General features: G+C 37.1%; 1 protein-coding gene, 1 long non-coding RNA gene and 2 pseudogenes across 2 annotated transcripts; all 4 read right to left on the bottom strand.

Annotated features, from left to right (window-relative positions):
• Positions 1-10,230: 10,230 nt before the first annotated feature.
• On the bottom strand, positions 10,231-11,581 carry LOC116114654. The gene is made up of 2 exons (XR_004125586.1): positions 11,412-11,581; positions 10,231-10,625 (listed from the first exon to the last, which is right to left on the bottom strand). It is a non-coding gene; the product is annotated as an uncharacterized LOC116114654 (long non-coding RNA).
• A 1,168-nt stretch (positions 11,582-12,749) lies between these two features.
• LOC116114667 (UDP-glycosyltransferase 73D1-like) lies at positions 12,750-14,427 on the bottom strand. Its single transcript, XM_031400807.1, has one exon. It carries the CDS (start codon positions 14,368-14,370, stop codon positions 12,901-12,903), a length of 1,470 nt encoding a protein of 489 aa, XP_031256667.1. The 5' UTR covers positions 14,371-14,427; the 3' UTR covers positions 12,750-12,900.
• Positions 14,428-29,270: 14,843 nt separating this feature from the next.
• On the bottom strand, positions 29,271-42,096 carry LOC116114659 (annotated as a pseudogene).
• Positions 42,097-54,921: 12,825 nt separating this feature from the next.
• LOC116114658 lies at positions 54,922-58,768 on the bottom strand (annotated as a pseudogene).
• Positions 58,769-72,089: the final 13,321 nt, after the last annotated feature.

Genomic DNA, 72,089 nt, shown 5'->3' with positions numbered 1-72,089 from the left:
CCACTGGGCCACATAAAGTAACAAACACAACATGGTGCATCTACAAGTAAAGAAACAATGAACAACTCACTCATCCATGAAGAAAGCATCAAAAGTTAGAACAACTGAGTATAATACATACAGCCTCAAACGGATCAGTTCATAATACAAAAACGGCACACACGCCAAGAACAAGGGCATCGCAGGCCCCAAAATACATAAAGGAAAAAATAAGCTAAGTATCCTCAGTACAACTCGCCTCCTCCATCTCCGACTCGGTCATCATGTCCGCATCGCCAGCACCTGTCCTAGCAGCCCAGTTGCTCGCATCCCCAGCACCCGACGACCTTGACTGACTAGCAAGGTCAGGCATCTGCTCCTCGTCCTACCCCCTCAGATGACCATCTCCCTCTTCCAGCAACTCCCGCATGAGCTGGATGTCTTCGTCCAGATCCCAGTGAGAGGTCTTTCCTTCCTTGAACTCAAGCATGAGTTCACCCCCGGCCTTGATGATAGCGTCATCAACGATGGAAATAAACTGCTTTCTAAGAGACTCGATCTCTGCGGTCTTCTCGGCCAACTCACGCCTCAACCTCTCCAACTCACGCTCGTTATCCCTCAAACGCTGTTGACCCTCTTACCCGGCCTTCCAGGCTGCTGCCTCTTTCTGGCGCAAGCTAGTTTTTGCCTTGGACACATCTTGTATCCTCTTCTCCTACACCACCATAGACTTCCTTAGGTGAAGACTGCTTGTGAGTGCCTGCATAACAAGGTATTCTCATCAGTACGAAAGTAAGGAGCTAAATAAAATAAAACTCCGGCCAAACTTGTAAAGCACGAGATACTCCCTAGTCAGCAGCAGCAGCAACTACGCCCATCTGGTTCAGATGCACCTCGTCCACTGGAAACAAGAACGAGTTGGCCAGCTTGCTCATGGAAGTTGCGTCAGAGTAGGTCGACGCGGTAGCCGGAATCTTGAATGTAATCGTCTCGGCCTCCTTATCCATGACCGCGGTCTGGGATGACCCATCTCCAACAGTAGGCTGCTGACTCGACGGTGTCGCCAACACGTCTTCCACTCTCTTATCTTCCCTAGCTGAGGATTCCCTCCTCTTTTTCTCCCGAAGCCGGGCAATGGACTCGCTCGCGTTGGGCACGGTCAACTTCTTCATTAGAGTCTCTACAAGCGTAAACTCTCCAACTGTTAGTGGGTTCAGCCTTGACTCACCAAAAATGATATGATTGCAATACCGAGCCAGAAGCACATCCCTGTTTTGCTTCAACGAAGGAAAGGGAATACCTCGTTGAATTGCCTCTACTCCGGCCCAAAGATGGCTGGTCCTGAGGTTAGACTTTGCTAACACTACTTGCCAATCCCTCTGCTCCTTCAAAATAGCTAGAACCCTCTAGGTTGCCACGTCCAAGTTGTCTCTGCTCTACCCGGCCTGATTGTACTCAAGCTCTGCAAGCAAAAAACACAATCAAGATTTAGTAATCAAAGTACAAAGAAAGCAACAAAGTTCTCACCAGTAGCTCGCCAGCTGCTCGGGATGTCGCTCTGTCCTCTCTCTCCGAAGACAGCCTGACCCCTCACAAAAAAGTATCGGTCCTTCTAGTTCTTGTCGCTGGACCGCAGGTCGGTCACCAGGTGAGACCGATCATGCCTCAAGTTAATCAGATACCGACCCTTCTCTTTATCATTCTCCTTCAGAAAATACGAGAACAATAACTCATGCAGCCTGAACATCACCTGGTTCCAGATACAGAGATCCTCAAGAGCCATAAGTAACCTCTAACCGTTCGGCATGAGCTGAGACAGAGCAATCATGAAGTGGTTCAACACCACCCAGACAAGGCAAGGAATAGGCAACCTCAACCCATCGCGAAACCACTTCTCATAAACACTAACCCAACCTAGTGCCTCCTAGTCAACTCGCTCGTATGACCGTGGCACCCGAATATCAATCAAACTCAGAATATGGTAAAAAGCTCGGATGCGCCACACATCGCTTTCCTTAAGCACGGGTGGATAATCCCTGATCAAGATCCCGTTGCCCTGTTGACTCGGCTCTTCCTCAAAGCTACTATTGGATGAAGACGGACTACCAGCTCCTTCAGAGTCTTCCCCACTTCTCCCATGCCTGCTCGAACCACTCGGGCAGGGAGTGATCATCCTTGGGGCAGCTACACTAACTCCAGTCGGTACCCCAATCAGAACGCCCCCTTCGGGCATCATCACTATGGTAGGGGCATGTTCATACTCATCACCAGCATCCGCCACAACTCCACTCGAACTAGCTGACTCAGAGTCGGACATGATATCTTGATTGCCCAACCTGACGGACCGACTCGACTCAGACTTCCAAAATCCCAGAATCCAAGTGTTAAATAACCACTTGCCCTACCTAACCGACCGAATAAAGATGCTACACCTAGCTGTCGCTCGCCCTTTAGCACCGGTCAACCTACCAGCCAACAACTACTCAAGGCCTAAGCCCTAGTCGACCCTCGCTACCGACTTGGCCCCAGATTCACCAAAGACCTTCTTCGCTCGCCCCAAACGACCGACCTATCTTTAAGCTCGACCTTACGAGACTACTCGCCCTTGGCCATCGACTCACCAACTCCAAACACCGGCACAGCCGCACCACTCGTTCAGTCTGGGTGATCGATCACCTTTTCAGTTTAGCACACTCCCTTACAACTCGGCTGGGTGGACCAGACGACCTACCCGTCCTACTAAATCCTTAGGTTATCTCTCTCTTCAGTCAGTCAGACCGACCAAGCCCCTGATCGACTGAACCAATCTTACGATATCTTTCCCACTCCATCGTAGGGGATGGACGACCAACCAAGGCCACTTAGATCACAACCGTCAGCCTATCGCTCGATTCGGTCAGGTAGACCGACCGAGCCAAAATGTTATATAACCCGACATCCCCATTGTGCCGTCCAAAAAACCAAAAAATACCAAAACTGTTGGATTCTCATCGGAAACCCATCGGAAAATCCAAATCTATGCCTATTATAAGAATCCTAATTCCAAAACACTTTGAAATCCAGTCAAAACCCACTCAAAAAATTCAAAAAACTTCACCCTAATTTCCAAAAACCCAGCAAGCAATGAAAACAAACCAAAATCAGTCCAAAGAAAAAGGTATTCACCGTAAAAGGACAGATTGCAGAGAGAAAGCCGCCGCTGCTCAAAGTAACCAAAACGAAAAGAAGAAAGGAAGAAGAGAAAATTTTCAAAATGCAGATAAAGGGAAAATGAAAAAATGGAAGACGAAGAGTTTGCAATCTTGTTTTTATAAGGGAAATCTGACACAGGCCGACACGTGGCAGCCCACGAATGGCCAAGGATCAAAACGACTCCTCGTTTTCCCGCCTCCAGAACGAAGATTGATCAACACCGTACGCGTGACAAGGATCCAAGCAACCTAGGAAACTGTAGTGTTGTATGGAAGCCACGTTCCATCGCCCTACCTTCCCGACCGAGCTAGCACTCGACTACCAGATTGGACCCAACACGCCTCCATGATTCACAAGCCCAAGAGATCCTCCCGACTGGTCGATCAACCTGGAATGGCTAGGCCCGAACTCTCCAGATAACAAGGTAGGAGGCCTCGCCCATTCATCCTTCCATAGCGGACGAATGGGCAACCAGTGGCTAAAATTGTGGATATTTCTTCCACTCAATCGCCCGTACACCCCGACCAAGCGAACATTTAGTTTAATGAACTCCCTAACTCAGTCGACTCGGCATGCCGAGCGGACACCCCTTCTATAGCATTGCAGCTCACCTCTCTAGTCGGTCGGACGTACCAAACGAGCACATGAGCCCTCGAAGCCTGTTTGTCTCTTTCCCTTCGTCCCCTCACACCAATCAGGCACACCACTTTGCAATGATGGCATACTCCGGATCAGTAATGGATACCGAACGTCACCCGACCAAGAGTCACCTGCAACAATCGGATCATCCACATCGATAATTGGTCGTCTGCGAAGGGAGACCGACCATGCCTCAATCGCGTCCTACTTCTGACTTAAGAAAATCTTAACTCAGAGAGTGGGGGACAAACTGTTAGGGCCAAAAATCGTCATGGGCCCAAATAGAGAAACAGGACCGGTAGTGAGGAAGAAAGCAGGCCCAATCCTAGAGAGGCCCAAGTCAGATTAGTCCCATTTGATACGAGATGCAGCCTGCCCAAACCATCTGGGCACGGGCTTCCTAGTTCCGGCTCACTGTCTAGGCTTATAGGCTAGTTCAAGGCCCACGGCCCCCATTGATCACTTTCCTGTTCCTGATCAATCTCCTACTCGAAGTCATTTTCCTGTTCAGATCACCTTCCTATTCGGACGCTAGTCAGACAACTCACCGCCGCCCTAACTCTTCTAGGGTTTGTATCAGAGTCACACTAGGACTCCTACTCCCACCAGGATTGGGAGACCAGACAGTTACTATATAAACAGAGGTCAGCCCTCTCACAAGGGACATTACATTACACCTTCACACCCGAAGCTCCTACTTGAGAGCTTCACATCACCGTCATAGTCACAATGCCCTACTAGACTTCCGGTAACCTCTCTACTCCTTAGCCCTCACTATACTAGCCTATTTCAGCCTTGCTGACTTGAGTGTCGGAGTGCCTATGGCAACCACCACCCCGGTGTTTTCCGTTCGCTTCATGCGTCTGTTTCTCTACGTGTGTAGGTGCAACGGATCGCTAGTAGCCTCAACCTCACGGGATCAGACCCCCCTTTCATACAGGTAGATTTTTACATCTACATAGATTACTAAATTGCCCTCATTTTTAAATATTAATATAACAGTATTTTTTATTATTATTTTTTGAATAATTCTTTTAACCCCCTAATTTTCAGATTTAGCAAAAACACCCATACCGACCCCAACCCACTGTTGGCAGCCAGCCACCCACCACCGCTGGCAGTGCCATAGATCTGGCCGTGATGCCAGCAGTGCCACAGATTTGGTCGTTTGACCACCAAATCTATGGCTGTGAAACAACCAAAGATGTGGCTGTGAAATGGCCACGCCTTTGGCCATGAAACGCTGGCCGTTTCACGACTACATCTTTGGCTGTGAAATGACCATAGATCTGGCCATGAAATAACCAGATTTGGCCATTTCTGACCATGAATCTATGATCCATGATCGGAAAAAGCCTCACCGACGCACGACCGATCATACGCATTATGGAAACTTTTGGCAGCCTTCGGTGGCGGTCGATGATGGTTGGCAGTGGTGGCTAGTTTTGAGTATAATGACATTTCTATAAATAATGATAATAACAAGGGCAATGTTGTCCGAAAAATTTAAAAAGCGAGGACAAAAACGTCTGTATAAGTGAATTGAGTGTTTTGTAAATGTTAACAAATATAAAGTTAATTTGGACCAAATGCTCAACTGTTTAGGGGCAACATGGGAAACAAAATTGTATTACCAAGGGTATGTTTTAATAACAGCAAACCACACAACACCCCAACAAACACGCGCCACCCCCCCACAACACACACACACACACACACAAAGTTGTTAAGATTCCCAGCAATTTACCCCCTAAATGCTACTGTTTGTCATAAAATATTATGGGAATAATTTTTTACAAACCAATCAAACATCGTCATTTAATTAATTTAAAAAAATATTACCCCAATTATCTAATATTAACCCCATCCAAATGGCCCCTAAATTTTTTTATTTTTTTAATAGAAGTAAATATTCACTCTATTTTATACATAAATCATCTTAGTAAAGAAATATATTTGAACTATCGATAATCTTAAAGAAAATAAGAATTTATAAGGTGTTTACTTCCTTGATTGAATAGAATTGGGAAAGTAATGTGAATGTATGAAAGAACTGACTGAGATTACATTGTTTACTTATAATAAAGAATTTTGATGAATGGAATGAAATTTGTGAGTTTTTAGGCGAAAATGCCCACTAGCTTCAATGACTATATATGTGTATTTTGTCACACAAATTGAAATCATTAAAATTAATTTGGCAAAAATCACCTTATAACTTGAAATATTTCATAAAATATTTCAGTTAATTAATATTTGGTAGTTTAAGATATACTTTTAGCAACTAATTCCACTTCAATAGTAATTGATTTGTAGACATAACAAGGTTGTATGACCATAAACCCAAGGGAGGGGGTCAAGAGTGGTCACTTGACTCTCCTTGAGTTAGAAAATTATCATATATATATATGAAATTAACTTTTAAATTTTTAAATTTCACATAAACATTCTTCAAATATATCAAATTTAAACTCTTAAGGGTAGCCACTGGAACTCTTACCCGACCGGTAGTTTCAGGATCCCAAAAGATTAGTTGAGGTGCATGTAAATTGGTCTAGACACCCTCGATCATAAAAAAAAAAAAAAAAAAAAAAAATTCTTAATTTTTAGAAAATACCTCACAAACACATTTAATAAATTATATAATGAATTTTATATCTATTATTTAATTACACAAAGAACAAAAGGAATTAAGTTTGTATACCATTTCATATACTTTATAAAATAAAGATCATTTCCAAAATTTGTTTGTCATGTTAAAAGGCTTTTTATTGTAAACCCATGTGTGATTGATTTTTTTTGTAGTGAGCACCTGTTGGTTTTGAAAATGTGACCCTAAGCCCTATGTGTTTGGCCTTTTTTGTAGTGAGCACCCACTGATTTTGGAATTGTCATCAATTCAATCTTTAAATTTATCAACAATTTCATCAATTTAACCTCCAAAAAATGTATTCATTGTTGATAGAATTTTGATATTAGATTGATTGAATTTGGGTGAATAGTTAAAACATTATTTCCTTACAAAAAAAAAAAAAGCCCTAACGGTACATAAAAAATGGAGGTAAGGGTCGGATTTTCAAAACTAGCGAGGTGCTAACTACAAAAAAAGGCTAAACACACGAGGGTTTTACTATAAAAAAAAAAACCGTAATATTGAACCATGTCAATTGTTTTTTGTCTTAATACTTTCTTACTTAAAAAAAAATGATATCAAAATGTTGAAGTTACAAAGAAAGATAAATATCAAGGTCATCATAAATATCTTAAATAATTAGCAATTCAAAAATATGTATTTTGATGCGTTATTTAAGGGATCAAAATATAAAAGAGAGATTAAAACATAATTGATGATGTTTTACTATGAAAGCTAGATAATAATTAAATGTATGCCTTATTATATATTACAAGCTATAGAATTGTGCTAGAAGTTCTTGAGAATATTTTGTATTGGCCAAAAATTTAGTTAAGAATGTTATAAAGAAATTAGAACTTAGCCAAAGTATATATGTTGTGCCATATGTTAGATTATATTTACAATGATTAATATGACAATATAGATTAATGTATAGAATGTAATCATTGTAAATACAATCTAACATACGATACAACATATATACTTTGGCTAAATTCTAATTTCTTTCTAACATTCTTAACTAAACTTTTGGCCAATACAAAATATTCTCAAGATCTTCTAACACAATTCTATAGCTTGTAATATATAATAAGGTATGAAAACTATACTCATACCAATCAATTTCTAAAATGGTCATGTATTTAATACATAAACCAAATTTCTATTTCTTTGATGTTTCTTTTGATATCTATAATTGGGAAAGCTTTTCTATTCTTTATACAATAAAATCACTTATTATATATTGTTTGTAACTAATCTCAAAACAAGAAACAACAATATACTCATTTGGCCAAGCCATTATTTGGATGATCTTTCTAATTTTAAGCATACAAGCTTGAAAACTTATTGTGGCGTATTGTAATATTATAATATAATCACCCATCTTTTACTATCATCAATACTACACTATTGCAACAATTTAATATGCAATTCTTGCCATTGTTTTTCTAAATTCATAGGTTTCAAAACTCATAATTCAATGTCTACATACAATATGCCATTCAAACTAATGCTAAAAGTTCAAGCAACTTGAATCATGCACTAAAGGCCATTCATTTCATTAAACTAACATAACCAAGTGTTATTCTAAATTTTGGCATAACAAAATGCACTCTTAAACACTTAAACTTATACTTGGTCAAGTCTAATACAACCGTTTATCATCAATTCTTTCCTTTCTTAAACAATATCTTCAACGATATTCAACAAATTTATGCATGCATTTCTTTTTGAATTTTCATCAAACAATTTACATGCACATACAAGTACTTGGTTGGCCACACTTCCACATCTCTCCAAATATCTCAAAATTGAAACAAAACTCACCAAAAACTCAACTCCTAATCTAGCCGAAATCATCATTCCAACATTCCATCAATACTTCTTCCATATTTCATCTATAATTCGCCAAATCATCACATACAAATGAACTACTCTTCATGGTTGAACTTTTACACATCATTCAAGCATTTAAATGGCCAACAATTCTCACCGTACATCATATACAACCATAAAATAATCAACAATTACGATTATGGCTCAAAAGAAGGCTTAAGTTTGATTCACTTACCTTTTTCTTGCAAGAATCCTTTTCTTTGCTTCCTTTGCTCACTTACTCCATTGATTCATGCTAAAATACATAAATTCATGAGAACTCATACTTATAAAACACAAATCACAAACTTTTGCTAAAATTCTTGCCTTAGAAAGCCATAAAATGAACATATATTCGCTTAGGCATGAATTCTCATTTAATTCTTTTGGAAGACTTTGAAGAAATTGAGGATAAATGGAAAGAGAAGGTGGCTGGTGTTTTTGGTGTGCAAATGGTTAGGGTTTTGTCAATTGAAGTCTTATAATTAAATAAATAAATATATTTCCATTTTGCCCTTGCACTTTTACGATAATTTTTTATCTTAGAAAGAATTTCAGAATACGCTTACACGGGCAGGGATCCAAATTTATGCCTCAGCCTAATCTGATTGGCAAACCAGAACATAATACAGAAAGAGAAAAAGAAAGAAAAATATAAAACAGAAAGAATTAGAAAAGAATTTCCAGAAAGAATACAAACATGATCATTTGCATATGCATCAAACATTTTATGCGCATTGCATTTTATGCATTTATGCATAGGTTAAAGAGTTTATTTTATCATTGTGTGTCTTATTAGTCAAGAAAAGAAAATAGAAGCCCATGAGAATGGAGAAGAAAAGAAAGTAAAAGCCTACGAGAATAGAAAAAGAAATTAGAAATATACGAGAAAAGAACAGAAATTAGATACATGCTAGCAAAGAATAGAAATTAGAAACATGACAAATAAAAAGGAAACTTAGCAATTCGTTGAGTAGAGAAGGAAATAGAAAGATGTAATCTAGTAGAGAAGAGAAATAAAATGATAAAGAATAGCACAACACTGGAAAGATTTAAAAAGATTTGAGAAAGAATAGAAGACTGCTAAGTAGTACGCCTAAGAATAAAGGGAGAAAGCAAGCAGAAATTTAGAAGCAGTATAGCGAAAATGGGGATAGCGAAGTAAGAGCATAGTTAGATTTGATTTACTTACTAAACATTTATAACTCACCCCGTTGCTTTATTTATTTTTGCAGGTATTAGATTGTAGCGGTCGGGAGACGTCAACCTGGCGTACAATAATTCCCCTACCATTAGTTAGTCATTAGTAGACCTGGCAAAACGGGTGGGTGGGCCGGGTATGGGCCGAGTCAAACAGGTATGGGTCAAACGGGTACGGGCCTTTATACGGGTCGATATATATGGGTCCATGGGTGGACCCGCGGGTGGACCCGTTTTTTCTCTCTCCAGATTTTAGTTTTTTCGTTTCACCCCTAATAGTTTTCAATTATGATAATTACACCCCCAAAATTCTTGCAGTTTTAATTTTTTACATTTACACCCCTAAATCAACTACTCTAAATTCAATTCAATTAAGAATATAAACAAATAGGAACCAAAGTAAACAAATAACACATAAACAAACAATAACACCTTCCCATTGCATTGTGCGGATAAACCATTTATGTTAATGCCACCAAGAAATATTCTTGTAAGGCTCCAATATTCCCATCTCTGGCTTGGTAGCAAAGTGATTACTCACAGGTGCATTGATTTGATTACATGCGAATTCGCCATTAATTAACACCTATTGAGCTGAGAGCGAGCAGCAGCATCTATCTCAAACCAGCAAGTCAGCGTATAAACATCCGCTCTTAAAGTCTGAAAGAAAGAATGCAAACCATGTACAGGATTTTGTTCATGTGCAAGAAAGATTATTTGAACAAATTATGATCACAAATGGTATCAGTAAACGGAGAACCACAAAAAGAAAAGTTAAGGTCTAATAGTTGTTTTTGCTTTAAAGCAATGTGAAAGGCAAAAGTGACTTTTATTTTCCAATGGATGCATTCCATCCTATGAAAAGGCAGAGCATGATCAAACAGAATCAAACAAGCATATAAATACTTGTTTTTCTTGTTGGAGCATCCCAAATTATGTAGAAGTAACTTGAAAATCTAGGGCTTGGGTGACTGGCGCTTTAGATGATGCCAAAGTTAGCAGGTTCACGCAAGAACCTCTCCATTTGTCGTGCCCTAGTCTTAATGGACATGTCAAACACCTTTTGCCCAAACTTTACCACGAGTCCACCAAGAATGCTTGGATCAATCTGGCATATATAAGAGAAATTTAAATACATTCCCCTGTTAACTGAATTCTGAAATGAAATACAAGCAACAATGTTAATCTCACAAACAAAAATTAAAATACAAAATGCAGTAACCTACCTTAACCATTCAAACAAAAAAGAAACACAAAAAGATCAATATTCATTCCTTCTTTTGACAACCAATGAGCTACAAACACCAAGCTTCCTTTAAACCCTTTTCATTTTACAATAAGCTAAAGAATCTCTGCTTTGAAAATTTGCAACTTCTTCGCACCATTACCAGCAGCAAACTTATCATAAAGTCTCTGAACCTTAAAATCTGTGACAACTTTTTCTTTCTAAAAATCACTTGAATCTTCTTCCAACTCTTCCTTTTCCACATATTAAACCACCAATAACTATACGGTTCTGCTTTGATGTTCAACTATAATTAACAAAGCCAAAGGGCACAATAAATTGACCAAAGTTAAATCATTTTCTAATCCAAACTAACCGCACTTCCCACCAAAATTAATATTAAGAACAAGAAGAAGAAGCTTCATCAATCAAACAACAACTAAGAAAATGCCGTGTTATGTAAAGATTTTCTGATTAATAAAATAAATAATAATTTATTTCAACTTTACTGATATCTGAATCTGATATGTTAGCAGTGGTTTTACTGTCTGGAATTGAGAAATTTTAGTGTTAAAAAGATTCGAATCTAAAAGCCAGCAAACAAACAAGTAAATATAAAAAGATTCAAATCTAAAAGCCAGCAAACAAACAAGTAAATATAATACCAACCGACGAGGATGAGTGACGGCGACCGACGACTGTGGTATTGGGAATGGGAATGACGGATTGGATATGTGACGAGTGACGAACTAACGATTAATCAAAGAGGGAGACAACGACAGGGAGTTGAACTTGAGGTACGAAGAATATGACAAAGATGATGACTGATGAGAGATTGAGAGGCTGAGAGATTGAGACGAGAGGCGTGATAAAATTAGGGGTTTTGCATTTTGGCGATTCATTTCAGTTTTCAGATTTCCAAATACGGGTGCCCGCGGGTGTACCCATCTAACCCGTGAGTTATTGGACCGGGTACAGGTCTCAAAAAAATAGGTTAGATATATTAGACCCGTACCCTATATTTTTTATCTGGGTAAGGGCCGACCCGCGGGTCTGAACCCGTTTTGCTAGGTCTGGTCATTAGTATACTGTTAGAATTTATAATATGATGGATTTACAATATGTTGGATTAATAAATATTTACATAACTACCCCTCTACTATTTATTTTAACACCAAAAAGTTAATGATAGAGAAATTTCTTTTATTTCTATAACCATAGGGGAATTTTAATAATTAAAAAAAAAAAAAGAAGAAAAATTTAATAAACCAAATAAAAAAAAAAAATTTAATATAAATTAAATTAGAAAAAAAAATTAATAAAAATAAATAAAAAATTAATAAATAAAAAATTTTTTTTGGTTTTGTTTCATATTTGTATTGTCAAACATAATTATAAATGTCGTAATTATAAATAAATATTCACATTTTAGTATATATTATACCCAATATACTCTTTATTATAAATTAATTTACAATTGAATTGATAAATTATTTAAGTCTTGACACCAGGGATGAGTTTTTGGCTACGTCTTTGTGTTTGACAGTTGTTACGTATCTCAGTATGAAATCGGTTTCAAATCATGTTAGGAGTCCTAGGAGATCATATGACAAAATTCTTTATATGTTGCCTTTTAAAGGTTTAGTGAAGAAGCATTGTCTTTTATTACGAGGGTCGCCTGAGTACAAGTTTGAATCAAATTCTGTATAGGATAGGCTTATATATATTAGATCTGTCAACATATTTTACCTTTTGTCTTTGAGACTCTTTGAATAAGTATCAAGGTATAAAGACACATTTATTGGATCTTCCAACATATTGGGATCAATGCTCCAAAAAATTTCTTAAACATAAGTCTTAAGATTCAATTTGTATTGCCTAGGGCACTTAGATCCAAATATATTTTATAACTTTAAAGAAGTTCTTTTTACTGATAAACAAGTACATCTAAATCAGCCTTTAGATTATACCTAATTAATTAAAAAGACAAACAAGAAATTACTTCTTTCAAATAAATATGACAAACTTATTACCCTAAACCCCTAAAGTATAATTTCTAATTAAAATAGGAAACAATTAAGACTAAATTTTCTCAAACTTGTTCTAATCACTAACACAGTACATATGAACACCACTTTCAGCTTCTTTTTCTAACTCTTTAACTCAGGCATGGTGTGAATTGCTCCATAATATCTTGAATTAGAAGTGACAAGTTTAAATATGAAGATCCACCCTTTTCCATCGCTCTTTTCGCCATCACTTGAAGTTCTTTTGATCTCTCTCTTCTCTTTTCCCCTTCTTCTCCTCCATCCATCACCATATTTAAAGCTTTCTCGACTTCATCTTTCTTCACCAATACTCCAACTTTCTCTTCCTCCCCCCATCTCACAGTAATTTCAACACCTACTCTAACTCCAATCTCTAACACCTCCACTATCAACTTTTCATTAAAGAACTGCTCAGCGAACAAAGGCCAAGTTATCAACGGCACTCCACAGCAAATCCCTTCTATTGTTGAGTTCCAACCACAATGGGTTAAAAATCCTCCAATTGCTGGATGAGATAATATAAACACTTGAGGCGCCCAACCCTTTATCAGAAGTCCACTTCCTTTTATCCTTTCCTCAAATCCTTCTTCCGAAAACCATTTCTCTAGCTCAGCTCCTGTTTTAACAACCCAAATAAAGGGTTTTCCTGATGCTTCTAATCCCAGCCCCAGTTCAATCAGTTGTGATGGAACTAAGCGGCATAGGCTCCCAAGGCAAGCGTATATAACCGACCTTTCCTTCATTGAGTTGAGCCATTCCAGGCATTGTTTCTCATCAACTGAAGCTTTGTTTCCTCTCTCAAACTTGTCTAGATTCTCCTTATTACATAACGAAACTGGACCAATGCTCCAAACTTTTTTCCCAATCGCCTTCTCGTACTCCTCGACGCAACCATGCTCCAATTCGCTGAAACTATTTACCACAACGCCGTAAGCGGATGATTCTGCCTCTCTCATCTTATTGCGAACACCATCCAAATAGGGTATACTCACAAACGCCCCTGGAAGCTGGGCCTTTGTTACCTCAATCCTTTTTGTCATCCCTGGAACCACAAAAGGTTCGGTATCCGAAGACACGGAACGGTGAGCATTATGTAGCAATATATTATGAGAGCTCAATAATGAGAAGCAACACATCCCGTGAAAAACAATCCTCGGAATCTTGAACTTTTGAGCGGTTTCGGACGTCCAGGAAAGGCACTTATCCGATATTATGCAGCTTGGAGGATGCAGCTTCTGGTTTTCCAGGAACCGTTCCAATGATTCTTGTAGCATAGCAAGTGCTATATAAAATTTGCTCAACAGATCTCGCGATGGGAGTGTGTCGAGATTTTCATAACCTATAGGGAGGCCTACTTCCTGGCATGGAAAAGGAATTTGTACGAGCTGAATTTCCAGGTTTGATTCTATTGCTCGAGAAACAATTTTATCAAATCGTGAAGCATTATGAGGAGTCGTGACCAAGCTGACCTTCACTCCTCGCTCTGCAAAAAGCCTCGCCATGTCTATCATGGGGATCATGTGGCCTTGTGCCATTAACGGCATAAAGACAAAGTGAAGTTTGCTGGATACTGAAGCCATGGCAGCGACCCTGATGAAGATCAATGACAGATTTTATTGGTAATTATAAGTTTATGAGCTAACTGTAACGCTTGCGAATATCTATAGCTAATCGGCGAGATAATTATTAATAGAATCATATCAGCATATGTGGTATACACACTATATGATTGGTTAACACCAAACTTTTTTCCTAATTAGCTAAGTCGTATGGGCTGAACTTGACTTTGAACAAGTCCCAAATAACCAGTTAACTAAAAGGCAGATATAGTTGATTTACTTGGTTTAATTGACCTACGTTTGCAGGATTAGTTTACCTAACATGGATTATCGATGAAGTTGACTGAAATATTAGAATAACATCACCATATTTACTTATTTATGGAGTCAGAAACTATGAGTTTTGGATATGAGTTAATACTTTTCTAGCTGAATTTTCAGAATCAGCACATGCAAGCGTTTACTGCCCCAGACAATACGGGTTGATTGGCTGTGCATAATTAGGACACCATTAACGACGTGAAGTTTAATCTAGTTACTATCGCCATCCTCGTGTGCTTTTGAACTACTTTTTGAAGCACTATCAAATTATAATATAAAGGGTCCATCGGGGTAATTTTTTGTTTTTTATTTTTATTTTATGAAAAAAAAAGAAACACTTTTAGGTAAATAATGGCCTTTATTTTTTTCCTAGAAAGAAAGTACTTGAAATTAAAAAAAGAAAAGAAATTTATAATGCAAACTTGATTTCGCTCTGACTTGGTATACAATATGAGCAAAAGGAGTTGATTAATCGTTCGAAAAAATGAAATATGTGAGCCATGAAAATAAAATATGGTTGAATGAGATATTTGAACTACATAAATTAATATTCTAATTAATACGTAGTTGGATTAGTTGAATGATTCAGTGAATATTGTGGATCTACGTAGCCTTCTTAGCCAATTTTGCTGATACCGTAGAATGCATGGAAGCAAATTTAATGGTTTAAAATTACTGTACAATTGACCTAGCTACATAATTAAATAATATCCTTCTTCTTGGTGTGAATACGACTAGCTACGTACTAAATAAATCAACTATTTAATAATTATGAAGGTTCACATGGTCCATACGGCCCTACTTTTGTTCCTTCATTGACTTAAACCTTTGCGTGCCGTAGGGTTTAGTTTTGATTTATATTACTTACATATAATCTTCTTATTCCACCATTAAAAATCAATGGATTTTGTCAAATTTTCGATCAAGTTTAGTTATTAGATATTTTAGTTAGTCTTAATCTAACCTTAAAAATTAATTGGGTTATGTTTCAATCTAATCTATTACACTTGAACAATGTGGAAAGGAAAAAATATTCTAAACCTCCTGAGGTGCACCAAATACAAGGTTTTCAAACCTGGGTCAGATCGGGACCCAGGGACTGAGTCGGGCCGGTTAGAGAATAAAACTAAGAATTGCAGTTAACTTGTTCTAACTTGTGGTTGGATTGGTGCTACTATAGTGAAACGTCGGTCCAACCGATTTTGTCCCAAAACCGGGTCACCAAAACTCTGATTATGACAGCTTCCTCCCTGATTCCTACAGATTCCAATGCCAAAAATCACCTTTGACCACTCCATTTGCCTCATTGGCTTCTCCCCATAGAAACCCCAACACCCTTGACCTTGGTTGCTTGCCGATCGCCATAGTTAGCCTTTAGGATTTCATGATCTTCACTTTTTTATGATCGTTCCTGGCGTCGAAAATCACTCTCGACCCCTCCATTTGCCTCACTAGCATCTCCCCATCAAAACCCCCAACACCCCCAACCCAGGTTGCTCACCGTTCATCGTTAGCCACTCCTTAGGGTTTCGTGATCTTTGCTTTTTTTTTTTTTTAGGTCATTCTCGATGCCGAAAATCACCCCAACCCCTTTAATTGCCTCACCGACATCTCCCCGCAAAAAGCCCTACAACCCCGACCTTGGTTGCTCGACGATAGCCGTTAGCCATCCCTTAGGGTGTTGCGATCTTTGCTTCTTCCTAGTCGTTCCCGGCACCCAAAATCACCCAGACCACACCATTTGCCTCACCGACATCTCCTCACCAAAACCCCAATTGTCCTAAAGTCCGATTGGCTGCTGATCATTGTCGCCGTCACCTATTTACTTTGCGGTTTCCTGCCCATATCGCTAATGCGTGATTTCATATGCATATTTAACAAGTACACTAGTCGCAAAAAGTAATAAAGTAATAAGTAGAGTATTGTTCCCACGAGGATATTGTTACTAAGTATTAAATTCTCTAGTTTTAGTCCTAATTGAAGAATCAAACAATTTGAATGATGAAATATTGACAATCTAAAGAAAAGATTAACAACTAATGAATGAAAATGAAATTAATGCAAAAACCCAATATCAAAACAAATCAAACAATGCTTAAAAACACTAGAGTATTTGATTTCACCTAGATACGCTAGTTCGATTTATAGGTTCTATTACCCAAGCTCCAATTTCTTGATTGAAAATCGAATTCCCTATATTGTTTGATACTCATTCTCAAGTTCTATCAAAACCACCTATTCCTATTAACCTTCCGCTCCCAAAAATTGAAGCTTAATAGTTCAAAGTCTATTAAGCTTTATGGAATTCTTCTAATATTTCATAGATCGCATTTGTCTATCTCTAGATTTCGCTCAACCTATCGTATTTATCACAAGAAGCACATATTATGAATCACTTCTCGGTCTCATCATGAACAACACATCATTTGAATGGTAATCAAGCATCCAAAGACAATAAGCTAGAAATAAACACTCAAATCATGAAATTAGCACTCAAAGAAAATCAAATCATATAAATTTAACTATTGTATCAAAGTTTACATCAAAACCCTAACTCAACAGTTTAGTTTATGCTCAAAATTGAAATAAAACAAGAGGAACAAGAGAAATCAAAGTTCGTCATGGAAAAATAAACAAGTTTGGAGAATCTTCTCTAAGATTTGGCTTGAATCTTCACTTCTCTTCTTCTCTAAGTTTCTTCTATTTCCTTGAATGAACCAGAGACCTCCAACCTTCTTTTCCCTTCATTTTCGCTTCAATTTATACCCTTCTCACTTAAGGACGAAGCCTTAGCAAGCCAAAATGTGTTGTTTTATTTTTTTCTCAAATTTCCCAGTTTCGCCGTGGCAAGGAATTTTCTTTGCCATGGTGAAAATCTAAAACCCGTAATTCCATAAGCTTTTTCGCCGCGGCTAGAATAAATTCTTTCTACGGTGAAGTTAAATGGCCAACATTGAGTCTGAAAACGTCTGAATTTGGAAATGTGGTAGACCTACTAATTGTAGCCTTTTAAATTATATTTCCACTCATTCAAAAATCATCTCAATCCGAGGTCTACAGCTCAAGTTATGGCCAAAATACTTAAGCACGTGCGAAGACGTCATATTCAGTTTGTAAACGTGTCGTTCATAACCTCAAGCCAAGTATCTACCCTCTTCTAGTTAGAATTAGGAAAAATCTAAAACATGGAAGTTTTAGATCTACCTCTTAGATTTCCTTAGCTTCTTGATTCAGATTATTCTAACTTAAGAAACTCAAATTACGCCATTTATACTCAAAACCGTCATTTTTGTTCAAAATCACCGTTTAGGCCTACAAAGCACAATTAATAGAGTTAAATCTCAATTATGGCCCAAAATGTATTAAAATCATCCTAAATCATATTAAAATTCAATGCAAAATCTCTATAAAAAATAGGATTATCAATCGTACAGGTGTATTTGCTGGATTTCAAACATATACGGTCTGATGCATAATTTCTCATGGGTGTGTTTACTGGATTTCAAATCTGCTTGATATGACAGTCAAACCACCGGTCCATCCAATTCAATCGGTCAATTTGGGACTCGGTCACCTGACCAAGTCATTGATCGCGTTGGTTTTGAAAACATTGCTCTAATAATAATAAACCTCTTTTGATTCTAGATATTGCTCTCAACACCCTGCCATTTTTAAAACATGAATTGTAGAATCAGAATCAATCCATCAATCATTAAGAAAACACAAATCATATTAGATTCATAACACCCAAGAGATGTGAAGTTATCTTTCTTTTAGGACAATCCTTCTTCATGTGTCCCTTCTTTTTACAGAAGAAACACTTGGTCTTGTCCTTTTTTCCTTTGCTTGTAACCCCATGCAACTTGTATTTTCCCTTCCACTTCTTATTCTTGCTAGAAGTGAACTTGACATTTCCTGTCACCAAATGTGTAATTTCATTCACTTCCTGAAGCAAGCTCTCCTCCACTTGAACACACATGGTCAAAAGTTCATTCACTGACCATTTAGCCTTTTGTATGTTGTAGGATATCTTGAAAGGAGTATAATGAGATAAGAGAGAGTTTAGGACATAATGCACTAGGAAATCATCATTAATCACCATCTGAAGAGACTTCAACTGAGTAGCAATGTCTCTCATTTTCATAATGTGCTCACAAACTCCTCTAATATTGGTGAGCCTCATAGATGTCAACTTACTCATCAGGGTGTTGCCTAATGTCTTATCTGATGTTTCAAACTGAGCATGAATAGCATCTTAGATCCTCAACATTTTCACACTTCGGTATCGACCCACGAATACTACTCATAATGTGAGACTTGATAAACATTATGCTTAAATGGTATAGGTGGCTCTTCCTTACGAAGAGTATAGTCAAGATCAATGCACCCTAAATGGAAAAGAACGACTTCCCTCTATTTTTTGTAGTTGTCACCACTCGAATAAGGAACTTTATCCTCAACCATTATAAAAGTTTGATCAACTGTAGGTACATCAACATATATTTTTGCTAAATAAAATTATGAGACACAAACCATCAACAACAATTATAAGTTTACAAATGTAAAACAAATAACTAATCTTAATTGAATCGATATATCATAAAATCTCCCTAATCTTAATTGAATCGACATATCATAAAATCTCCCTATAGGTAAAGACATTACATATTATGATTCATTATCCTTTAATGATGAAACTAGAAATTATTAATATTTCATAATATCGATAGGCTAATTAAGAAATAAAAATAATTTATATTTCATCCTAATTAATCATGAAAATATAACAATCCATGTGGGTAAAATAAATATACTAATATGACTAACAACAAATTGGTGTCACTAACTATAATATGATCACAATAAATATCAATTAATGCACATATTATCATAATTAAGATGTTATGGCCACTCTCAATTACTCTAACAAAAACGATCATATGACATCACAAAATGACAACATATATTATTGCATATAACACAAATTAAAACAAGAATAGTTCTTGCTCTGTCACGCACCTCTAGAATAGGTCCATGCACTACCAATATCATTTTACGTGCCTTAGATACCCACTCACTCACCCACATGCGCCAAGGTCAAAATCGGGTCAATTTGACCGTTGACTGTTAATGTTGACCGTTGACTTTGACCGAGTCGATTGACCTGGTTTGGTCTCATGTCGGTTCAGGTCAATCGGTGTCGGGTCAAGATGACCCATTTTGGCTATTTGACCCGTTGACCCTTTTATTGGATTTGTTTGGCCCAGTTTGACTCTTAAAGGGTTGGATTGACCAATTTAAGTGGATTTGAATGAATGAGATGGGCTACCCAATTTAAAGAAATTGGGCTTAATGAGATTGGTTGACCAATTTAAAGAAATTGGGCTTAATGAGATAGACTGACCAACTTAAATGAATTGGGCTTGCACATTTTAATTGATCAATTGGGCTCTCTACACTTTATTTCTCAACATAATAGGATTGTGCTAACTTTAATGGATTGGGTTTGAGTTGGTAAAACCTAGAAAATTGACTTGTTCTCTGCAAATTCCAGCCACCATTTCCATGGCTGTAGAGGCTGATCCTGGCCAAAGTTTCAGCGACTTATGGGTTGAAACTTTGGTGTAGACGGATGGTCTCCACACACATGAACTATATCAATTTCAATTTATATTCATCAATTGCAAAATCTATCAAATATGAAGAATCAAATAGCACCTAAAACCATATATATACCACAACAACCATGCCAGGCAGAGATTGTAAACTTGCTTTGATACCAACTATAAGAATTTCAATTCGTACAATCAACATGCATACAATCACAAAATCTCAATTCATATACATGTTCATAAGTATTTATAAAACACAACGGAAGTAAATCAATACTATTAACCTTCCGTCATAGTAGATTGTTGTAGATCATCTTCTTGGTCTTCACAATTTTGTCTTCTCATAGTCTGTAGGTTCTTCCAATTCAATGTGACTTCATAATGCGATGGTTTTTGAGATAATAAATAATAAATTGCTTAAATCGGGGACCTATAACTGCTTCTTTTTATGCAATTGTCTTTCCATCATAGACAATTACTAAGGGATAACTGTTACAATTTAAAAGTTTGTGAAATTACAAATAAAGGTTTTGGACCAAATAACAAATATTGGTAATTAAAATTTTAATTAAATTAAAATTTTTGAAACATTTCTCTTGTTTGAGAGTTAAAGCAGTAGTTTCATTCACACCCACAACTTCAAGAAAATGTTCTCGAACAAATCCATTACAACCAACTAATCTCAAAATAATAGTCATTTGTTCGTTATTAGATTCATCAAGTGCTTCATAAAAAATAATACCAAATTTGGCATCACCAATTTCTTCAAGTATCATGATTCATACTCTATTAGCAAGAATGTTAAAGATTTCTTTTCAAATTTTTGGTGAAATGTACTTGGTATTTATCAGGGCATTTTCTAAAACAACATCATTCATTTGTTCATTCACTTTTGCAAAAGCCTTCATTAATTCTATAAAATTGCCACAATTAAATGAACTTATAGATTCATCATGACCTCTAAAAGCACATCATTTTTTTATTTTTATTTTTATTTTTATTTTTATTTTTATTTTTATTTTTTGTCCAACAACATAACAATTTCTATTAAGGTTTCCAATCGAATCGGTTTTGCAAAACTTCTTGTGAAGATTGTGCATTCATGATCACTTTATCTATATGGTGAGAGGGATTTTCTAAGTTTTGCCATTTGATCATGGATGTGTTATGTGATGAATAAAGACCTCGTTGATGGTGAATAAAGTGACATTTATTTTTGGGTGCATTTATTTTAGTATTTTGGATAGTATTTTTGAAAAAAAAAGTAAAAGTTGGGTGGTAATAATGAGGTATGATTTAAAAATTAACAAAAACACCCCCTAGATTTGTTAATTTACTAAACACCTCTGTAATAAAAGCATTAAAAATTACAAAAACGCCCTCGCCCACCCATTAAATACTGGCAGCCAACCACCACCGTCGAAGGGTGGCCAGAGTCACCGTATCAGCACATGATCGGCTGGATCTGGTAGGTCGTGCACCAAGATGACATTTTCCAACCAGATTCATTGTGGATCTAGCCGAAAAAGACTAGATCTACAGCTAGATCTGGCCGCGTTTGTTCGTCAACGATGGCCAAAGATATGGTTTTCGTTGACGACTAGCTACGGCCAAAGAAATGGTCGTTAAGGACCAGATCTTTGGCTGTAGATCTGGCCGAAAAAATGCTGTATCGGCACACTACTAGCCAGATCCAACTAGTAGTGCACCATTATACTAGATTCCAGCCACCTTTTGGCGGATTCCAGCCGCCTTTCAGTAGTGGTGGCTGGAATCTAGCAAATGTGGGTGGGTGGGGGTGTTTTTATCAATTTCTAAACTTTTTTGGGGGGTGTTTAATTAAATTTACAAACTTAGGGAATTTAAAAATAATTGAATAAAATATGTAGTATTTTTAGAATAAGGAAACAAATGTGTATTTTGAAAATGATAGGAATATGATAGAGCAACAAGAGGAAACAACTAACGCACCATTTATCATTAACCCCTTCCAACTTTAAAACCCTTTCACAGTAAATGTGGGATATTCGAGATGGGCAAAGTAAAAGAAGCATGGAAAACAAAATCATGAATGCCAAGAGTATAAACCAAGAGAAATGCATACAAAGATAATGTGGAAACCGACAAGTTTGCCCATATCAGAAGGGATATTCTACAATATCTCTATACGGCAATGTTGTATATGCTTCTGAACATCATCATTGATCCATTGGATTGTCCAGAGGAGAACGACTGCTCCACCCAAGGTTTGGCAAAATGACTCTTTCCAACTCTTCAAGTTTCAAAATGACAATTCCCACCGTTCGTTAAGTTCTGTTAAATTTAATTGAAAGATGAAAATACCTAATATTTGACTTTATAATTTTTTATTATTTTTTATTGGCCAATTAAAAGTAAAAAAAAATAAAATAGTAGCCTCAACTAAAAGTTAGGAGTAATGCTATATAATTGTTAAAGTTAAATGCCCTTAAATTTATTATTTATTATTTATATGTCGTCATATCTCATCACTATATCATAATCTACTAATTATAATGTTTTCATTTTTATTAATTAATATAGAAAATCAATATTTCTAATTAATTAAATAAACAAAAGAAAAACGTATCTTTACACTTGAACTAATAAATATCGAGTAAAACTTTGACTAAACTAATTTAATTTATAATAACTAATTAGAGAATAAATATTTTATATTAAATATTAGCAGAAAATCCTAACAGAACCTGATAAGAGTGGGAAAGTGTCATTTTGAACTTGACGGGTGAGAAAGTGTCGTTTCGCCAAACCTTGGGGAAAATGTCTCTCCCTTGTCCATATTTCAAAACGTAGACCTGGGTCCCATTCAAAAGAACACTAGAAGTGTGTTTTTTAGAATCATTCTTTGATACTTAGACGTATATTGCTCATCAAGAATGGGAGATTTAATGTTAGATGGAAAAATTGTGTCACTTAATGCTTGACCTCGATCTTATTTCTTAAAGAAAAAAAAAATGGTTTTTGTTGTTTGAGATTGTTTGTTCAATATGGTAACCTACAATAGTAAATATAAGTATATCAACATTATTTCAATCTAAAAAAAAAAAAACCAAATAGAAACCAACAACACAAGAATTAATATTTCAATAAGTGGTTCAAATCAATTATATATAACTTGTCAATTAAAGGATTTTTAGGTTCTTTAATGCGACTTAAAGAGTACTAAAAGAAATATCATGGGTTGTTTGTAATATAAAAAAGGCCTAAATTCAAATTCATATATTCAATCAATTCATTCAAGACGTAGAAGTACTATTATTAAGAGAGAGAGTAAGAAGGTAAGTAAAAGAAAATCTGTAGAAAGTGGAGTGAAGAAGGCATACAACTTGGAATTTGGAAAGCGAGAATAAAGTTTAACTTTTCACAATCATAGGACATATTTTAATTATTTAATTGTTTGGAAGGACCATTTGTAATATATTTTAGTTGTAGGGAGTTTTGTTAAAATTTATAAAATTTTAACAAATCTAGGAGGGCTATAGGCCGCCGAGCCCAGCTTAAGTTAACTTCCACTGCTATAAATAGGATAGTAACTTTTCACCATCATTCGCCTTCCAGTCAAGAACGTATTGACAACCAGTCACTATTCCAGGCACCACAATGCCACCAAAAATCATGGCCATGGCTGAATAGCCTTAAAACCCTCCACACTACCCGCTGAGACTATATAAATTCCCCCAAGGAGATCGGTTAAGGTAGACTGCTATGAAATATAATTTTTTATCTCCGTTTTCGTATGTTATTGTTCGATATCTGACTTAAGCTTAAGAGAGACATCGAAACTCTCTATCTAAATTAGCGAATGTTTGTTTAATTGATTGTAAGGTCCTCAAGACTCCCAATTTAAGCGAAACTCTGTTCCGACTTCTAATGCATTAGTTTTGCATGAGTCGTTTTGTAACGCAAAACTTTATTTCTTATTTATTTTCTCTCAATTAGGATGAACGATTTATTTAAGTTTTACTTTATTGTTATTCATGATTAAAGGTCAAAGTGCGGTTACGTAGAAATTTCATTATGCTCACGTTTATGGATTTTAAAGCTACTTGAATGGAGATGACGGTTATAGAATTTATTTAGAAAATTTCTATTAACTTAAGTCTTAACTTTACTGAAGAGAGTTAGAATTTGTGATAGTTATTTTATCTCTTATTATTTGGACTTCATTGAAGAGGGAGTTCAATGAATAAGTTAATGAAACTTATGGATTTAATGAGTGAGAAGAAATCTATGGATTAAATGAAGTTAAGTTAATAAGAAGAGTACATTAAGGGATTAAGTGATAAATGATAGTTTGCCTACATTTGTAGAGCCTAGAAAGGGTTCAATACACTATTCGTTCCTGGGAGCCTTGATGAAGGAAATTGGAGAGAGAATACCAATGAGAGAGTGAAGGTTGATTAAAGTAGGCGATGAAAATAATTTGAAAACCGAACTGAACAGGAAAATCGGACTGAAAACTGGTTTTTTCGGAGTACCAGTTCAATTTGTTTGCAAAATTGGAAAAACTGGAAAACCCTTTTAGTTAACGGTCAAGTATAATTTTGAATCAATTAACTAAATATTTTACAAACTGTTTTCCCAAAAAATCTAAATTCCGTATATTCAATATTCAATTCCCCAAATTTACCCTAACCCTAAAAATCTCTTAACCCAAAAAAAAAAAAAACCTATTATTCTCTGACTCTGCCTTTGAAGTTTGATCGTTCTTCTCTTACTCTATTTCCTTGAATTGTCTTTGTCTTCTTGCCTTTGATCGTCTTGACTCCACTCCAACTCTCGATTCCCAAACAGTGAACACTGAAGAGTGAAGTCTAAACAACCACTAGCAATTTCGACTCGGAATCCGGTGAAACCCCGAGAAGGCTGGGCGAAACATGGAATTAAATGATGGTGAAAATGCTTGTAAGAGGTGTTGGTTGTTCTTTAACTGTTGGAAATCTTTTTATAAGCATGAAACTTTGTTTTTGTGTATGTGTGCTGTCTCTTTGATGAATGGTTATACACGGTTATGGAGAAATTAATAATTTTTTTTTTTTAAGTAGTGGGTTAATGGATATGCACTTGTATATATATATATTCTATATTATTATATACACACTTGTTGGCTGGTGAGTGGTGACTCTCATTATGGGCCACTTGGAATGAATTCATTCTTTTGGCTTCAATCTCCCTTTGATATTCAATAATCTTGGCCCAAATAAAGCTTAAACCCTCTCTTCAACTTGGATTGACATTATTCCTCGCATTGACTTGAGTAAAGACTTTTTCACATGCTTCCAAATTTATTCACCGAAACCAAAATAAATATTAATTAATAAAGTAACTAACAAAATATATTATGAGTAATATAATAGACCCAGCAAAAACAAAGAGAAAATAATTAATTATAGTGATTCTGGAACAAAGTCTTACGCTTAACCAACCGGGAATTTATATAGTCTCGTCCTCTTGAATGTGTGAAGTGTTTTAGTGCTTTTGGCCATGATTTCTGGTGGCATCGTGGTGCCAACAATGGCAATGCAAGAAGATAAGTTTAGTTAGCGACAATATCCCCCTTTACGCCACAAGTCTCACCAAATTGATGGGTTTAGGCCTTTTTCGCCTTTGGGTATACTTCTCAAGTTTGCCTTAGGCAGCCCTAACTTTTTTTGTCATGTCATCAATCTTGAACCATAGTTAGGTTTTTCTAGACCCATTTATCATGGGGTTTGTTGTTGGGCTTCTTTGTTTTAGTTGGCTCGTTTTATTCCCTTCCGAATTTAGAATTTACCATGTTTTCATCCGGAAACACTATAACAAAATCATTTCCCCTACTAAAATTCTTAAAACCCCAAACTAAAACATTAGCCCAAACTAAGGGGGAGAAATTGTTCGGAAACCGAACCGAATGGAAACTGAACCAAAAACTATACCAAAAATCCATTTTTTTGCAAACCGATTCGGTTTTAAAATTGAAAAACCGAAAAATCGTTCGGTTTTTGTGTTTGAGAGTTGTCCCAACCGTTTTTTACCCCCAGCCCTAACCCTAGGTATATAAGAAAATCAAAATGTGTTTTATTGTTTTGGCTTTGCAAAATCTCATCTCGCCTCCAGACTCCGCCAATGTCTCCCACCACCAAACTCCATTACTCCAACCCATCCATCTGTCTCATCACTCATCAGCATTTGTCATCACCATCAACCATATCATAGCCGAACGGCGACAACCTCTAGTGACCACCAGACAACCACCCAAGACGACCACAACTCCAGTTCCTTAAACCACGAACAACGTCGACCACGCCGCTCCAGTTCCACTTCCATGAACAATGAATGGCGACGACTAGGGCTTCAGTTCCACTTCCACGAATGACAACACCATGAGCCCATGACCAATAGTCCATTGCCGATTCAGATCTTCAATCCTCAGTTGCTCCACCCAGTAGTCCACCCTTAACTGTCGATTCAGCAAGGTAATGCATCTCTAATTCTATTAATGTTGATTTGTCTGTATGTGAGATACTGAGTTGATACATAATTGATTTTCGATCTCACCATTACTAGTATTCTTAATCGGAGAGCTATTTTGTGTTCATTGGGTAATGTAAAAGTATAATATACACTTGCATCCACCATTTTTTTATGTCAATGAAATTAGATTATGGTGTCTTTTTTTTTTTTTTTTTTTTTTCGAAGCATTCGTTGAATTCAATTATTTTGTTACTAATTTTGAGGTTTTGTATGCTCCCTTAGTCCCTTGTGTAAAATCATGTAAGTTTGTATTATGCGCTCCAGGATCGTGTTCATATCATTCTGGATAGGAGCTTTGATAAATGATAAGTATAGAACTTCGATTCTAGGCTATTTGTAATATATTTTAGAGAAGACCCTTTGGAATTGGAGTAGTGGGTGGTGAAACTTCAATTAATACTTTGCTATGAAATAACTCAATTAATACTTCTCTTTATTGTAATTGAAGTTTTTGTAGAATAAAATAATTGTGGCATATAGTAATGACATGGGAACAACTCTCTCAAGAAACTAAAGAAATAACATGCACATGACACTTTTTGATTGTCAAAGACCATTGTCGTTTGGAAGAATTGTTCATTTGATTATGTTGTGGAAATAAGTTTTGATGGCGATCTGTAGTTGGAAGAATTGTTACATTTTGTTGTGTTGTGGAAATTGTTACATATTGTGGATGAGAAGGGATAGAGTTTGTTATTTTTTGGTGTATGACGGGTTTGAACTTTCTCATGGATTATTTTTATTGACCTGTTTTTCCCTTTACATTATTGCAGATTGTTACTTTACCATGAAGGCCTGAATTGAAGAAGTCTGGACTTTGGAGATTTGAATTTGAAGTCAGACCTAAATTAGATGTTTGAAGTCTTGAAGAAGACTTTTTTTATTTAAAACTTTCACTTTTTAGTGCCAATGTTTTCATTAAACGCTAATGTATAATGGAATTCTTTAGTTTCTAGATTCAGTATTGAAAATAACACCGTTTAATGGTTTTTTCATAGGAATAATACAACAACATACCCAAAAAATAATAAAATTGTAATAAATTTGTACATTTGATGACTAAAATGTAAAAATGTAGAATTTAGGGTTTTATTGGAAATTCTGTTTTGAAAACTGGTTTAACTGAAAACCGAACCGAATATTCAGTTCTTGTTTAAATTCGGTTTATTTCGTAAAAAGATTTGGTTTTGGTTTAGCCTTTTACCAAACGATAACCGGTTTGGTTTTTGGTTTAATGCAATCTGGTTCGGTTATTGGATTATCCTACCCTGCCCAAAGGACAGATCCCAAGCCATGATGATAAGGCAAAAGCCGTCCGTGAATCTTCAAAAGTCCAGCACATATATAAATTTTCACTATTAACCACGTAGAGAATGCTTTTGAAAATCTTCCTCCACTGCTCTTCGTATAGGTTTAACTCATCGTCATCTTCCTCACTTGTATATCGTCAAAAATAATAAATAAATAGTTTTAACTGTTATCATAATATTACTTCACTTTGCTGTTTGCAATTTGCATCATCAAACCAAAAGAAATTCATTAACATTGTAAAATTAATAAAATTGCAACATCCGTTTTTATAGTTTCTGTTAATTAAATTACTTAGTAGGTTTTTAATTGATGGAATCTAATTGTCTATTTTGAAAAACCTATTTTATATTTGGGAGTTTCTGATTTTTTAATGAAATAAAAAATCTCTCAAGTAATTCAATTAGTTGTACTGAAAAACTTTAGCAAGCAAACATAGAGTTATTAATGTTCTTAGGCCTAGAAACCCTTTTAAGTCTTATGTTTTGTTGGGCCAAAAAATATATTTTGCAAGTGAGAATATTTCATTTCTTCCTGGATTTAATTCTAACTCTGTCAATGTGAAATTTTGTTTTAACTTATAAAATATTAAGTACGTTCCTCCTAACCTATGATTCAAAAGATTTGCGACTATGGAAGAACTTAATTTTAACAATCAAACATTTTCCATTTCAATATTTTTCATCTCAAACATGTCTCCCTTTATTATAAAGATGAGATCAAATGCATCTTATTAATTTTTTATTTCTTATTAATTTTTATCCTATTCCTTATAAGATGAGATCAAGTGCATTGTATTTTTTTTTTTCTTATTAAGAAATAAGATTTTTCGTATTTTTGATATATTTATTGATCAAAGATATTAGTTCAGGATTGTTTTGCAGCAATTACTGTTCAAGAGTTTCCATAGAGATGGATTGATGTTGGTTTGAATTTTTTTTAACTGATAATTCATTAATAAGTAAACTATTCTCATTCACATTATTCTTTCAAAGCGATTTCTAGTTCTGAAGTGTAGGTATAAAAATAAAAAATTGGATTACTATTTCGTGCCTTCTTGTCAAGTTCATTCATTGACTTAAAGATATAAAAGAATTAGGAGATTAATCATAATATAGAAAGACTGTACTAACTTTCCAGTAACAAGACAAATGTACCATTATTTTTAGCCTTACAGTATTTGTTTTTGTTACAGAAAAAATAAAAAGTTATAACTGGGGTTTGATCATGGTGACTGACCTGTATTTGCATGACGTGTTGAATCAACCAGGTCGTATTCAGGTAAGAAGAACCACCTTGTTTGACAGCTTTCTTGGCCGATTCTCCAAGCTCTTTGGCTTTTCTTCTCCTCTCTTCTCCTTCATCTCCTTCCCATCACCATCTCTACCGCCTTCTTAATCTTCTTTTTCTCCACCCAAGCTTCAACTTTTTGTTTTTCGCCCAGTCACCGACTCTCAACCCCAACTCTCACACCAATCTTCAAAACCTCCACCAACAATTTCTCATTGTAAAATTGCTCCGCAAACATCGGCCAAGTTATCATTGGCTTCCCCGAACTCACCCTTCTAGTGTTGAGTTCCACCACAGCGTCAAGAACCCACCGGTCGCCGAATGTGACAGTATCGAAATCTGTGCGCCCAGCCTCTAATAATCGACCTCGCCCTTTAACCTTCTCTTCAAACACGTACTCTTCAAACCATTTCTCGAGTTCTGTTAATGATCTCCTTCTCGGATCACCCAGATGAAAGAATGATTCGAGGCTTCTAACCCCAATCCAATCTCCATCAGTTGTTGATTTTCAAGTGTGAAAGGCTACCAAAGCAAACGTAAACTACAGAGCTTGGTGGTTTGGTATCACCCCACTGCAGTGACTCGTGCATTGGAGGCCTTGTTGTTATAATCTCTTGCAAATGTGTTGCTAGTTAAAAAAGTGGGCCTTATGCACCAAATTTTCTTCACTTTTTTGTATTCTTCAACGTATCTCGGCTCCAGCTCTTCAAAAGTATTCACCAAAATCCCTTGTGCCGAATCCTCAGCTTCTTTGAACGTGCCAACCGGGATCGAAAACCATCTGAAAGGTTGATCTTGTCATAGGCAACTGGGTTCAGTAAACTCAATCCAATCAGGCATTTCAGAACCAAAAAGGCTCCGAAGAAGGGTGATACTCTCAACAACTTTGTGGCGTTCAATGTGTGAGAGCACAAGAACAAAACAAGAAACTGTGTGGAAGATAAGCCTCGGAATGTTAAACTTAAGCGAGCTATGTGAAGTCCAGGGAGACAAATGTCAGAAACGATACAGTCAGGCTTAATTTCTGACTCTCCAGCAATTTTTCTAGCGGTTCTTGTAACTATTACTTGCGTCAAAAAATTTTGGGCTTAAGCTTGGAGAAGGAGGGAATCCATGTTCTCACATCCCTCAGCAATCCGACTTCTGTACCCGGAAACTTGAGGGAGATGAATTGGATGTTGAGTTCAAGTGTTTGGCATAATCAGATATTGCATTGTGTCGGATTGCGTTGAGGTGATGATGATTGAGACGGCCATGCCGTGGTGAGCGAGGAGCTTGGCCATGTCTATGAGGGGATAAGATGACTTTGGGACATTAGAGGAACAAGAAGAGTAAGCTGGTGGTGAGTTTGGGTACCATTGAGGAGAGCTTTGAATGGTGGCAGCGGTTGAGCTACGATCCTAAGTGATGGGATTTTTGTTATATTATAAAGAACTAGAGAGATAATTGTGATGTCGTTAGCAAGCTTATCTTTAACTAATTTTTTTTTTTTTTGTTAATCACAGTTAGACATATTTATAGTTGGTACCTGAAATGAAATAATATAATTTATTCTCAATAATTTCTCCAGATAAGAAACAATTAGAGTTACAATCCCAGAAGATTTTCCAATCTTCATGAAATTTACCTATTCATGTTCATCAAGGATCGTTATGTTAAACAATCCCCACTGATTAAATAGAATAAAATTTGTGTCAAATTTTTACTTCAAGAATTTAAGTTAAAAATCTCATTTATTAATATCTTATTTTTTTCAAACATTAATTTTAAAGTAAAAATATATATTATAACATAGTACATTTTCCAAGAAGTTAATCTGCCATTCATACAGTCCAGTTTGATCATTAGAAATTGGTCCACTATTCCTAGACAATTGGCTAAAACTAAAAAGAAGTTAACATCATGCTGTCTCTTTCATGACTTACAGTTTTAAGGCTTGGATTCTAAAGTTTAAAATATTCTCTACAACTGAAATCTCGAAATTTCGAAGTTTCTTGTTTTTTTGTCCACTTTTCTCTTATTTATTTTATTTTTAAATACATACTATCGATAACTTGGTGTTTATTTAAAATCCCATATCATCAGAAAACTCTATTCCCTCACTTAAGAACTTTGTAAATAGTGGCTGATACATGGCGCGTGATCAGGTCAGTAGCTACTAATCATCTTCAAAACTGGTTGTGAGTTTGGTAGTTGTTTGCTGGTAAAGAGACCTGACCTGTTGGATCTTCACTTTAGAGATTATGCAAATTCAGGGAGGACTGAAGCTGTTGCAAGCTCTTTGGTCCTACATTTAGTTTGCTGTATTTGTGTTGGTGAATTGTCCTGCATTTTATGTTGTGCCTGGCAGAATCCGTTTGTTTGTGCAGTTGTTTGCTGCATTTTTGTAGCTTGTGCAGTGGTTCCTGCATTTTTGCAGCTTGTGCAGATTTGGTCAGTCACCGGAAGTTGGATTTTTGTACTGTTTCCGAGAGAGCTTTTGCTGGTTGGCAGGCCGGCTGTTTTTCTGGACCAGTTTCTTGCGGTCTAGTGTATAGCAGTTTTTTTGTTTTTTATTGTATAAAGATGGCGTATCCTTAGTTGCTCCTGATTCTTTTGTGCGCTTTGTCTCTTGGGCTTGTCCAAAGGCTCCTGCTGAAAGGAGAGTCTCATTTTAGGTGGAAATTCTTTTATTCTTTTTATAATTACCAGTTTATCGAAAAAAAAAAAAAAAATTGTAAATAGTGTATACATGTCAATAGTTTTTGTGACAAGAGAAGTGGCAAGGAAGTAGACTATGCTTATGAATGTAGTAATCAGAAATGCAATTTTGTTCCAAATCTCAACAATTAGAAAGTAAAAACATTTCTTTGTGCTCTATTTGAAATATGTTGAATAATTAAAAAAAAAAAAGAAAAATTTATTTTGAAATTTATTCTTTAAAGATGAATATAATGAAAAGCGTCATTGCTTCTAAATCCTTTTTTCCAGAAAAAGACAAACATTTGGGTCTGTTTCTCAAATTTTGGCAAGAACCATTCTCCAATTTTAGACAAGTCACATGACCTCATGACAGTATTTCACCTGAAATCAGTTCTGCAGTCAGTTTTGGCATAATTTATTTACATATTTAAGAGCATGAAGAATCTTCAGTTTCTTATTTTGATCTGCCTTTTCACAGGTGACTCATATCCAGTTATTTAATGCACTTCCTTACAAGCTCAAACTTTAGATTCATTAACAGATTTAACACACCACACAGAGCCTGAAAGCAAAAGTTAATTTAAAGACTTCATTGACATCATGCATTCCATCATGTTATACAGTTTCTGCATGTAATTACTAACAAGAACAGAGAGTGTGAGTTCAATTATTTTAAGACTTGACTGGCATCATATGGTATCCATATTTCAGAGTTTCTGTATGTAATTATCTGATTTGTCCTATTCATTGCCGATGAAGCAACAATTTGTTTTACAACCAGTCTAAAATCATTACAGGAGAAACGGAGAACAATTTATTTTCAGCTTGTTGCATAATATCTTGGATTACAATGTCAATTAGAGGAAGACCCCCCTTCTTCTAACGCAGCTTTTGCACTCTCCAACTTCTTTTTGCTCTTTTTCTTCTCTTCTTTGCTTCCTCTCCTCCTCCCATTAGTTTCTTCTATAGCTTTTTGAATTCTTTCCCGTTTTATCAATACTCCAAACTTGTCTTCTTCCCCCCATTCTCACCGAAAACTCAGACCCCAACCTCACACTAATTTCCACAACCTGCATAAACTTCTCATTATAGACTGCTCAGCAGACAGAGGCCATGTCGCCATGGCACACCTGCGCAATCCCTTCTAGAGTTGAGTTCCAACCACAATGCGTCAAGAATCCTCCAATGGCTGGTGAGATAAAATTAGAACCTGTGGAGCCACCACGAATTACAAGCCCTCTTCCTTTGATTCTGTCTTCAAAATTTTCCTCGATACCTTTCTCAACTCTTTATTCCCAGTTTTGATAACCCAATAAAAGGTCGCTGGATGCTTCTAGGCTAGGCCAAGATCTATCAGTTTTGGTGCTCCCAGGCGACTCAGGCTTCCTAGCAAACATAGACACAAGACCTAGGATCCTGTAAATCAAGCCATTTTAAACAGTGGTCCTCCATCTTGAGGCTTTGTCGCCTCTCTCAATTTATCCAAATTCTCCTTGTTGCATATGACACTGGTCCTATGCACCAAACTTATCTCCCCTAACCTTTCGAAATTCTTTAATATAAATGATTCCAGCTCCTCAAAAGTGTTTACTACCACTCCATAGGCTGCTAGCTCAGTGTTTCTAATCTCATAGCGGAGTTCCTAGCATCCGATGACGCCCTATTGACAGCATTAGGTAGCTGAGCTTTTGTTATTTGTATTCGGTCAGGCAAACCAGGATCACAATGGCTCAAACTCAGAAACATTTTCATGAATCTTAGTATCTAATATATTATGTGTACACAACAGAAAAAGCAACTTGTCCATCAAATACAAGCCTTGGAATCCGATACTTTTGAGCTATGGTGACTCCAACAAGATTTTTATCAGAAATTATACAACTGGGTTGAGGCTGTAACTCTCTCAAGGATTTTTTCAATTGGTTTTTGTAGCATACTAATGGCAACAAGGAGATTTTTGAACATATCTCGTGAGGGGAGTGCATCCATGCTCTCCATACCATTAGCCAAGCCAGCTTCTGATATGAAATGGAACTTGGAAAAGTTGGATATGGAGCCCAATTCAATGGCTCTATCAACAATTGTTTTGAATCGCGAAGCATTTAGAGGGGTTGTGATAATAGTAACATTTACACCCACGCTGTGCCACTAGTCTAGCCATGTCATCATGGGATTAAGTGGCCATGACCAGGTGTGGGGAAAAAACAATTGAATTAGTTGGTTTTGAGAGGCCATTATTATTGTTTATTGAAGGTGGATCAAAATAGGTTGAAAATTCAGAATTTTTTTTTTGTTAAAACAAACCTAACCTCGATCCTATAAGCTAGATTTGGCTTTCAACTACCTTTTTTCCTTGTATCTTCAACTAACATTCTTTTGTCCCTTCATTGAGGACAAGAAAACGCTTTGATTCCTCTACATCTTCAGTATAGCATGATTTAAGCGCCTACATAAGCAAGATAGAGATTCATTGCCCATCACAAACAACATGTGAACATCAGATCAAGCATATGATTAACTGACTTATTTTTAGCAGAATCTTAGTAACAGCAATGTACTTACACAAAAATGCCAACAAAACTCTTATAATCTCTTACTCACTGTCTCCATACTACTTAGCAGTGCACTTAATTTTGTTATTTGATTACAATAAGGTTGTGTGATAAGAGAATTGCATGAAATGATTAATCAAGTGAAAATAACAAGAGTTCCATGGACAACATCAAAATAAAAATAAAAGTATTTCTTAGCATTTTTGTATGCTTGCATAGAAAATGTCTAACCTCAAAGGAAAAATAATTATATGACCCATTGTAAGATGTCAATGACAAAATAACCCATTTTGTAATTGATTTGTAAGTAGGGCCGAATTATAAATAATCCACTCTCAATTGATTTGTAGACCTTTCCTAACTTTTTTGGAAAAAATTTCCCTTAAGCGAAAAAAAACCTCATCACTTCTCCTTCACCTTCTCAGTTTCCTCCAAAACCTACTCCCACTCTAATTCAGTCAACAGCACCTTAATAACAAACACATTGCTAAACTCTAATCTGGTCATAAAGAATAAATTTTCATCTAGTATAGAGGTAATTTTTAAAGGATTTTGTTCCCTTTAAATTGGTAGATCTATGCTTTTTCTTTTTCTGTGTAAATATAATTGCATATTATCTTTATGTGAGTTTAATGCAAGTAAAACGATCCATATTTCCCTAAAAATTGAATACTTATTTTTCCTAAATGGAGTTCCAAAGAATTTGAAGAAACTCAGCGCCTCCAGCAACTACAACCCGTCTAACTTGAGTGAGGTCACACAAGCTGATGAGTCTACCACTTGAGGTGCTCGACTCTATCATTTGCACCATTACAATCACAAATCCTATTATATAACTTTAAATCTAAATACCCTAAACCCTAAATTTAAGCTTTAAATGGTAAGGAACTTAGAACCCCTTACCTTTGACTCCATACTCATGGAACAAGACGAACCCGAACCTCCTCTTCACCCAAGAATCAATTCAAATTTCAAACTCACAACTCTTGGTGAGAAATGCCGAAGATAAGTAAAATGTTGGCTAAATTGTTGAACTAAAATGCTATTTCTTTATGTTTCTAACTTTGTTTCGTCTGGGTGCCCATTTGGTCAGAAAATTTCCCTATTCTGTCATTTTAGAAACCATTTTCCACACTATTTTTTTTGGCTGTTGTGATTTGTTTGGATGGTGGGGTAAAGATGTTCAAAGCCTTCACCTTCTAAAGGGGGTAATTCGATATCTTAAAATAGTCACATAGTAAATTTTCCTAACTCAAAAAAAAAAAGAATTGAGTATCAAGTCTAGCAGCAAGCAACACTAGCTAAGTGGAATTACGTTTTTCTTATTAAAAAAAAGCAAGCCTGTTTCTAAACCCTTGTAATGTTCAACAACCCATAACTAGACTTGTGAAGAGGGTGATATCACATTAAAATTAACCAATTAAACAACAATCAGAAACTAAAAAGCAATTTACCTGTTCCTTTCCATCTCTGAAGACAGAATTTTCTGGAAGACCCACCCTCCGAGTTTAACTCCTTCATCTTATCGTTCACCTGCATAGTTTAGATAATATCCCGCGTAGAAAAGATGTCTTTTCGAAGCCCAGAGTGTTAAAAAAAAAAAAAAAAAAAAAAAAAAATAATAATTTATCCAGTAAGAGAGAGAAAACTTCGAGCAGCCTCTCTATGGACAAACAATTGATAAAATTGAGCTAGTTGGCCCACTTGATAATGGATCCGTTTTGTATTTGTGAGGCCCAATTGCAGACTCAACAATCCTTTAAAAAGAATATTTAAGTATGGAATTTATGCACCACAAAAACTCTTTCTAAGCTTTTTATTTTTAGAAATTTAACTTTAAATATATTTTATTTTATTTCAAAGAGATTTTTTCTTTTTAATCTTCTTCATCTTTTATCTCCTTGACTTTTGTTTTTTTCACAATTCAGTTATTTTAAAATGGGATTTTATATCATCTTAATACCTTTTTTTTGTTTTGTTTTTTGGTATGGTATGGTCTTTCAACTCCTCAATCACTTTCACTCCATCAGGCCATCTTCTCATGTGAATCTTTCAGTGTGTTTCATGGTTATAGGGATATCTAAGCATTTCTTTAATAATTTTAAACTTCTAAAGTATTTGTAACTCTAAAAGATGACCTTATAATTAATTAAGTTTTTACGTTCCTATTCTGCTGTTCTTTCTTCTCTTTACGTTTACACTTTACATTACTGTAGTACTCTTTGTTCTTTTGTATGTTCCCGTAATTCTCCTATTATTTGTTCCCTTTACATAGGGGTAAATCTTTTTTTTTTTTTTTTTTTTTAAGCTTCGTTTTATTAACTCAGTAATCTGCTTGTTTTTGGGCATTGCCTTCACCCAATTTCAAAATTCTGAGAAAGAAAAGTGAACGGTCTAACACCATAGTCAAGTGTCAACCTCAAATTGAAGCTACAGAACACTACACTCAGCCGCCTACACTCATTTATAATTTCGTTTTTTACTCCAAGCATTCATGTCTCTATCTCTTTATATATGCTCTTACGTCAAAAGTCGCAACCACCACAACTTGTTAACAAACTTTACAGTCACCTGAATTGACAGAGCAATAAAACCAAGAATATTCAGCAAAGCAATTTCTATATATCTCACAATTTTAACTTCTCCTTCAATTATCAATCACCCTTATTGCAATGGATTCTAAAACTTACTAATCTTACTTCGTCTTGATATCATATGTTATGCCTCAAAAAGTAGGGTTGACGCAAAGCCCTGTCAGTGTAAGCGATTAGAGCTTAGGTAAGTTCTGCAGCCATTCAGACGCAGTCACGTTGCACACTGATGCAAGCGGCATACTCCTGCCAAGTGGGTGTGGGTGTGCACCAGGCTGGTGAAAGGCTGGAGGCGATCCACGTGTCAAATCCCTGCAAACGTCGAGTAAATCACTCGAGCAGGTGAATAACGAGACGCAAGGAAGGATTTGCAAGGCAATCTGACCCACTTCTTGATTTAGTAATCATTACCTCAATTCATCCCACTATAAATAGAGGGATCCTCTCCCGTTTGTGGGATTAGCTAATTTCTCTCTGGAATAGCATATATATTCTCTCTCTCTCTCTTGTAATCTCTTGTAAGTCAGCTGGCTGAACGCGACCTGATCTCAAATATATTAATACGATACCAGCGGACGCAGGATTCGCTTACTTAAGCATCTGAACCACTTTAAACATCGTTCTTCATCTTTTATTCAGTTCAATACCCCCGTACACGTGTGTCTTCTGAGTCAGCTCCTCTTTGATGAATGGTTATACACGTTATGGAAATTAAATATTTTTTTTTAAGTAGTGGGTTAATGGATATGCACTTGTATTATAATATATATATATATATATACACACTTGTTGGCTGCTGATGGTGACCCATCATTATGGGCACTTGGAATGAATGATTCTTTTGGGCTTCAATCTCCACTTTGATATTCAATAATCTTGGCCCAAATAAAGCTTAAACCCTCTCTTCACTTGGATTGACTTTATTCCTCGACTTGAATTAAAGACTTTTTCACATGCTTCCAAATTTATTCACCAAAACAAAATAATATTAATTAAATAAAGTAACTGACAAAATATATTCATGAGTAATAAATAATAGACCCAGCAAAAACAAAGAGAAAAATTAATTATAGTGATTCTTAGAACAAAGTCTTACGCTTAACCGACCGGGAATTTATATAGTCTCGTCCTCTTGAGTGTGAAGTGTTTTTAGTGCTGTTTGGCCATGATTCTTCTGGTGCCAACAATGGCAATGCAGAAGATAAGTTTAGTTAGTGACAACATCCCCCTTTACGCCACAAGTCTCCACAAATTGATGGGTTAGGCCTTTTCGCCTTTGGGTACTTCTCATTTGGGCCTTAGGCAGCCCTACTTTTTTTGTCATGTCATCAATCTTGAACCATAGTTAGGTTTTTCTAGACCCATTTATCATGGGGTTTGTTGTTGGGCTTCTTTGGTTTAGGTTAGGCTCGTTTTATTCCCTCCGAATTTAGAATTTACAATGTTTTCATCCTGGAAACCTATAACAAAATCATTTCCCACTAAAATTCTTAAAACCCCAAACTAAAACATTAGCCCAAACTAAGGGTGGAGAATAGTTCGGAAACCGAATGTGAACCAAAACATATCAAAAATCCTTTTTTGTAAACCGATTCGGTTGTTGAAAATTGAAACAAAAAACCTGTTCGGTTTTGGTTTTCAGGGTTTCAAAACCGGTTTTTAACCCAGCCCTAACCCTAGGTATATAAGAAAATCAAAATGTGTTTTATTGTTTTGGCTTTTGCAAAATCTCTGCCTCCAGACTCATCGCCATGTTCCCCCCACCAAACTCCATTACTCCAACCATCCATCTGTCTCATCACTCATCAGCATTTGTCATCACCATCAACCATTATCATAGCAAGCGACAACCTCCAGTGACCACCGACAACCACCCACCGACGACACACTCCAGTTCCTTAAACCACGAAAACGCCGACCACGGCTCCAGTTCCAGTTCCACTTCCATGAACAACGAATGGCGACGCACGACTTCAGTTCCACTTCCACGAGACGACAACCACCAGCCCATGACCATATCACCACGCCGATTCACATTCAATCCTCAGTTGCTCCACACCAGTAGTCCACCACTTACTGTCGATTCGCAAGGTAATGCTCTCTAATTCTTTGAATGTTGATTTGTCTGTATGTGAGATATTGAGATGAATACTAATTGATTTTCGATCTCACCATTACTAGTATTCTTAATCGAGAGACTATTTGTTGTTCATTTGGGTAATGTAAAAGTATAAATATACTTGCATCCACCATTTTTTTATGTCAATGAAATTTAGATTATGGTGTCTTTTTTTTTTTTTCAAGCATTCGTTAATTCAATTATTTTGTTACTAATTTTGAAGGTTTTGTATGCTCCCTTAGTCCCTTGTGTAAAATCTATGTTGGTTTGTATTATGCGCTCCAGGATCGTGTTCATATCATTCTGGATATGAAGCTTTGATAAATGATAAGTATAAACTTCGTTCTAGGCTATTTATATTATTTTGAGAAGACCCTTTGGAATTGAGTAGTGGGTGGTGAAACTTCATTAATACTTGCTATAGAATAACTCAATTAATACTTCTCTTTATTGTAATTGAAGTTTTTGTAGAATAAAATAATTGTGGCATTGTATGACATGGGAACAACCTCTCAAGAAACTAAAGAAAATAACTGCACATGCACTTTTTGAATTGTCAAGACCATTGTCGTTTGGGAAGAATTGTTACATTTGTTATGTTGTGGAAATAAAGTTTTTGATGCAGATTATTGGAAGAATTGTTACATTTTGTTGTGTTGTGGAAATGTGTTACATTATTTGGATGAGAAGGATAAGAGTTTGTTATTTTTTGGTGATAGACGGGTTTGAACTTTTCTCATGGATTATTTTTATTACTTTGTTTTTCCCTTTACATTATTGCGATTGTTACTTTACCATGAGGCCTGAATTGAAGAAGTCTGGACTTTGGAGATTTGAATTTTGAAGTCAGACCTAAATTAAGTGGTTGAAGTCTTGAAGAAGACTTTTTTATTTGAAAACTTTCACTTTTTAGGCCAATGTTTTCATTAACAACTAATGTATAATGGATTCTTTATGTTTTCTAGATTCAGTATTTGAAAATACCACCGTTTAATGTGTTTTTTCAAGGAATATACAACAACATACCCAAAAAATAAATAAAAATGTAATAAATTTTACATTTGGTGACTAAAATGTAAAAAATGTAGATTTTAGGGTTTTATTGAAATTCGTTTTGAAAACTGTTAACGATAACCGAACCGAATATTCGTTTGGTTTTAATTTGGTTTATTTCGTAAGATTGGTTTTGGTTTAGCCTTTAACCAAAACCAATAACCGGTTTGGTTTTTGGTTTTTGCAATCTGGTTCGGTTAATTGGATTATCTTACCTAGCCCAAGGACAGATCCCAAGCCATGATAAAGGCAAAAGCCGTCGTGAATCTTCAAAAGTCCAGCACCTATATAAATTTTCAACATTAACACGTAGAGAATGCTTTTAAAATCTTCCTCCATTGCTCTTCGTATAGGTTTAACTCATCGTCATCTTCCTCACTTTGTTGCATATCAAAGAACTCATTACACCACTTTTGTAAAATTAATAAAATTGCAACATACAGTTTTTATAGTTTCTGTTAATAAATTACTTGTACGGTTGTTAATTGATGGAATCTATGTCTATTTTGAAAAACCTATTTTATATTTGGAGTTTCTGATTTTTTAAAAAAAAAAAAATCTCTCAAGTAATTCAATTAGTTGTTCTGAAAAACTTTAGCAAGCAAACATAGAGTTATTAATGTTCTTAGGCCTAGAAACCCTTTTAATCTTATGGTTTGTTGGGCCAAAATATATTTTGCAAGTGAGAATATTTCATTTCTTCCTGGATTTTAATTCTACTCTCTCAAGATGAAATTTTGTTTTAACTTATAAAATATAAGTACGTTCCTCCTAACCTATGATTCAAAAGATTTGCGACTATGGAAGAATTAATTTTACAATCAACATTTTCCATTTCATATTTTTCATCTCAAACGGTCTCCTTTTTTATAAAGATGAGATCAAATGCATCTTATTAATTTTTATTCTATTCCTTATAAAGATGATTCAATTGCATTGTATTTTTTTTTTTTTTTTTGTATTTTCGATATATTTATTGATCAAAGATATTAAGTTCAGATTGTTTTGCAGCAATTACTGTTCAAGAGTTTCCTAGAGATGGATTGATGTTGGTTTGATTTTTTTTAACTGATAATTCATATAATAAGTAAACTATTCTCATTCAACCATTATTCTTTCAAAGCGATTTCTAGTTCTAAGTTGTAGGTATAAAAAAAAATTGGATTACTATTTCGTCCTTCTGTCAAGTTCATTCATTGACTTAAAGAATATAAAAGAATTAGGAGATTAATCATAATATAAAGACTGCTAACTTTCCAGTAACAAGAACAAATGTACCATTAATTTTAGCCTTACAGTATTTGTTTTTTGTTACAGAAAAAATAAAAGTTATAACTGGGGTTTGATCATGGATGACTGACCTGTATGTGCATGACGTGTTGAATCAACCAGGTCGTATTCAGGTAAGAAGAACCACCTTGTTTGACAGCTTTCTTGGCCGATTCTCCAAGCTCTTTGGCTTTTCTTCTCCTCTCTTCTCCTTCATCTCCTTCATCCATCACCATCTCTACCGCCTTCTTAATCTTCTTTTTCTCCACCCAAGCTTCAACTTTTTGTTTTTCCGCCCAAGTCACCGATCTCTCAACCCCAACTCTCACACCAATCTTCAAAACCTCCACCAACAATTTCTCATTGTAAATTGCTCCGCAACATCGGCCAGTTATCATTGGCTTCCCCGAACTCACTCCTTCTAGTGTTGATTCCACCCACAATGCGTCAGAACCCCCCGTCGCCGAATGTGACAGTATCGAAATCTGTGGCGCCCAGCCTCAATTCAGACCTCGCCCTTTAACCTTCTCTTCAACACAGTATCTCTTCAAACCATTTCTCGAGTTCTGTTAAATGATCTCCTTCTCGGATCACCCAGATGAAGAATAGATTCGAGGCTTCTAACCCCAACCCAATCTCCATCATTTGTTGAGTTTTCAAGTGTGAAAGGCTACCAAAGCAACGTAAACTACAGAGCTTGGTGGTGGAATCAAGCCTTGCGTGACTCGTGATCATTGGAGGCCTTGTTTTTATAATCTCTTGCAAATGTGTTGCTAGTTAAAAAAGTGGGCCTATGCACCAATTTTTCTTCACTTTTTTGTATTCTTCAACGTATCTCGGCTCCAGCTCTTCAAAAGTATTCACCAAAATCCCTTGTGCCGAATCCTCAGCTTCTTTGAACGTGGCCAACCGGATCGAAAACCATCTGAAAGGTTTGATCTTGTCATAGGCAACTGGGGTTCAGTAAACTCAATCCATCAGCATCAGGAACCAAAAATGGCTCCGAAGAGAGTGATACTCTCACAACTTTGTGGCGTTCAATGTGTGAGAGCACAAGAGACAAAACAAGAAACTGGTGGAAGATAAGCCTCGGAATGTTAAACTTAAGCGAGCTATTTGAAGTCCAGGGGAGACAATTGTCAGAAACTACACAGCTTAATTTCTGACTCTCCAAGCAATTTTCTAGCGGTTCTTGTAACATATTACTTGCGTCAAAAATTTTGGGCTTAAGCTTGAGAAGGGAGGGAATCCATTTTCTCACATCCCTCAGGCAATCCGATTCTGTACCGGAAACTTGAGGGAGATGAATTGGATGTTGAGGTTCAAGTGTTTGGCATATGAATCTAATTGCATTGTGTCGGATTGCGTTGAGGTGGATGATGATTGAGACGGCCTGCCGTGGTGAGCGAGAGCTTGGCCTGTCTATGAAGGGATAAGATGACTTTGGGACATTAGAGGAACAGGAGGAAGTGAGCTGGTGGTGAGTTTGGGTAGCCATTGGAGGGCTTTGAATGGTGGCAGCGGTTGAGCTAGATCCAAGTATGGGATTTTTTGTTATATTATATAGAGACTAAGAGATAATTGTGATGTCGTTACAAGCTTATCTTTAACTAATTTTTTTTTTTTTGGTTATCTCACAAGTTAGACATATTTATAGTTGGTACCTGAAATGAGAATAAATATAATTTATTCTCAATAATTTTGCCGATAAGAAACAAATTGAGTTACAATCCCAGAAGATTTTCCAAATCTTCATGAAAATCATATATATCTCTATTATTCATGTTCATCAAGGATCGTTATGTTAACAATAACCACTGAATAATAGAATGAAAATTTGTGTCAAATTTTTACTTCAAAGTTTAAGTTAAAGAAATCTCAATTTATTTATATCTTATTTTTTTCAAACATTATTTTAAAGTAAAATATAATTAGATTATACATAGTACATGTTCCAGAAGTTAATCTGCCATTCATACAGTCAATTTGATCATTAGAAATTGGTCCACTATTCCTAGACAATGCTAAAACTAAAAAGAAGTTAACATCATGCTGTCTCTTTCATGACTTACAGTTTAAGGCTTGGATTCTAAAGTTAAAAAATTCTCTACACTGAAATCTCGAAATTTCGAAGTTATCTTGTTTTTTTGTCCCTTTTCTCTTTTTATTTTATTTTAAATACCTACTATCGATAACTTGTGTTTATTAAATCCCATATCATCAAAAACTCTATTCCCTCACTTAAGAACTTTGTAAATAGTGGCTGATACATGCTGCGTGGAATCAGGTCAGTAGCTACTAAATCAGATCTTCAAAACTGGGTTGGAGTTTGGAGTTGGTTGCTGGTAAGAGACCTGATCCTGTTGGATCTTCACTTTAGAGATTATGCAAATTCAGGGAGGACTGAAGCTGTTGCAAGCTCTTTGGTCCTACATTTAGTTTGCTGTATTTTGTGTTGGTGAATTTGTCCTGCATTTTATGTTGTCCTGCAGAATCCGTTTGTTTGTGCAGTTGTTTGCTGCATTTTTGTAGCTTGTGCAGTGGTTCTGCATTTTTGCAGCTTGTGCGATTGGTCAGTCACCGGAAGTTGGATTTTGTACTGTTTCCGAGAGAGCTTTTGCTGGTTGGGCAGGCGGCTGTTTTCTCTGCAAGTTTCTTGCGGTCTAGTGTATAGCATTTTTTTGTTTTTTTTATAAGATGGCTATCCTAGTTGCTCTTGATTCTTTTGTGAGCTTTGTCTCTTGGGCTTGTCCAAGGGCTCCTGGCTGTAAAGGAGAGTCTCATTTTAGGTGGAAATTCTTTTATTCTTTTCTATAATTACCAGGTTTATCAAAAAAAAAAAAAAAAAATTGTAATAGTGTATACATGTCAATAGTTTTTGTGACAAGAGAAGTGAGCAAGGAAGTAGACTATGCTTATGAATGTAGTAATCAGAAATGCAATTTTGTTCCAAATCTCAACAAATTAGAAGTAAAAACATTTCTTGTGCTCTATTTGAAATATGTTGAAATAATTAAAAAAAAAAAAAGAAAAATTTATTTGAAATTTATTCTTTAAAGATGAATATATGAAAAGCGTCATTGCTTCTAAATCCTTTTTTCCAGAAAAAGAACAAACATTTGGTCTGTTTCTCAAATTTTGGCAAGAACATCTCCCAATTTTAGACAGTCACATGACCTCATGACAGTATGTCACCTGAAAATCAGTTCTGCAGTCAGTTTGGCATAATTTATTTACTATTTTAAAGAGCATGAAGAATCTTCAGTTTCTTATTTTGATCTGCCTTTTCACAGTGACTCATATCCAGTTATTTATTGCACTTCCTTACAAGCTCAAAACTTTAGATTATTAACAGATTTAACACACCACACAGAGCCTGAAGCAAAAGTTAATTTAAAGACTTCATTGACATCATGCATTCCATCATGTTATACAGTTTCTGCATGTAATCCTAACAGAACAGAAGAGTGTGAGTTCAATTATTTTAAGACTTGACTGGCATCATATGGTATCCATATTTCAGAGTTTCTGTATGTATTATCTGATTTGTCCTATTCTATTGCCGATGAAGCAACAATTTGTTTACAACCAGTCTAAAATCATTACAGGAGAAACGGGAGACTAATTAGTTTTCAGCTTGTTGCATAATATCTTGGATTACAATGTCAAATTAGATAAGAAGACCCCCCTTCTTCTAACGCAGTTTTTGCAATCTCTCCAACTTCTTTTGCTCTTTTTCTTCTCTTCTTTGCTTCCTCTCCTCCTCCCATTAGTTCTTCTATAGCTTTTTGAATTCTTTCCCGTTTTATCAATACTCCAAACTTGTCTTCTTCCCCCCTTTCACACCGAAAACTCAGACCCCAACCTCACACTAATTTTCACAACCTGCATAAACTTCTCATTATAGAACTGCTCAGCACAGAGGCCATGTCGCCATTGGCACACCTGCGCATATCCTTCTAGAGTTGAGTTCCAACCACATGCGTCAAGAATCCTCCAATGGCTGGTGAGATAAAATTAGAACCTGTGGAGCCAACCACGAATTACAAGCCCTCTTCCTTTGATTCTGTCTTCAAAATTTTCCCTGATTCCATTTCTCAAACTCTTTATTCCCCAGTTTTGATAACCCAAATAAAAGGTCGGCTGGATGCTTCTAAGGCTAGGCCAAGATCTATCAGTTGTGGTGCTCCCAGGCGACTCAGGCTTCCTAGACAAACATAGACTACAGACCTAGATCCTGTAAATCAAGCCATTTTAAACAGTGGTCTCCATCATTGAGGCTTTGTCGCCTCTCTCAAATTTATCCAAATTCTCCTTGTTGCATAATGACACTGGTCCTATGCACCAAACTTTATCTCCCCTAACCTTTCGAAATTCTTTAATATAAGATGATTCCAGCTCCTCAAAAGTGTTTACTACACTCCATAGGCTGCTAGCTCAGTGTTTCTAATCTCATAGCGGAGTCTCTAGCATCCGTTGGCCATATTGACAGCATTAGGTAGCTGAGCTTTTGTTATTTGTATTCGGTCAGGCAAACCAGGATCACAAATGGCTCAAACTCAAAACATTTTCATGATCTTAGTAGCTAATATATTATGTGTACACAACAAGAAAACAACTTGTCCCATCAAATACAGGCCTTGGAATCCGATACTTTTGAGCATTAGTGTGACTCCAACAAGATTTTTATCAGAAATTATACAACTGGGTTGAGGCTGTAACTCATCAGGATTTTTTTCAATTGGTTTTTGTAGCATACTAATGGCAACAAGGAGATTTTTGAACATATCTCGTGAGGGAGTGCATCCATGCTCTCACATCCATTAGCAAGCCAGCTTCGAATATGGAAATGGAACTTGGAAAAGTTGGATATGGAGCCCAGATTCAATGGCTCTATCAACAATTGTTTTGAATCGCGAAGCATTTAGAGGGGTTGTGATAATAGTAACATTTACACCACGCTGTGCCACTAGTCTAGCCATGTCATCATGGAATTAAGTGGCCATGAGCCAGGTGTGGGAGAAAAACAAATTGAAGTAGTTGGTTTTGAGAGGCCTATTATTAGTTTTATTGAAGGGTGGATCAAAATAGGTTGAAAATTCAGAATTTTGTTTTTGTTAAAACAAACCTAACCTCGGATCCTATAAGCTAGATTTGGCTTTCAACTACCTTTTTTTGTATCTTCAACTAACATTCTTTTGTCCCTTCATGTGAGGACAAGAAAGCTTTGATTCCTCTACATCTTTCAGTATAGCAGTGATGTAAGCGCCTACTAAGCAAGATAGAGATTCATTGCCCATCCAAACAACATGTGACATCAGATCAAGCATATGATTAACTGACTATTTTTAGCAGAATCTTAGTAACAAATGTACTTACAAAAAGCCAACAAAATCTCTTATATCTCTTACTCACTGTCTCCATACTACTTTAGCAGTGCACTTAATTTTGTTATTTGATTACAATAAAGGTGTTGTGATAAAGAATTGCATGAAATGATTAAATCAAGTGAAATAACAAGAGTTCCATGGACAACATCAAAATAAAAAAATAAAGTATTTCTTAGCATTTTTGTATGCTTAGCATAGAAAGTATAACTCTCAAAGGAAAATTATTATATGACCCATTGTAAGATGTCAATGACAAATAACCCATTTTGTAATTGATTTGTAGTAGGGCCGAATTATAAAATAATCACTCCTCAATTGATTTGTAGACCTTTCCTAACTTTTTTGGAAAAAATTTCCTTAAGCGAAAAAACCTCATCACTTCTCTCTTCCTCTCCTTCTCAGTTTCTCTCCAAAACCTACTCCATCTCACTCTAATTCAGTCAACAGCACCTTAATAACAACACATTGCTAAACTCTAAATCTGTACTATAAAGAATAAATTTTCATCTAGTATAGAGGTAATTTTTAAAGATTTTGTTCCTTTAAATTGGTAGATCTATGCTTTTCTTTTTCTTGTAAATATAATTGCATATTATCTTTATGTGAGTTTAATGCAAGTAAAACGTCCATATTTCCCTAAAAATTGAATACTTAGTTTACCTAAATGGATTCCAAAGAATTTGAAGAACTCAGCGCCTCCAGCACTACACCCGATCTAACTTGAGTGAGGTCACACAGCTGATGAGTCTAGCCACTTGAGGTGCTCGACTCTATCATTTGCACCATTACAATCACAAATCCTATTAATATACTTTAAATCTAAATACCCTAAACCCTAAATATAAGCTTTAAATGGTAAGGAAACTTAGAACCCCTTACCTTTGACTCCATACTCATGGACAAAGACGAACCCGAACCTCCTCTTCACCAAGAATCAATTCAAATTTCAAACTCAACAACTCTTTGGTGAGAAATGCCGAATGATGAAGTAAAATGTTGGCTAAATTGTTGAACTAAAATGCTATTTCTTTAGGTTTCTAACTTTGTTTCGTCTGGGTGCCCATTTGGTCAGAAAATTTCCCTATTCTGTCAATTTTAGAAACCATTTTCCACACTATTTTTTTTGGCTGTTGTGATTTGTTTGGGATGGTGTGGGTAAAGATGTTCAAAGCCTTCACCTTCTAAAGGGGGTAATTCGATATCTTAAAATGTCACTAAGTAAATTTTCCTAACTCAAAAAAAGAATTGAGTACAAGTCTAGCAGCAAGCAAACTAGCTAAGGGGAATTACGTTTATTCTTATTAAAAAAGCAAGCCTGTTTCTAAACCCTTGTAATGTTCAACAACCCATAACTAGACTTGTAAGAGGTGATATCACTTAAAATTAACCATTAAACAACATCAGAAACTAAAAAGCAATTTACCTGTTCCTTTCCATCTCTGAAGACGAATTTTCTGGAGAACCACCTCCGAGTTTACACTCTTCATCTTATCGTTCCACCTGCATAGTTTAGATAAATCCCGCGTAGAAAATGATGTCTTGGTCGAAGCCCAGAATAAAAAAAAAAAAAAACAAAATAATAATTTATCCAGTAAAGATGAGAAAACATTCGAGCAGCCTCTCTATGACAAACAATTAAGATAAAATTGGCTATTGCCCACTTGATAATGATCCAGTTTTGTATTTGTGAGGCCCATTAGCAGACTCAACAATCCTTAAAAAGAATATTTAAGTAATGGAATTTATGCACCACAAAAACTCTTCAAGCTTTTTATTTAGAAATTTACTTTAAAATATATTTTATTTTATTTCAAAGAGATTTTTCTTTTTAATCTTCTTCATCTTTTATCTCCTTGACTTGTGTTTTTTTCACAATTCAGTTAATTTTAAATGGGATTTTATATCATCTTAATACCTTTTTTTTGTTTTGTTTTTTGGTATGGTAATTGGTCTTTCAACTCCTCAATCCATCTTTCACTCTCATCAGGCCATTTCTCATGTTAATCTTTCAGTGTTTCATGGTTATAGGGATATCTAAGCAATTTCTTAATATTTTAAACTTCTAAAGTATTTGTAAAGGACCAATTTGTAATATATTTTAGTTGTAGGGAAGTTTTGTTAAAATTTATAAAAAATTTTAACAAATCTAGGAGGGCTATAGGCCGACCGAGCCCAGCTTAAGTTAACTTCCACTGCCTATAAAATAGGATAGTAACTTTTCACCATCATTCGCCTTCCAGTCAAGAACGTATTGACAACCAGTCACTATTCCAGGCACCACAATGCCACCAAAAATCATGGCCATGGCTGAATAGCCTTAAAAACCCTCCACACTACCCGGAGGCTGAGACTATATAAATTCCCCCAAAGGAGATCGGTTATAGGTAAGACTGCTATAAGAATCAAATAATATTTTTATCTCCGTTTTCGTATGTTATTGATTCGATATCTGACTTAAGCATTAAAGAGGAGACATCGAAACTCTCTATCTAAGATTAGCGAATGTTTGTTTAATTGATTGTAAGGTCCTCAAGAATCTCCCAATTTAAGCGAAACTCTGTTCCAAGACTTCTAATGCATTAGGTTTGCATGAGTCGATTTGTAATGCAAAACTTTATTTCTTAATAAAGTTTATTGATTTATTTTCTTCTCAATTAGGATGATTTAAGTTTTACTTTATTATTATTCATTGATTAAGGTCAAAGTGCGGTCACGTAGAAATTTCATTATGCTACGTTTATGGATTTTAAAGCTACTTGAATTGAGATGACGGTTAATAGAATTTATTTAGAAAATTTCTATTAACTTAAGTCTTAACTTTACTGAAGGGAGAGTTAGAATTTGTGATAGTTATTTTATCTCTTATTAATTTGGACTTCATTGAAGAGGGAGTTCAATGAATAATGTTAATGAAACTTATGGATTTAAATGAAGTGAGAAGAAATCTATGGATTAAATGAAGTTAGGAGTTAATAAGAAAGTTACATTAAGGGATTAAGTATAATTAAATGATAATTTGCCTATAAATTGTAGAGCCTAGAAAGGGTTCAATATAACTATTCGTTCCTGAGAGCCTTGATGAAGGAAATTGGAGAGAGAATACCAATGAGAGAGTGAAGGTTGATTAAAGTAGGGCTATGAAAAATAATTTGAAAACCGAACTGAACAGGAAAATCGGACTGAAAAACTGGTTTTTCGGAGTAACCAGTTCAATTTTGGTTTGCAAAATTGAGAAAACTGGAAAACCCTTTTAGTTAACGGTTCAAGTATAATTTTGAATCAATTAACTAAAACCTATTTTACAAACTGGTTTTCCCAAAAAATTCTAAATTCCATATGTTCAATTATTCAATTCCCCCAAAATTTTACCCTAACCCTAAAATATCTCTTAACCCAAAAAAAAAAAAAAAACCTTATTATTCTCTGACTCTGCCTTTGAAGTTTGAATCGTTTCTGTCTCTTACTCTATTTGCCTTTGAATTGTCTTTGTCTTCTTGCCTTTGAATCGTCTTTGACTCCACTCCAACTCTCGATTCCCAAACAGTGAACACTGAAGAGTGAAGTCTAAACAACCACTAGCAATTTCGACTCGGAATCCGGTGAAACACCGAGAAGGCTGGGCGAAACATGGAATTAAATGATGGTGAAAATGCTTGTAAGAGGTGTTGGTTGTCTTTAACTGTTGGAAATCTTTTTATAAGCATGAAACTTTGTTTTTGTGTATGTGTGCTGTCTCTTTGATGAATGGTTATACACGGTTATGGAGAAATTAAATAATTTTTTTTTTTAAGTAGTGGTTAATGGATATGCACTTGTATATATATATATTCTATATTATATATATACACACTTGTTGGCTGGTGAGTGGTGACTCTATCATTATGGGCACTTGGAATGAATTCATTCTTTTGGGCTTCAATCTCCACTTTGATATTCAATAATCTTGGCCCAATAAAGCTAAACCCTCTCTTCACTTGGATTGACATTATTCCTCAGCATTGACTTGAGTTAAAGACTTTTTCACATGCTTCCAAATTTATTCACCGAAAACAAAAATAATATTATTTAAATAAAGTATAACAAAATATATTTATGAGTAATAAATAATAGACCCAAGCAAAAACAGAGAAAATATAATTATAGTGATTCTTGAACAAAGTCTTACGCTTAACCACCGGGAATTTATAAGTCTCGTCCTCTTGAATGTGTGAAGTGTTTTTATGTCTTTTGGCCATGATTTCTGGTGGCATCGTGGTGCCACAATGGCAATGCAAGAAATAAGTTTAGTTAGCGACAATATCCCCCTTTACGCCACAAGTCTCCACAAATTGATGGGGTTTAGGCCTTTTTCGCCTTTGGGTATACTTCTCAGTTTGGGCCTTAGGCAGCCCTACTTTTTTTGTCATGTCATCAATCTTGAACCATAGTTAGGTTTTTCTAGACCCATTTATCATGGGTTTGTTGTTGGGCTTCTTTGTTTTAGGTTAGGCTCGTTTTATTCCCTTCCGAATTTAGAATTTACCATGTTTTCATCCTGGAAACACTATAACAAAATCATTTCCCCTACTAAAATTCTTAAAACCCAAACTAAACATTAGCCCAAACTAAGGGTGGGAGAAATTGTTCGGAAACCGAACCGAATGGAAACTGAACCAAAAACTATACCAAAAATCCATTTTTTTTGCAAACCGATTCGGTTTGTGAAAATTGAAAAACCGAAATCTGTTCGGTTTTTGGTTTGAGAGTTGTCCCAAACCGTTTTTACCCCAGCCCTAACCCTAGGTATATAAAGAAAATCAAAATGTGTTTTATTGTTTTTTGGCTTTTGCAAAATCTCTGCCTCCAGACTCCGCCAATGTCTCCCACCACCAAACTCCATTACCCACCATCCTCTGTCTCATCACTCATCAGCATTTGTCATCACCATCAACCATTATCATAGCCGAACGGCGACACCCTCTAGTGACCACCAACAACCACCCAACGACGACCACAATCCATTTCCTTAAACCACGACAACGTCGACCACGGCTCCATTTCCACTTCCATGAACATGAATGGCGACGACTAGGGCTTCAGTTCCACTTCCACGAATGACAACAACCATGAGCCCATGACCAATAGTCCATTGCCGATTCAGATCTTCAATCCTCAGTTGCTCCACGCCCAGTAGTCCACCAACTAACTGTCGATTCAGCAAGGTAATGCATCTCTAATTCTATTGAATGTTGATTTGTCTGTATGTGAGATACTGAGATGTACATATTGATTTTCGATCTCACCTTACTAGTATTCTTAATCGGAGACTATTTTGTTGTTCATTTGGGTAATGTAAAAGTAAAATATACACTTGCATCCACCATTTTTTATGTCAATGAAATTTAGATTATGGTGTCTTTTTTTTTTTTTTTTTTTTTTTTTTTTTCGAAGCATTCGTTGAATTCAATTAATTTTGTTACTAATTTTGAAGGTTTTGTATGCTCCTTAGTCCCTGTGTAAAATCTATGTTAAGTTTGTATTAGCGCTCTCCAGGATCGTTTTCATATCATTCTGGATATGAAGCTTTGATAAATGATAGTATAGAACTTCGATTCTAGCTATTTGTAATTTATTTTAGAGAAGACCCTTGGAATTGGAGTAGTGGTGTTGAAACTTCAATTATACTTTGCTATAGAATAACTCTTAATACTTCTCTTATTGTAATTGAAGTTTTTGTAGAATAAAATAATTGTGGCATATAGTAATGACATGGGAACAACTCTCTCAAGAAACTAAAGAAAATAACATGCACATGACACTTTTTGAATTGTCAAAGACCATTGTCGTTTGGAAAGAATTGTTACATTTGATATGTTGTGGAAATAAGTTTTTGATGCAGATCTTGAGTTGGAAGAATTGTTACATTTTGTTGTGTTGTGGAAATTGTTACATTTGTGGATGAGAAGGGATAGAGTTTGTTATTTTTGGTGATAGACGGGTTTGAACTTTTCTCATGGATTATTTTTTATTGACCTTTTTTTCCCTTTTACTATTGCAGATTGTTACTTTACCATGAAGGCCTGAATTGAAGAAGTCTGGACTTTGGAGATTTGAATTTTGAAGTCAGACCTAAATTAAGATGGTTGAAGTCTTGAAGAAGACTTTTTTTATTTGAAAACTTTCACTTTTATGCCAATTTTTCATTAAACGACTAATGTATAATGGAATTCTTTATGTTTTCTAGATTCAGTATTTGAAAATAACACCGTTAATGTGTTTTTCATAGGAATAATACAACAACATACCCAAAAAATAAATAAAAATGTAATAATTTTACATTTGATGACTAAAATGTAAAAAATGTAGAATTTAGGGTTTTATTGGAAATTCTTGTTTGAAAACTGGTTAACTGAATAACCGAACCGAATATTCAGTTCGGTTTAAATTCGGTTTATTTCGTAAAAAGATTTGGTTTTGGTTTAGCCTTTTACCAAAACCGAAAACCGGTTTGGTTTTTGGTTTATGCAATCTGGTTCGGTTAATTGGATTATCCTACCCCTAGCCCAAAGGACAGATCCCAAGCCATGATGATAAGGGCAAAAGCCGTCCGTGAATCTTCAAAAGTCCAGCACATATATAAATTTTCACTATTACCACGTAGAGAATGCTTTTGAAAATCTTCCTCACTGCTCTTCGTATAGGTTTAACTCATCGTCATCTTCCTCACTTGTATATCGTCAAAAATAAATAAATAAAATTTTTAACTGTTATCATAATATTACTTCACTTTGCTGTTTGCAATTTGCATCATCAAAACAAAAGAAATTCATTAACAATTGTAAAATTAATAAAATTGCAACATACAGTTTTTATAGTTTCTGTTAATTAAATTACTTATTACTTGTTGTTAATTGATGGAATCTAATTGTATTTTGAAAAACCTATTTTATATTTGGAGTTTCTGATTTTTATGAAATAAAAAATCTCTCAAGTATTCAATTAGTTGTATCTGAAAAACTTTAGCAAGCAAACATAGAGTTTTAATGTTCTTAGCCTAGAAACCCTTTTAAGTCTTATGGTTTGTTGGGCCAAAAAATATATTTTGCAAGTGAGAATATTTCATTTCTTCCTGTTTAATTCAACTCTGTCAATGATGAAATTTGTTTTTAACTTATAAAATATTAAGTACGTTCCTCCTAACCTATGATTCAAAGATTTGCGACTATGGAAGAACTTAATTTTAAAATCAAACATTTTCCATTTCATATTTTTTCATCTCAAACATGTCTCCCTTTATTTTATAAGAGAATCAAATGCATCTTATTAATTTTTTATTTCTTATTATTTTTATCCTATCCTTATAAAGATGAGATCAAGTGCATTGTTTTTTTTTTTTCTATTTAAGAATAGATTTTGTTCGTATTTTTGATAATTTATTGATCATAAGATTTAGTTCAGGATTGTTTTGCAGCAATTACTGTTCAAGAGTTTCCATAGAGATGGATTGATGTTGGTTTGAATTTTTTTTAACTGATAATTCATTAAATAAGTAAACTATTCTCATTCAACCATTATTCTTTCAAGCGATTTCTAGTTCTGAAGTTGTAGGTATAAAAATAAAAAATTGGATTACTATTTCGTGCCTTCTTGTCAAGTTCATTCATTGACTTAAAGAATATAAAAGAATTAGGAGATTAATCATAATATAGAAAGACTGTACTAACTTTCCAGTAACAAGAACAAATGTACCATTATTTTAGCCTACAGTATTTGTTTTTTGTTACAGAAAAAAATAAAAGTTATAACTGGGGTTTGATCATGGATGACTGACCTGTAGTTGCATGACTGTTTGAATCAACCAGTCGTATTCAGGTAAGAAGAACCACCTTGTTTGACAGCTTTCTTGCCGATTCTCCAAGCTCTTTGGCTTTTCTTCTCCTCTCTTCTCCTTCATCTCCTTCATCCATCACCATCTCTACCGCCTTCTTAATCTTCTTTTTCTCCACCCAAGCTTCAACTTTTTGTTTTTCCGCCCAATCACCGACATCTCAACCCCCAACTCTCACACCAATCTTCAAAACCTCCACCAACAATTTCTCATTGTAAAATTGCTCCGCAACATCGGCCAAGTTATCATTGGCTTCCCCGAACTCACTCCTTCTAGTGTTGAGTTCCACCCACAATGCGTCAAGAACCCCCCGGTCGCCGAATGTGACAGTATCGAAATCTGTGGCGCCCAGCCTCTATAATCAGACCTCGCCCTTTAACCTTCTCTTCAAACACTTACTCTTCAAACCATTTCTCGAGTTCTGTTAAATGATCTCCTTCTCGGATCACCCAGATGAAAGAATGATTCGAGGCTTCTAACCCCAATCCAATCTCCATCAGTTGTTGATTTTCAAGTGTGAAGCTACCAAAGCAAACGTAACTACAGAGCTTGGTGGTTTGGAATCAGCCACTGCAGTGACTCGTGATCATTGGAGGCCTTGTTTTATAATCTCTTGCAAATGTGTTGCTAGTTAAAAAAGTGGGCCTATGCACCAATTTTCTTCACTTTTTTGTATTCTTCAACGTATCTCGGCTCCAGCTCTTCAAAAGTATTCACCAAAATCCCTTGTGCCGAATCCTCAGCTTCTTTGAACGTGGCCAACCGGATCGAAAACCATCTGAAAGGTTGATCTTGTCATAGGCAACTGGGTTCAGTAAACTCAATCCAATCAGGCATTTCAGGAACCAAAAATGGCTCCGAAGAAGAGTGATACTCTCACAACTTTGTGGCGTTCAATGTTGAGAGCACAAGAGACAAAAACAAGAAACTGTGTGGAAGATAAGCCTCGGAATGTTAAACTTAAGCGAGCTATGTGAAGTCCAGGGGAGACAATGTCAGAACGATACAGTCAGGCTTAATTTCTGACTCTCCAAGCAATTTTTCTAGCGGTTCTTGTAACATATTACTTGCGTCAAAAAATTTTGGGCTTAAGCTTGGAGAAGGGAGGGAATCCATGTTCTCACATCCCTCAGGCAATCCGACTTCTGTACCGGAAACTTGAGGGAGATGAATTGGATGTTAGGTTCAAGTGTTTGGCATAATCGAATAATTGCATTGTGTCGGATTGCGTTGAGGGGTTGATGATGATTGAGACGGCCATGCCGTGGTGAGCGAGGAGCTTGGCCATGTCTATGAGGGATAAGATGACTTTGGGACATTGAGGACCAAAAGGAATTGAAGCTGGTGGTGAGTTTGGGTAGCCATTGAGGAGAGCTTTGAATGGTGGCAGCGGTTGAGCTACGATCCAAGTGATGGGATTTTTGTTATATTATATAGAGACTAGAGAGATAATTGTGATGTCGTTAGCAAGCTTATCTTTAACTAATTTTTTTTTTTTTTTTGTTAATCACAAGTTAGACATATTTATAGTTGGTACCTGAAATGAGAATAAATATAATTTATTCTCAATAATTTTCCCAGATAAGAAACAAATTAGAGTTACAATCCCAGAAGATTTTCCAATCTTCATGAAAGATTTACCTATTCATGTTCATCAAGGATCGTTATGTTAAATACCCCTGAATTAATGATGAATTTTGTGTCAAATTTTTACTTCAAGAATTAAGTTAAGAATCTCAATTTAATTTAATATCTTATTTTTTCAAACATTAATTTTAAAGTAAAATATAATATAGATATAACATAGTACATGTTCCAAGAATTTAATCTGCCATTCATACTCCAGTTTGATCATTAGAATTGGTCCACTATTCCTAGACAATTGGCTAAAACAAAAAAGAAGTTAACATCATGCTGTCTCTTTCATGACTTACAGTTTTAAGGCTTGGATTCTAAAGTTTAAAAAATTTCTCTACAACTGAAATCTCGAAATTTCGAAGTTACTTTTTTTTTTGTCCACTTTTCTCTTATTTATTTTATTTTTAAATACATACTATCGATAACTTTGTGTTTTATTAAAATCCCATATCATCAGAAAACTCTATTCCCTCACTTAAGAACTTTGTAAATAGTGGCTGATACATGCTGCGTGGAATCAGGTCGTAGCTACTAAATCAGATCTTCAAAACTGGGTTGGAGTTTGGTAGTTGGTTGCGGTAAAGAGACCTGATCCTGTTGGATCTTCACTTTAGAGATTATGCAAATTCAGGGAGGACTGAAGCTGGCAAGCTCTTTGGTCCTACATTTAGTTTGCTGTATTTTGTGTTGGTGAATTGTCCTGCATTTTATGTTGTGCCTGCAGAATCCGTTTGTTTGTGCAGTTGTTTGCTGCATTTTTGTAGCTTGTGCAGTGGTTCCTGCATTTTTGCAGCTTGTGCAGATTGGTCAGTCACCGGAAGTTGGTTTTTGTACTGTTTCCGAGAGGCTTTTGCTGGTTGGGCAGGCCGGCTGTTTTTCTGGACCAGTTTCTTGCGGTCTAGTGTATAGCAGTTTTTTTGTTTTTTATTGTATAAAGATGGCGTATCCTTAGTTGCTCCTGATTCTTTTGTGCAGCTTTGTCTCTTGGGCTTGTCCAAGGCTCCTGGCTGTAAGGAGAGTCTCATTTTAGGTGGAAATTCTTTTATTCTTTTCTATAATTACCAGTTTATCGAAAAAAAAAAAAAAAAATTGTAAATAGTGTAATACATGTCAATAGTTTTTGTGACAAGAGAAGTGAGCAAGGAAGTAGACTATGCTTATGAATGTAGTAATCAGAAATGCAATTTGTTCCAAATCTCAACAAATTAGAAGTAAAAACATTTCTTGTGCTCTATTTGAAATATGTTGAAAATAATTAAAAAAAAAAAAAAAGAAAATTTATTTGAAATTTATTCTTTAAAGATGAATATAATGAAAAGCGTCATTGCTTCTAAATCCTTTTTTCCAGAAAAAGAACAAACATTTGGTCTGTTTCTCAAATTTTGGCAAGAAACATTCTCCAATTTTAGACAATCACATGACCTCATGACAGTATGTCACCGAAATCAGTTCTGCAGTCGTTTGGTCATAATTTATTTACATATTTTAAAGGCATGAAGAATCTTCAGTTTCTTATTTTGATCTGCCTTTTCACAGTGACTCATATCCGTTATTTATGCACTTCCTTACAAGCTCAAAACTTTAGATTCATTACAAGATTTAACACACCACACAGAGCCTGAAAGCAAAAGTTAATTTAAAGACTTCATTGCATCATGCCATTCCATCATGTTTACAGTTTCTGCATGTTTACAACAAGACAGAGAGTGTGAGTTCAATTATTTTAAGACTTGACTGGCATCATATGGTATCCATATTTCAGAGTTTCTGTATGTAATTATCTGATTTGTCCTATTCTATTGCCGATGAAGCAAACTTTTGTTTACAACCAGTCTAAATCATTACAGGAGAAACGGGAGACTAATTATTTTCAGCTTGTTTGCATAATATCTTGGATTAACAATGTCAATTAGATAAGAAGACCCCCCTTCTTCTACGCAGCTTTTGCAATCTCTCCAACTTCTTTTGCTCTTTTTCTTCTCTTCTTTGCTTCCTCTCCTCCTCCCATTAGTTTCTTCTATAGCTTTTTGAATTCTTTCCCGTTTTATCAATACTCCAAACTTGTCTTCTTCCCCCATTTCACCGAAAACTCAGACCCCACCTCACACTAATTTTCACAACCTGCATAAACTTCTCATTATAGAACTGCTCAGCAGACAGAGGCCATGTCGCCATTGGCACACCTGCGCATACCCTTCTAGAGTTGAGTTCCAACCACATGCGTCAGAATCCTCCAATGGCTGGTGAGATAAAATTAGAACCTGTGGAGCCAACCACGAATTACAAGCCCTCTTCCTTTGATTCTGTCTTCAAAATTTTCCTCGTATCCTTTCTCAAACTCTTTATTCCCAGTTTTGATAACCCAAATAAAGGTCGGCTGGATGCTTCTAAGGCTAGGCCAAGATCTATCAGTTTGGTGCTCCCAGGCGACTCAGGCTTCCTACAAACATAGACTAACAGACTAGATCCTGTAAATCAAGCCATTTTAAACAGTGGTCTCCATCATTGAGGCTTTGTCGCCTCTCTCAATTTATTATCCAAATTCTCCTTGTTGCATATGACACTGGTCCTATGCACCAAACTTTATCTCCCCTAACCTTTCGAAATTCTTTAATATAAGATGATTCCGCTCCTCAAAGTGTTTACTACCACTCCATAGGCTGCTAGCTCAGTGTTTCTATCTCATAGCGGAGCTCTAGCATCCGATGAGCCCATATTGACAGCATTGGTAGCTGAGCTTTTGTTATTTGTATTCGGTCAGGCAAACCAGGATCACAAATGGCTCAAACTCAGAAACATTTTCATGAATCTTAGTAGCTAATATATTATGTGTACACAACAGAGAAAAGCAACTTGTCCATCAAATACAAGCCTTGGAATCCGATACTTTTGAGCAGTTGGTGACTCCAAACAAGATTTTTATCAGAAATTATACAACTGGGTTGAGGCTGTAACTCATCAAGTTTTTTCAATTGGTTTTTGTAGCATACTAATGGCAACAAGGAGATTTTTGACATATCTCGTGAGGGGAGTGCATCCATGCTCTCACATCCCATTGGCAAGCCAGCTTCTGAATATGGAAATGGAACTTGGAAAAGTGGATATGGAGCCCAATTCAATGGCTCTATCAACAATTGTTTTGAATCGCGAAGCATTTAAGGGGTTGTGATAATAGTAACATTTACACCACGCTGTGCCACTAGTCTAGCCATGTCAATCATGGAATTAAGTGGCCATGAGCCAGGTGTGGGAGAAAAAACAAATTGAGTAGTTGGTTTTGAGAGGCCATTATTATTTTTATTGAAGGGTGGATCAAAATAGGTTGAAAATTCAGAATTTTGTTTTTGTAAAACAAACCTAACCTCGGACCTAAGCTAGATTTGGCTTTCAACTACCTTTTTTCCTTGATATCTTCAACTAACATTCTTTTGTCCCTTCATGTGAGGACAAGAAAACGCTTTGATTCCTCTACATCTTCAGTATAGCAATGATGTAAGCGCCTACATAAGCAAGATAGAGATTCATTGCCCATCACAAACAACATGTGAACATCAGATCAAGCATATGATTTAACTGACTTATTTTTAGCAGAATCTTAGTAAACACAATGTACTTAACAAAAATGCCAACAATCTCTTATAATCTCTTACTCACTGTCTCCATACTACTTAAGCAGTGCACTTAATTTTGTTTATTTGATTACAATAAAGGTTTGGTGATAAGAGAATTGCATGAATGATTAATCAAGTGAAAATAACAAGAGTTCCATGGACACACATCAAAATAAAAATAAAAGTATATTTCTTAGCATTTTTGTATGCTTAGCATATAGAATGTCAACTCAAGAAAATTAATTATATGACCCATTGTAAGATGTCATGACAAAATAACCCATTTTGTAATTGATTTGTAAGTAAGGGCCGAATTATAAAATAATCCCTCTCATTTGTTGTGTAGAACTTCCTAACTTTTTTGGAAAAAATTTCCCTTAAGCGAAAAAAAACCTCATCACTTCTCCTTCACCTTCTCAGTTTCTCTCCAAAACCCTACTCCATCTCACTCTAATTCAGTCAACAGCACCTTAATAACAAACCATTGCTAACTCTAAATCTGGTACATAAAGAATAAATTATCTAGTATAGAGGTAATTTTTAAAGATTTTGTTCCCTTAAATTGGTAGATCTATGCTTTTTCTTTTTCTGTGTAATATAATTGCATATTATCTTTATGTGAGTTTAATGCAAGTAAAACGTCCATATTTCCCTAAAAATTGAATACTTAGTTTACTGAAATGGATTCCAAAAGAATTTGAAGAACTCAGCGCCTCCAGCAACTACAACCCGATCTAACTTGAGTGAGGTCACACAAGCTGATGAGTCTAGCCACTTGAGGTGCTCGACTCTAATCATTTGCACCATTACAATCACAAATCCTATTATATAACTTTAAATCTAAAATACCCTAAACCCTAAATTTAAGCCTTTAAATGTAGGAAACTTAGAAACCCCTTACCTTTGACTCCATACTCATGGAACAAAGACGAACCCGAACCTCCTCTTCACCCAAGAATCAATTCAAATTTCAAACTCAACAACTCTTGGTGAGAAATGCCGAATGATGAAGTAAAATGTTGGCTAAATTGTTGAACTAAAAGCTATTTCTTTAGGTTTCTAACTTTGTTTCGTCTGGTGCCCATTTGGTCAGAAAATTTCCCTATTCTGTCATTTTTAGAAACCATTTTCCACACTATTTTTTTTGGCTGTTGTGATTTGTTTGGATGGTGGGGTAAAGATGTTCAAAGCCTTCACCTTCTAAAGGGGTAATTCGTATCTTAAAATAGTCACATAAGTAAATTTTCCTAACTCAAAAAAAAAAGAATTGAGTATAACAAGTCTGCAGCAAGCAAACTAGCTAAGTGGAATTACGTTTATTCTTATTAAAAAAAGCAAGCCTGTTTCTAAACCCTTGTAATGTTCAACAACCCATACACTAGACTTGTGAAGAGGGTGATATCACTTAAAATTAACCAATTAAACAACAATCAGAAACTAAAAAGCATTTACCTGTTCCTTTCCATCTCTGAAGACAGAATTTTCTGAAGAACACCCTCCGAGTTTAACTCTTCATCTTATCGTTCACCTGCATAGTTTAGATAATATCCCGCGTAGAAAATGATGTCTTGGTCGAAGCCCAGGTGTTAAAAAAAAAAAAAACAAAAAAAAAAAATAATAATTTATCCAGTAAGAGGAGAAAAACATTCGAGCAGCCTCTCTATGGACAACAATTAAATAAATTGAGCTAGTTGGCCACTTGATAATGGTCCGTTTTGTATTTGTGAGGCCCATATCAGACTCACAATCCTTTAAAAAGAATATTTAAGTAATGGATTTATGCACCACAAAACTCTTTCTAGCTTTTTTATTAAAAATTTACTTTAAATATATTTTATTTTTTTCAAAGAGATTTTTTCTTTTAATCTTCTTTCATCTTTTATCTCCTTGACTTGTGTTTTTTTCACAATTCAGTTATTTTAAAATGGGATTTTATATCACTTAATACCTTTTTTGTTGTTTGTTTTTTGGTTATGGTAATTGGTCTTTCAACTCCTCAATTCCATCTTTCACTCCATCAGGCCATCTCCATGTGTAATCTTTCAGTGTTTCATGGTTATAGGGATATCTAAGCATTTCTTAATAATTTTAAACTTCTAAAGTATTTGTAACTCTAAAAGATGACCTTATATTAATTAGTTTTTCGTTCCTATTCTGCTGTTCTTTCTTCTCTTTACTTTACACTTTACATTACTGTACTACTCTTTGTTCTTTTGTATGTTCCCGATTCTCCTATTATTTGTTCCCTTTACATAGGGGTAAATCTTTTTTTTTTTTTTTTTTTAAGCTTCGTTTTATTAACTCAGTAATCTGCTTGTTTTGGGCATTGCCTTCACCCAATTTCAAAATTCTGAGAAGAAAGTGAACGGTCTAACACCATAGTCAGGTGTCAACCTCAAATTGAAGCTACAGAACACTACACTCAGCCGCCTACCTCATTTATAATTTCGTTTTTTACTCCAAGCATTCATGTCTCTATCTCTTATATATGCTCTTACGTCAATATCGCAACCACCACAACTTTTAACAAACTTTACAGTCACCTGAATTGACAGAGCAATAAACCAAGAATATTCAGCAAAGCAATTTCTATATATCTCACAATTTTAACTTCTCCTTCAATTATACATCACCCTTATGCATTGGATTCTAAAACTTACTAATCTTACTTCGTCTTGATATCATATGTTATGCCTCAAAAGTAGGGTTGACGCAAAGCCCTGTCAGTGTAAGCGATTAGAGCTTAGGTAAGTTCTGCAGCCATTCAGACGCAGTCACGTTGCACACTGATGCAAGCGGCATACTCTGCCAAGTGGTTGTGGTGTGCCCAGGCTGGTGAAAGGCTGGAGGCGATCCACTTGTCAAATCCCTGCAAACGTCGAGTAAATCATCGAGCAGGTAATAACGCGCAAGGAAGATTTGCAAGGCAATCTGACCCACTTCTTTATTTAGTAATCATTACCTCAATTCATCCCACTATAAATAGAGGGATCCTCCTGCCGTTGTGTGGATTAGTAATTTCTCTCTGAATAGCATATATATTCTCTCTCTCTCTCTTGTAATCTCTTGTAAGTCAGCTGCTGAACGCGACCCTGATCTCAAATATATTAATACGATACCAGCGGACGCAGATTCGCTTACTTAAGCTCTGACCACTTTAAACATCGTTCTTCATCTTTTATTCAGTTCAATACCCCCGTACACGTGTGTCTTCTGAGTCAGCTCAACACTACCCATGTGTGTTTAGTTGGTGTCAAAATCATGCATAAACAGTTTTTGCGTTAAAAGGAAGGCTTGATTTAGTATTTGTCCTTCATCAGGAGAATCTCTGACTAATCGGTCCTACAACAGCAAATGGCTCACCCATTTGAACCTGAGCAAACCAATCATGGTGAAGAAGAGATCCCCCAAGTGCAAGAGGACACTTCTTCCGAAGTGCCCCTAGTCCCACAGAATCTCGTGGGGGATATCCTTTCAAGCTCACGGCTTGATCCAGCCCTCATGAGCTACCTGGAGAGGTTCAACAATACTCTCCAAACGGTCAACCAAAGGCTGGACCGCTTGGATCGGGTTGCGCCACACGAATCAAATGAGGCGGTGCCACCGCCAAAAACGCTTGCAGGTCGCATGAAAGCTCCAAAAAGGGCGATAGTCCGTGCTGCGCGCACTATAGCGTGTCAAAGGAAGAGAAAACAGGCGGCGAACAACGGGCCTATAGGCTCCGAGGGACCAACGAACACCAACCGCACCTCGGGTATGATACCTATGGCGCACAGACTCGGTGACATGTCGTGGCCTGAGTTGTCTCGTGCCACGTCACACGAGTACTCCCATAAAAGTGCAAGGCGGGGAGATTCCCATTATCGCTAAGATGACGACTCTGATCGTCATCGCGCGGGAAGTTCCCACCGTTCGTGGGTCGGTTTGCACCACTGTGGAGGTTGGGAAAGTTCCCCAGACTATTCAGCTCCATCGCACTACTCTAGCAAGCATGTGTCAAGAGCAGTTGGAACTGTCGGCCGAGGCGAGGAGGAATCCGACCTTCGGACTTTCCTCAATTGCAATCAAGAGGGTTGAACCCGCGTTGGGGAAAGCAATCCCCAGATGGCTCCGCTGCCTCAGATTGAAGAGCTACAGCGAGCTTTAGATCAGCTAAAGGCTTAGCAAAATGAGCAAGGGTAGGTCATAGAGGCGTCTCCCTTTTCTTCGGCTGTGTTAGTCGCCCTTCTCCCATCCAAATTCAGAATGCCCGATATGCGGATGTTCGATGGGAATTCTGATCCGCAGGATCATTTGTATGAATTCAACGACCTGATGGAACTTCACCAAGTTTCTGACTTGGCAAAATGCTGTTGCTTGGTAGTAACTCTAACATCTCATGCCAAGAGATGGTTCAGGTCGCTCCCGGCGGGATCGATCAGCTAGTAGAATCAGATGAGCTCGACGTTCTTGAGACACTTCCAAGCGAACAGGAAGTTCTCAATGCCTTTGAGGTACCTCAGCAACATAAGGCAAGAGAGGGATGAATCCCTCTAATCTTACATCAATAGGTTCCATAAGGAACTCCATAAAGTAGCTCATACTCCTAAAGAGTCCGTTTGGACTCTCATCATAGCGGGAGTTCGTCCACAGACAGATCTATGGAAAGAGCTGCAGTCAGAGGATGAAGTTTCTCTTACCTGCTTCTACAGCCTTACGGAGAAATACCTCTGTATTGAGAACTCTGTGGTGGCGCTCCATCGCCACAACCCCGGCACTTCAGGCAGTGCACCTGGTCAGGGGGAAAATAGGAGGACTGATCGCAAATGGGCTAATGACGATCAACTGAAAGGAAAGAAACGGCGGTTTGAGCCCAATAAGTCTTATGCTCTAGTTCCTCATTGTGATCGTGACAGGAATCAATATACCCCTTTGAATGCATCTGTCTTGGCCATTCTTGATAAGTCAGAAGAGGCTAGCCTGCTTGGAGAACCTGAGCCCATGAAAAATCCTCCCTCAGCTAGAAACAGTAAAAAGTACTATCGTTATCATCGGGACAATGGGCATCACACCATTGAGTGCCGAGCTCTCAAGCAGGCAATCGAAGACCTTATCAAGCAAGGGCATTTCAAAGAGTATGTTGATGACTTTGCTCCCGTAAGGGAGAAAAATCGAGAGGAACCGGGCAAGAAGCGTTGTGATCACAAGGGTATCTGTAGCGTGGGGATTATCTTTAGGGGACCACACCTCGGAGGGAACTCGCGAGGTACCTAAGAAAAATATGCTCACGCAGCCTATCACGACCCTATCCGTGTGATGAACATGACGCAACGACCATCAAAGGTTTGTAGAGAGGAGGAAATCACCTTCTCTAAAAAAGACGCAGTTTGATTGCATCATTCCCATGACGATGCTCTCGTCATCATGCCCCAAATAGGGTGTTGCGACGTCCACAGAATGTTGGTGGATAACGAAAGCATTGTGAACATCCTGTTCTAATGAGCTTTTGAAAGAATAAAATTGGATGAGGCCGAACTAAAGCTCGACTCTATCCCCCTATATGGTTTTACAGGGGATCACCTAATCCCCAAGGGAACGATCTCGCTTCTAGTCATTCTGGGTGACTCCGACGAGGTGACCAGGGTCATTGAATTCTTGGTAGTGGACTGCCACTCCGCTTTCAATGGCATCCTAGGGCGACCTCTACTAAGAAACTTCAAGACAGTCACTTTGATCTACCATCTCAAGATGAAGTTCCCTACTCCGATGGGGATAGGGGAAGTAAGCGGATCTCAACGCGCATCTCGCGACTGCTATGTAAGGGCAGTGCAGATGGCATGCAAAGGGAAAGGCATCCCGCGTGGCATTCCCGAACAAGCAATGACGATCAGTCGGATCGAACCACAGCCTGGCCTAACCGAGGATAATATGGATCCTCGTATCCACGAATGCCCTTCTAGCAGGCCAGTTGAGGATCTATCAAAAGTGTCAGTAGACCAGAACGAGCCAAGCTGAGTGTTGAGGATTGGAAGCAATCTCAACCCCCAGCTCGCTACTGACTTAACCAGCTTCCTCAGAGAAAATATTGATGTGTTCGCATGGATGCATGCCGATATGGTCGAGATAAGCTCGAACATCATTTGCCATGCCTTGAACATCGATAGTGAAGCCAAGCCGGTTTGCCAGAAAAGAAGAGTGATATATCCAAAACGATATGCTGCCTTGAAAATCGTGGTAGATAATCTCCTTCAGAATGGGTCCATTAGGGAAGTGCTCTACCCAAGCTGGGTTGCCAACCCAGTTATAGTAAAGAAGCCCAATGGCAAGTGGCGGACCTGTGTTGACTTCACCGACCTCAACAAAGTCTGCCCAAAAGACAGTTTTCCCCTACCAAGGATTGACCAGCTCGTTGATGCCACCTCCATGCATGAACTACTGAGTTTTATGGACGTATACTCAGGATACAATCAAATTCTGATGTATGCGTCAGACGAAGAGCATACCTCATTTGTTACAGATCGAGGGTTGTATTGCTATAGGGTTATGCCCTTCGGCCTAAAAAACGCTGGAGCAACTTGTCAGCGGTTGGTTAACCGAATGTTTTCCGAACAGATCGGAAAGTCAATGGAAGTCTATGTTGATGACATGCTAGTCAAGTCGCATGTCACTTCAAATCACATAATGCATCTCGCTGAGATGTTCGACATCCTCCAGAAGTACAGGATGAAGCTCAATCCTTTCAAATGCTCATTCGGAGTATCCTCAGGAAAATTTCTGGGGTACATGGTTAACCAGAGGGGAATAGAGATCAATCTAGAGAAAATTCAAGCTCTCCTCGACATGAAAAGCCTGACCAACCAAAAACAGGTTCAGAGTCTTAATTGGCGAATAGCGGCACTCAGTCGCTTCATATTGAGGGAAACAAATCCCTGCTTGCCATTCTTCAATATACTCAAGGCCAATAAGAAGTTTGAGTAGACTCCTGAGTACGAATAGGCATTTCAGAGCACCTCGGAAAACCACCTCTTCTGTCCAAGCCTCTCCTGCAGGAAATTTTGCTCTTGTATTTGTCCGTCTCTCAGTACGCGGTCAGTGTAGCTTTAGTTTGGGAAGAGAGCAAGGTTCAATGGCTAGTTTATTACTCGAGCAAGCATCTACTGGATGTACTGGATGTTGAGATGCGGTATCCAGAAATGGAGCGATTAGCTTATGCCCTACTGATCGCTTCCAGAAAGTTGCGACCTCACTTTTACGCCCATACAATCCATGTAATGACTAGTTACCCGCTCAAGCAAGTCCTCCAGAAGCCAGAGGCATTAGGTAAATTGCTCAAGTGGGCCATAGAACTAAGTCAATTCGATTTGTAGTATAGACCAAAGGTAACCCTCAAGGGCAGGCTGTTGCCGATTTCATCTCAGAATTCTCACCCAATAAAGGAATCCGAGCAACAAGCTAGCGAAGTCACTTGGGGAACTGTTCAGAACCTGTCGACCTGGAGCTTGTATGTCAATGGATCATCGAACAGGAAACGAGTTGGGGCAGGCCTTCTCCTCATGAGTCCCGAAGGGACTTGCATTCATAGCATTCTCTGTTTTGGTTTTAAAGCAACCAACAATGAGGCCGAGTATGAAGCTCTGCTTGTTGGATTGCGGTTGGCAAGAGAAATGGGATCAACCTCTATCAGCATCCACAGAGACTCCATGCTGGTTGTCAACCAGATTTTGGGGGAATATCAGGCCAAGGAAGAAAACATGATCAACTATTTGAAGAAAGCTAAGGCCATACTCGAGCCGTTTAATCACTTAACGATCACACAGATTCCTAGGGACAACAATGTTGTCGCGGATGCCTTGGCAAAGATAGCCTCATCGCTGGACTCGGACACGCCAGAAAGCATTCTTGTTCGATTCATAGAGACCCCTAGTATCAGTTCACCCAAACAGGCTGTGAATGTAACTAAATCAGTCTCCTGGATGACCCATAACATTCAGTATCTCCAAGATGAGATCTTGCCTAACGACAAGGTCGAGGCAAGAACCCTGCAAACAAGAGCTGCTCGTTACACACTCATAGGAGATCAGCTGTATAAGAGAGGGTTTAGGACCCCTCTTTTCCGATGTGTAACTGATGAAGAAGCAAACTATATTATCAGGGAGATACATGAAGGAATATGTGGTAATCACACGGCTGCATGATCCCTCGCCAACAAGGTTGTTCGTCAAGGGTATTATTGGCCCCTGATTCAAGAAGACACTTACAACTTTGTTAAAACGTGTGATAAGTGTCAACGGTTCGAAAACGTACTGTGAGCTCTTTCCCACCAGCTGGTAACCATGTCTAGCCCCTGACCGTTCTCCATGTGGGGAATCGATCTCATCAGACCCATGCCAGTTGGTAAAAGGGGAGTCACGTATACGGTGGTTGCGGTAGACTACTTCACCAAGTGGGTCGAAGTAGAGCCATTGGCCGCTATCACCACCAAAAAACTCAAGGACTTCGTCTTCAAAAATATTGTGTGCCGTTATGGGATTTCTCATATCCTTATCTTTGATAACGGGAAGCAGTTCGATAACAAGGAGTTCAAGCATTTTTTATGATGAGTTGGGCATCCATAAGAAATTTGCCTTAGTCGCAAGACCGCAAGCAAATGGTCAAGTTGAAGCTGTCAACAAAACCATCAAGCACACTCTGAAGGCCAAACTTGGCGCAGCCAAAGGAAATTGGGTCGACGACCTTCCTAAAGTTCTGTGGGCATACAGGACAACTCCGAGAACCTCTACCTCAGAAACCCCTTTTTCGCTAGCATATGGCTACGAAGCAATAATCCCTGTAGAGGTAGGAACCAGTTCACTTCGGAGGGACCTATTCAACGAAATAGACAACGAGGTGCTTATACGCGCAAGTCTGGATCTAGTTGAAGAACATTATAGCAAGACTCAACTAAGAATAGTAGCTTATTAGCAATGCGCGAAAAGGTTCTTCGACTCTAAGGTCAGAAGAAGAGACTTCCAGGTCAGCGACCTCGTTTTAAAGGAAGTCATTCTCAGTACTAGAGAACCGAGTGCGGGAGTTTTGGGACCGAACTAGGAGGGCGCATACCGCATCGCCAAAGTGATAAGACCGAGGACTTATCATCTCAAAAGGCTGAATGGTTCCGAAGTACTGTGAGCTTGGAGTGCTGAACATCTCCGACCATATTATCAGTAATTCCGAACTTAGTTTCTCCTTGTAAAGATGTTACTTTTCTTAGTCCTTGTAAATAAAAGACGTCCTTTTGCAATTATCTTTCCATATGTATAATTCTGTTCGCATAGATTTGTATCAATGTTATTGTAAACAGTTAGAATGCGATCTCATGTGTAACATGAAGTACGAAAATTGTAAGTATTCATAACAGATTAAGAAAGCCATGTCTTTATTTATAAAATAAAAAAGGAGTACAAAAACCAGGCATGGGAAAGGCAATACAAAAAGTAAAAGCAATCATTGGCCTTCATCCCCAACTCCCGGAGGCGCGACCTTATCGTCCTTAGGTTGATCGCCGTCCACCTGGCCGGCCACAGGCTCCTCTGGGAGATACTCTAGATGCTCTTCCAGGTCAAGTCCTTGGGTGGCCTCCGCTGCATCCTCATCGTCAATTTGCGCCATGGATCTGAGGATGTCCCGGTATTCCTCTTGGAGGTCGGACAGATCCATTTTGGGATTCCTCGGCCGTAAAGCATAGATGGACTGAATTGCCCATTTAGCAGCCTTCTTCTCGATCTCCAACCCTTGTCGCTGCATCTCTTCGGTCAATAAAGTAACTCGGTCCTGGCTAACTTGGAGTTCGACCTCAAGTGCCCACCTTTGCTTTTCAGTGGCCTCCCATAGCTATGCCCTTTCCCGCTCTACTCGCAAGGCCTATTGGGAGGTCGTTTGCAGCTCCTGCTCTTTCTCGCTAGCCTCCCTAGTAAGTCTGGCCACCGTCCTCTGGAGATCTTTTACCTCCTCTCCATGCTTCTCTAGCCCGGCCTTCTAAAAGTCCACCGTGCGAAGAGCAGCATTCCTTTCATTCTTGTACTGGTTCGCCAAAACGGTGGATAAGTCTTTCTTTGCTTCAGCGGCTTCTAAGCCCCGTTTAAGCCACGCGTTCTCTTCTCTCAGCGCGACCATCCCCTTGGCAGCTCCCAGCTGGACCTTTTGCAAGGACAAGTGCATGGAGAGTAGAGCCTATGAATGAAAAGAGTAACAAGTTAGTCTCCTTGCTACTGAAAAGAATAAATGTAAAGTCCTCTCCGAGGATAGCTCGTTCTACCTGGCTTAGGTGTTGAAGGGATATTTACATCAAGTCCAGAAGGTTGGAAGCAACGAACTTCTCAAAAGCCTCCGAGAGCCCGCACTCCAACAAGGTAAAAACCACCGGCTGCAGATGATCTAGAAGTTGTCCCATCGAGTCCAGCACGTGTATGTTCATGCCCACACCTACAGCAGGAATCGTATTACCCACTGGTTCCTTGCCTGGTCTCCTTCCAGGGTCCGTGGCCTAGCTTTGGCTTGTTCGCGGTTCCCCCAGAGCAATGGAGATGCCGATTGCACCCTGGAAGGCCCTTCCGAGCGGAACGCTTGGTAAGGCTACAACCTCTCAGGTTGAACGCCCAGGCCCTCCAGTTCAGACTCTGACTCTTCGATCCAAAGCTGCTTTCACTTCTTGGACTTTTGGACCATGGTCTTGTGCTTCGGGAGAACAGCCAAAGGCTGGGGAACCCTAGCAAGTCGTACCGGAGCACTCGTCAGTGTCCCTATGACGGGGGACCGTTGGGAGCTGCTCTAGCCAGTCCGGTGGTGCTTACTTAGGGGAAGATGAATTGCCTCGGTCATGGCGATCTAGGCATCTTGGGATGCATGGCCGTAGCATGTGAACAATGTTAGCAAAACAGTTCGCTATATGAAAAATCGAAAAGCGGGTTAAGGCTAAGAAGCTTACTTGATGGGGTCTCTAAGGTCGCTTCGGGGTTGAAGAAACTGTACTTCCACAAATTTGCAGTTGTCACGAGCAGCCTTGCGTCATGACTCTCTTCGGGCAGAAAACTGAAGGTAGTGATCCTGTTTGGATCCTCGAGGAGTGATAACCTGGTCGCTTTATTAACTGCGAAAAAACAAAGAGATCATTAGCGAAGACCAAAAAAGAAATTCGCGACTTCAAAAGAACAGAGAACCTACTCGGCTCCAGAAAGTGGCAAATGCCATCGTATCAAAAGAAAAAGAACTTCGTCTTGTATGCCCCTACATTGCTTGGATAAGTATGTATTCCCGCTTCTATTGTAGAGCGCTTGGAGAGGTAGAATGAGTCCTTGTCCTTACTCTTCTTCAGGATGTACGAGCAATCGAGTTCCAGCGCAGTTAGCTCGCCTAATCCGTTTTCACCGCAAGCGATATACATAGCCACTGCTATCATATATGCGTTCGACATTAGCTGTAGTGGTGCGATCCCGAAATGATCAAGGACCGACCTGACAAAAGGGTGGAAAGGGATCAACCCTCCACTCTTGAAAATGTTATCGGAGATCATAGCCATCCCTTGTGGCGGACTCCGAGCTGTGTGTATCCTATCTTGGAAGACCTCCACGCTGAGAGCGTATTGGTCTACCACCTTCTAAATGTCCTTGGCAGTAATCATCGACAAGATCTCTTGAGGGGGACTCGCAGGAGCATCCTACACAAGCAAGCTGGTCCCCTCCTCAATTTTGGTCGTTGGGGAGTCCATTCTACTGCGGTCTGAAAAAAGTGACATGCAGAGAATCATTCAGTCTTCGTACATTGTTTCGTACAATGACGTGGAGGAGAAAGCAAAAAGCTTCCTCCCTTAAACCCTAGAACCTACCAGAATACTTTTAGAGCCACCATCGAATGGCTCAAACCCAAGGAGA

The sequence above is a fragment of the Pistacia vera genome, unplaced genomic scaffold (assembly GCF_008641045.1).
Source record: "Pistacia vera cultivar Batoury unplaced genomic scaffold, PisVer_v2 Contig718, whole genome shotgun sequence".
NCBI lineage: Eukaryota > Viridiplantae > Streptophyta > Magnoliopsida > Sapindales > Anacardiaceae > Pistacia > Pistacia vera.
This window is presented reverse-complemented; position numbering and strand designations above follow the sequence as displayed.

Bases quoted from the DNA above. Each gene is read 5' to 3' on its own strand.
- LOC116114667 (XM_031400807.1), bottom strand. From the start codon at position 14,370: ATGGCTTCAGTATCCAGCAAACTTCACTTTGTCTTTATGCCGTTAATG.